This window comes from Humulus lupulus, chromosome 7, assembly GCF_963169125.1.
Source record: "Humulus lupulus chromosome 7, drHumLupu1.1, whole genome shotgun sequence".
NCBI classification, from domain to species: Eukaryota; Viridiplantae; Streptophyta; class Magnoliopsida; order Rosales; family Cannabaceae; genus Humulus; species Humulus lupulus.
In genome coordinates this window covers 76556882-76628970 of record NC_084799.1, presented here as the reverse complement: position 1 = coordinate 76628970, position 72089 = coordinate 76556882, and the positions used below count along the sequence as shown (strand labels likewise).

Sequence of the window (72089 nt, the reverse complement as noted above, 5' to 3'; positions counted from 1 at the left end):
ATAGCCAGTTCACAAACAAACTTAAATAACAAGTTAAGAACTTGATACAAAGCTACTACTCTGTAAGCAGTATTCATTGATAATATTTCCTCAAGTGCTCGCCATTCCAGTAGTTCTTGATCAGCTCTCCATTTAATCGAGCAAGCTTGTAAGTGCCGGGTGGCAAGACTTGCTCAATTTTATACGATCTCTCCCAGTTTGATCCTAATACTCCAGCCGTCGGGTCTCTGACGGACACCTTTATGAGGACCAAATCTCCGACCTAGAACTTTCGATCTCGGACTTTGGAATTGAAATAGCGCGCCACTTTTTGCTGATGAGCGGCAACTCTCAAGATTGCCTTTTCTCGTCTCTCCTCGAGGGAATCCAAAGATTCTGCTAGCAATTGATGATTCTCCTCCTGGTTGTACATGGTCCTTCGATGAGATGGTGGGTCTACTTCCACAGGTAACATGGCTTCATACCCAAATGCCAAGGAAAATGGGGTATGACCAATTGCTGTCCGGGCAGTAGTCCTATATGACCAAAGGACTTCTGGAAATTCTTCCGCCCAAGCACCCTTAGCTCGCTCCAGACGCTTTTTCAAAGTGTCCTTCAGAGTTTTGTTTACGGCTTCAACCTGCCCATTGGCTTGTGGATGGGCCACCGAGGAGAAACTTTTTGTGATGACATGCCGAGTGCAGAAATCGGTAAATATGTCACTGTTGAATTGGGTGCCGTTGTCAGACACTATCTTCTTGGGCAGACCATAGCGACATATTATATTCTTAACCACAAAGTCCAACACTTTCTTTGAGGTGATCGTGGCTAGTGGTTCAGCCTCGGTCCACTTAGTGAAATAATCCACTGCAAACTGCACTCCTCCTTTCCCTTTGGGCAGTTTCCCGATCAGATCAATGCCCCACACTGCAAAAGGCCATGGGCTCTACATTTGCTTCAAGACATTCGGAGGTGCCCTGGGCACTTTAGAAAATCTCTGGCATTTATCACACTTCTTTACATACTCCATAGAATCCTCGTTCATTGTAGGCCAGAAAAATCCTTCCCGCAAAATATTTTTAGATAGACTCTGCCCCCCAGCATGATCTCCACAGAACCCTTCGTTCACTTCAGCTAATAAAGTTTTTGACTGGTCGGGTGTTATGCACCTGAGTAGAGGCAAAGAGTACCTTCTTCTATACAACACCCCATCCATCATAATGTACCTAGCAGCTTGCCTCATAACCTTCTTTGCTTCATTACGATCGTCTGGGAGGGTTCCTTGCTCAAGGTAAGCAATGATGGGTGTCATCCAAGTGTCAGCTATTGTGATAGGCATGGCTTCTTATTCATTAATGCTCGGCTCCACCAAGTATTCCACCGGTACTATGTTCAGAGTTTCGGCATCTTTTGCACTAGCTAGCTTTGCTAGAGCATTTGCGTTAGAGTTATGCTCCCGTGGTACCAACTTGATGGTGTACTCCTCGAATTGTGCTAGCAGATCCTTGGTCTTATTCAAGTATGCCACCATGCGTAGGCCCCTTGCCTGATATTCCCCCAAGACTTGGTAGACCACCAATTGGGAATCGCTGTTCACTTCCACCGACCGGGCACGCACATCTCTAGCCAGGCGCAAGCCTGCTAGGAGGGCTTCATACTCCGCCTCATTATTAGAAGCATTGAATCTGAACCTTAGTGCACAATGAATTCGGTGCTTCTCTGGCGTGACCAATATAATCCCAGCTCCTGAATGATCCTCATTCGACGACCCATCAACAAAAAGTTTCCAAGAAGGAAGTTCCTCTTTCTGCTCAGTGACGCGCTCTTGCTGGTCAGGAACATCAGCGATCCCGGTACATTCAGCAATGAAATATGCCAAACCCTGACCCTTAATAGTAGATCTCGGTTGGTACTTGATTTCGAATTGGCCCAACTCAACTGCCCATTTAAGTAGCCGACCAGATGACTACGGCTTCTGCAAGACTTGACGTAGGGGCTGGTCGGTAAGGACTTTAATCGGGTGTGCCTGGAAGTATGGCCGTAATTTTCGTGATGCAAGTACCATGAAATAAGCCAACTTCTCAATCATGGGATACCAGGATTCTGCTCCTATCAATCACTTGCTAACATAGTACACCGGGTGCTGCACTCTATCCTCTTCTCGTACTAAGGCAGCACTAACAGCGTGCTCCGTGACTGCTAGGTACAAAAAGAGGTCTTCTCCATCAACTGGCTTTGAAAGAACAGGAGGTTGGGCCAAATGTTCCTTTATGGCCTGGAAAGCTTGCTCACATTCTATCATCCACTCAAATTTCTTGCTCCCTCTAAGCAGGTTAAAAAACGAGACACATTTGTCCGTTGATTTAGAGATGAACCTGCTCAGAGCTGCAATCCGCCCAGTCAAGCTTTGCACATCCTTAATTCTGGCCGGAGACTTCATTTCTGCGAGAGCCTTTATCTTTTCTGGGTTTGCCTCTATTCCTCGGGAGTTCACAATAAACCCAATAAATTTTCCAGAACCCACTCCAAATGAGCACTTGAGGGGGTTTAACTTCATGCTGTACTTTCTCAGTATTGCAAAGCACTCCTCCAAGTCTCACACATGCCCTTCAGCTTCCTTTGATTTCACCAGCATATCGTCTACGTACACCTCCATGCTCTTGCCGATTAAGTCACGAAACATACCATTTACCAAACGCTGGTAGGTAGCTCTTGCATTCTTCAATCCAAAGGGCATGACCCTGTAGCAGTATAGCCCTATGTCTGTTCTGAAGCTGGTATGTTCTTCATCAGGAGGATGCATACTGATCTGATTATACCCCGAATATGCATCCATGAAGGACAATGTTTCATGACCAGAGGTTGCATCCACCAGCTGGTCTATTCTCGGCAAAGGAAAGCAGTCCTTTGGGCACGCCTTGTTTAGGTCAATAAAATCTACACAAGTCCTCCATTTTCCATTGGGTTTAGGCACTAACACTGGGTTTGAAACCCAGGCAGGGTAATACGCTTCCCTTATAAACCCATTCTCCTTTAGCCGCTCTACCTCCTCCTTAAGATCCTTTGCACGATCCTTGTCAAGCAATCTCCTCTTCTGCTGCACCGCTGGATAGCTTTCATCCATGTTGACCACGTGGTTGATCACAGTTGGTGAGATACCCACCATATCCTTGTGAGACCAGGCGAAGACATCTTGATTCCTTCGCAAAAATTCTATCAGCTGCGCTCTCACTTCTGCCTTCAACTTCTTTCCAACCTTGACTCCTCTGGTCGGATCATTCTCATCTATTGGGACCTCCTTTAACTCTTCGGACGGTCCCACATCACTTTCATAATCCCCAAAGCGAGGATCAAAATCCCTTCCCTCGCTTTGGGCAACACCCTATTTGGTGACTTCATCACCGGATGGGGCTTTTTGCTATTTCAAACCAAGAGTGCTTTCTTGGCCAAACTCCTCTAACATCTCTTCCCGATCGGTTACAACTGCAAAACTTAGGTCGACATCCATCTCGTCTACCTCCTCTTTCTCAGCACACACAATCATGTTGCTCTCCTTGGCTCCCTTCCTCGCTTTAGCTATCGAGGCATTATAGCACTCCCTAGCCTCTCTCTGGTCTCCTCGGACGCAGCCTATGCCTGCACTGGTCAGGAACTTCATGGAAAGGTGCCAGATTGAAACTTTCGCATGTAATTTTGTGAGCAGTGGTCGACCAATAACCACATTGTAGGCGGACGGGCAGTCGACAATCAAAAACTCGATCATCACTGTCTAATGTTTGGGAGCCTCCCCCGTCGTGACTGGCAACTTTATCATTCCAGCTGATGACAATCTTTCTCCAGTGAACCCATAAATGACTTGAGAGCACGACTTCCAATCATTGATAGATAGCTTCATCCTCTCAAAGGATGACTTATAAATAATGTTCACAGAACTCCCTGTGTCGACCAGACATCTCTTCACCTTCATATTCACAATTTGGACTGTCACAACAAGAGGGTCATTGTGAGGATATCTCATGTGTCGAGCATCATCTTCAGTGAAAGTGAGGGACTCACTTTCGTATCGTGGGTTCTTCGGTGGTCGATCCTCCACTGCCATAACTTCGGAGGTTGATGCTGCATCCAACTCATGACGAAGGGTACGAGCATACCTCTCCCTTGCCTTATTGCTATCTCCAGCAAGACGTGGACCTCCACATATGGTGTCTAGTGTGAAGTCCACGGGCTCAGGTTGCAAAGGTGGGGATTGTTGCCGCTTGAACCCAGGATTATTGTTACTTCCCTCTCCCTGGGTCTTCTCTGCTCGATACTTCTTCAGTTTCCCCAACCGGAGGAGAAACTCTATCTCATCTTTGAGATGATTGCACTCATTCGTGTCGTGACCATAGTCTCCATGGAAGCGACAGAACTTGTTCTTATCTCTCTTACTCATCTCCTTCTTGATAGGTGGGGGTTTCCGGTAGGGGACCTCTTGATGACTGGCCAAATAGATCTCCGCTCGGCTCACCGAAAGAGTGGTGTAGTTGGTGAATGGAGGTTCATACTTAGTTGGCTTGTCGTTTGGTCCCGACTTAGCCTTCTTCTCATTGTGGCAGTCAGACCCGTTTTTCCCACATTTCTTACCACCATTTTGATCATTTCCACCATTCTTGGGAGGATCAGTTGATCCGCTCGGGTTGTTCAGGCCCTTATCTCCCTTCTCAATCGCATCATCCAACTTCATGTATTTGTCCGCCCGGTCCAAAAATTGTTGTAATGTTGAAATTGGATTGCGATGAATGCTGTCCCACAAAGGACTCCGATAGATAATGCCGGAATAAATTGCTACCATCTTCCTGTTGATCCCAAAAGAGGGTGTTTTAATAATTAAACTCGCAAGTGCACGAATCGTTTCGGAATATAATGTTCATGTAAGTACGAGGTCGAACCCATGGGAGTTGACTAACATCAAAAGAAACTATTTCAAACAAAGCAATAATATTCTAACCTAGTTCCAAATATTTGATGAGATTTTGTTTTAGAAAAATAAAAGACAAGTAATAAAAATATTTAAGATTAAATAGAAAAATTGTTTTCAAATGATATATAAAAAATAAGATTATTAAGATGTTAGAATCCACAAAATGCAAGTTCAATAGTATTTATAAGTATATTGATTCCCAAGTTTTAATATAGTTGAAATAAATCACACTATATATTCTTTTCAAAATATATTTTCTATTCAAGCACAAGTTACTCTTTTCAAAAAGGTAGGATTTTTCTTCACTTTTATAAGATATAATTTCTAAGCATTAGTTGTGTTACAACCTAATGAAACTACAAAAAATCAAAGAGATTATGTTTAGGCAAAATATGATACTTATGCTCTAAGAATTAGATGTGAACAATTTAATGAAAAACATTTAATCAAAGAATATCATATTTTTTTTTGCATAATGAAGAACTAAGTGTAATATGCTTTAACACTCAATAATAGATGAAAAATGCATATCATTGATAGAAAAATCCATAAACAATGTTACACAAATGGGAAATCAACATACAATAAAAAATACTATCTAGTTACATTTTGCTTCATCATCATCTTAATAACCTTTGAAAAAGATTAGAAGCTCATAACTAGATAAAAATTACAAAATAACATACTTGACATGCTCTTCAAAAGATGAAAATGGTAGAGAGAAACTAGTGAAAAGAAGAGAGAAAAATGTGTAGAAGAGGTTGAAAAATATGAAGAAGAAGAGCTCCCCCAATGGTCTTACAAGGCTCTATTTATAGGCAAAATATGGAGATTAAATTAATCAAATTAAAATAAATAAATTGATTAATTTAATTGTGTTGGGAAGTGGTAGGATAAATAGAGTAAGTGTAAGAGTATTGGAAAGATGAAATGTTTGGTTGGGTAAAATATTAGTGAAAAGCTAGGGTAAAAAAATGAATTAGGAATGTTTATTTAGGTAAGAAAAATAGGGAAGAGTGAATTGATATTTGAGTAAAAAAATATTGGGAATGAAAAAACATGATTTTTGGCATTTTTGTGGCTATTTGGCAGCTGGTTTAGGCATGGGATGGTGCAGTTTGGGCCAAATGGGCTGAAGGCATGGACTGATGCTGAGCCAGGCGTGGCTGGTGGAGGAATGCAGCACTTGGGCCTAGGCTGGCCCACGTTGGGGCTGGATGGCTGAAATTGGCAGCCTTGGGCGGTTTGGGCTTTGAGTGAATCAACATATATGTGTCCTTGCATATGTATTATGTGATTCAGCATATGTATAATTTTGAGTGAATCAGCATATACTTTTGTATAATTCAGCATATGCATATGTATAAGGCAGCTGGGGAAGCATCTGGCGTGATGTTGCTGAAGGAAGTTGATTGACTAAAGATGAGAAAGTGGCATTGGGCCTGAGGTGGAGGAAGGTAGCACTTGGGCCTTTAAAAAATGCCATAATCTCCTTGCCTTTCTCCCAAAATTATCATTTTTCTCTTCTTTATTTTCAAGCATAAAAATTTCCCTACAAAATAAATATAAAATAAATCATAATAAAATATTTTCAATTATAAAATAAATCAAATTAATTCTTTGAAAATATTAATTATAGCTTAATTTATATTTAACATTTAAGCTCAACATTACATCTTTTTACTCCTAACTTAACAATATTAATTTTAAATAATTTAAACTATAACATTTTACAATAATATAACTATAAAAATACACAAAAATCTATAAAATTAAAATAAACCTAATAAATTCAAAATTACTTAAAAAAACTTAATAAATCAATTAAGAACTCAAGAACTAAGCAACAATTAACACATAAAAAGTTGTAAAATAACTCTATTTTGTAGAGTTATCACACCCCCAAACTTAAAGTTTTGCTAGTTCTCAAGCAAAAGAAAAATTAAAAACACACTTTTTTTATTTTTTTTATTTGGTGATATCAAAAATGTCCTCAAAGATTGCACATTGAAAATAATTTATAAAAAAAATATGAATACAAATTAAGCTTATGTAATTAATTCCATAGTCAATCTTGCTTTTGAAAATATATTTTAAATTAGAAGTCCAAAACTTTTTATCAAGTTATTATGTAAATTTTGGAAAAATTGTTGTAATAAACTATTTATTTTCACATATTATGATGAATAATTATTTTTCAAAATTTCATTTTTTTTTTAAAGCAAAATTGACCCAAGAATTAAACATAAAGCTTAATAAAGATTCATATATATTTTTAAACTAAAATCAAACTCAATCAATGGTATTATAAAAGGAAAAACGGATATCACCAAAAATGTTTTTTTTTTCTTTTTTTTTTTGATAGAAAATAAAGTATAAAAGCACAAAACTATATAAATATAAATTACTAGAAAGATAATATTAAACATATATATATATTTTTTTTGTTTTTTTTTAATTTTTTTTTATTGGTCTACCATAAATATATATACTCTACCATTCAATTTTTTTGTTTTTTTGGTTTTTTTTTTTTTAAGAAATTCTACCATTTTCAAACATATGAAAGAAGTAACCATATAAACCCACTACCCCCAAACTTAATTTATGCATTGTCCTCAATGTATCAAAATACAAATATAAATTGAAGCGTGAAAGAGTTTAGAGTTTAGAATTGCCATACCTCATCATGGAGCATTGTCAAGTGTGTAACAAAAAAGAAACAAAAATCAAAACAAGAAGTTAACCTAAAACATAAATAAAACACATATGCTGTTGTAGGGTATCCTCTAAAGATGGGCTCGTTTCTTGTTCAATAGGATATGATAGGTCGGATTGGGCATGACTTTGATTATGCATGTTGAATTCATGCCCTATTGGAGATTGGGTATGACTCCATGAAAAATTTGGATTATAGGTGGGGGCAAATGAGATATCAAATGATTCATGCATATCATACATATTATTAGTTTCTCCATAATTTAAATTTGAATACTCATAATAGTTGTACTTAGAATTCCAACTATAATTAAAATGATCCATATGGAATAAACTAAATGACAAACTAAATTATTATATATATATATATTTTTTTAAAGATGACAATTAAGGGAAAAAAAAAAGAACAAGAAAATAAAAATTAAGAGAACAAAAAACAATGTTAAGAAATGAAAACAAGAGCTTGGACAAGATTTAATTTCTTTTTTTTTTCTTTTCAAGAATATATATATTTTTTTAAGTTTTCTTTTCAAGTATATATATATTTTTTCACAATAGAATGATAAAGGATGAAGAGAAATAAGGCAAAATTAAATAAGACTATCTAAATTTAAGCAAGAGTAGGGAGGCATAGCATGCCATCAACCATAACAAAATTAAGGTAAAAATTAGGAGGCATAAGTGTCATCAACTAAAACATAAGATAGAAGACTAGGAGGCAAAAATTGCCATCAACTAGCTAGGAGGCAAAATTGTCATCAACTAGTAATTTGCAGAATTTAAATAAAATAAAAACAACAACAAAATAAATAAAGAAAATTACAACAAAGGTTAGGAGGCACAAGTGCCGTCAACTAACAAAGATATAAAAGAAATAAAATTACAACAAAATTAGGAGGCACAAGTGCCATCGACTATAAAAATTAAAAGGATAGATAGGAGGCACAAGTGCCGTCAACTAAAAAAAAAAAACAATAAATATAAATAAATAAGTAAGCTTTTTTTTATGGGTGGTAGAACCGTCCCAAATTTTCTTTTTATCTTTTTTTTTTTTTTAGATTTTATAGATATATATTTTTTTAGTTTTTTTTTTTAAGTGCAAAAATTAAAATAACTAGTAGAAGAATTTACTAACCTTGAGATAATTTTCGTTTCTTTTCTCTTGCAACTCCCCGGCAACGGCGCCAAAAACTTGATGGACCCAAAACGGGTATGTTTAAATATTTATACTCGCAAGCGCACGAATCGTATTTATAGAATAGTTTTCGTGTAAGCACGAGGTCGAACCCAAAGGAGTTGTCTAAAATCAAAAAGAAAACTATTTTAAATCAAAAGTAATAAATTCTAACCTAGTTCCAAAGATTGATGAGTTTTAATATTATGAACATAAAATGAAAGATTGAAAAATAAAGCTATTTAAGAGAATGAAAATAAACCAATAATGATTTGACAATAAGTGTTAAAAGAAAAGATTATTAAGATACTAGAATCCACAAAATGTAAGTTTAATAATATTTATTAGTATATTGATTCCCAAGTTTTTAGTGATAGTTAAAATAATTTAAACTATCATTTTCCAAAAAGATTTATAATTTTAAACACAAATTTCTATAAAAAGATAGGATTTTTCTTCATTTTTCAAAATTATAATTTCAAAGCATTTAGTGTAAATCAATCTAATGAAATAACAAATAAATCAATGAACATTATTTATAAGGCAAAACATAATATTTTTGTTCTAAGCATGGATGTGTACAATTTAATGACACATCTTACACAAAGAATATTATGTTTATGCACTAATGAAGAACAAAGTGTAAATATGTTCTAACAATCTAAAATACAAGATATTTAAGATGAAAGAAATATATGAAGAAGAAAAACCCATAAATTTTGTTGCATTACAAGGGAAATCAACATACACATAAATATTACCTAGTTACAAGTTGCTTCATCATGATCTTAATAATCTTATGAAAAAGATTAGAAGCACATAACTAGAGTAGAAAATACAAACTAAAAATTACAAACATAAATAGGAAAATTTGGAGGAGAAACCCCCAAATTTTTCCTCTAAAAATACATAGAAACAAAATAAAAAGAAGAAGAAGATGAAGAGAATAGAGAGGTTTTGAAATGTGTAGAGTTTTTGGTATAGTAACCTCCCTCTCAAATGGATACCCTAAATCCCTTATTTATAGCCAAAAATGAGGTATTAAAATAATCAATTTAAATTAATTAAATTGATTAAATTAATTGAATTAATTATAATATGTCAAATAAGGGTAAATTATAGGGTGTAATAATAATGTTTTGGGGTAAAATGTGTAAAAAGTGGGGTAAAAATGTTGGTATTTTTAGACAAAAGGGACAATGTTGGGCTCAATAAAATTGGGCATGCATGGGCTTGGGTTGACCTTGTTGCTGGCAGGTGTGAGGCGACTGGCAGGAGGTGTGTTGGCTTCATGTGATAGCCGAATGTTGATAATTGAAGCAGCTGGCTAGGTGCAGAGAGCTGGCAGGTTGATGAGGGATGGTGAGCATCATATGTGATTGCTGAAGGAGAGAGCTTGCTGAACGTGGGAGTTGGCTGGAGGAAATGGGCCAGGCTGGGCTTGATGGGCCAAATGGGTTTGGCTTTGGGCCTTTGGACAAAAACACCACATCTATTACTTTTCTTTGAATAATACCACTTTTTCCTTCATTTTCTTGCTTTCAAGAGCTAAAATAATACCACATAATTCCTACAAAATAAGTATAAATTAAGTCATGATAAAATATTTTCAATTATAAAATAAATCAATTTAATTCTTTGAAAATATTAATTATAACTTAATTTATATTTAACATTTAAGTTTAATAATACAACAATTTTTTACCACTAACTTAACAATAATAATTCAAATAATTAACTACAACATTTTACAACAAAATAACTATAAAAACACACAAAAATATATAAAATCAAAATAAGACTAATAAATTCAAAATTACTTAAAAACTTAATAAATTACTTAAAAACTCAAGAATTAATCAACAATTAGCACATAAAAAGTGGTAAAATAACTCTATTTTGTAGAGTTATCACTTCCCCTCATCTCCAACTGCAGTAGCTCGGTTAGCTTCTATCATGAACCTTTGTATGTAGTTCTTGAGAGACTCATCCTTTCCTTGCTTAATATCTGCCAAGTGATTGGCGTAAACAGGAGGGGTCGGAGCAGCACTAAACTTCCTGCAAAACTCCTTTCTAAAAATTTCCCAAGAAGTGATGGAGTTAGGCTTAAACCTCTAATACCACTCCTGGGCAGTGTCGAACAATGTGGTGGGGAAGACTCTACACCGATAGTCATCACTCACCCCGAGCAGCTCCATCTGATCTTCGAATTTCCCCACGTGCCTTATCGGGTCTACCTTTTCTGTATAAACTGGCAGTATCGGTGCTTTGTATTTCACTGGTGGTTGGGCTGCTCTAATTCGAGCAGAGAAAGGGCTACCACTACTGTGGTCTATTGGATCAATCGCAGATGGCCGTTTTGACAGACTCTGAACTGCTGCTGTCAGAGCATCAAGCTGGGCTTGGATGCCTGGGGCCACTGCTTGGGACTCATTTTCGGGACCGCCTGGTCGGGCGCTCCTATCCGACAGACCATCATCGAGTATTTCTACTCGACTGGTAGGTCGGATTGGCTCTTGCCCTTCGACCGGGACAGTCCTTCTTCTATCAGCAATGACGTCCCTTAGATCCTTCTGAGTGGTGTGCTTTCCCAATCGATCGAATACTGTACTCCGCGTCTTCTCGGAAGGTTTGCTGGGTGGAACATGCTCTTTGCCACTGCGCTGGTTGGGATGCAGTGGTGGCCTTCCTGTCTGAGCTGGGCGATCTTTTCCTCCTCGATGGTTGTCATTATTCTCCTCCTTCGACTGGTCAGTGTGATGACTGTCAGCTTCATCACGCTCTTGCTACCTGACTTATGACTTCCTGACCTGGAAGTCTTTGGTCGGTGGCTCCTTGAGGGGGTTCTGGAGTTCCCGCTTTGAGTTGAGGCAGTGTCCGACCGGACTCCATCTTCCTCACGACCAGGTGGGTTACTACCACCCTTGCTTGGTCCGCGAGAGTGGGTTCTATCAGTGTTCTTACGACCAACTTTTGTGGTCCTTGCTCCTGAGGTGGCTGCCACTCCAGGTGCAGCTTGGGCATTGGCCCGGGTCAGCTGCGTAGCTGCCTCCAGAGCGAGTGCAACGTTGCGATGTCGCCTATTGGCCTCCTCTTGCTGTCGCCTAATCTCCTCACTCCTAGCATCCATTTCCCGTCTTTGCTGCTCAAATGCGGCATTTTGCCTAGCCATTTCTTCAGCGAACGCCTCCTGTCTGGCATTGAACTGTGCCATCTCCTCTTGGAAGGCACTCATGGCTTCCTGGAGCTCTTCAACCTCTGGGGTTACGTCCTCAAGTATGACTCTAGGCTCAGTTTCATGATCTTGAAGGTTAGGACCTTCTGATCTGGCAGGCTCTTTAGAGGAGCCTATCTTCTTGGAGGCCGCATTGGTGTTCTTAGGCGCCATAATACTTCAGGGACCGTCTGTCTTTCTCTTCAGGCTCTCAATGAAAGCACCAAAATGTTGACCGCATTTTTGGCCAACGACATGTGAACGTCAAAAATGATAAAACCTTCAAGAGAAAATAAACGACACAGACGATTTTATAGTGGTTCAGCCCCAATATGATGGTAATAGCCTAATCCACCTAGAGTTGTGATTATAGACTGCACTCAAGATCAGATGAACTTGAGTCAACTGAGTTTCTTTAGTGCAGATTCCAAGAATACAAGAATTCTCTCAAATACAAGTACTCTCTCTCTCTCTCTCTCTAGAAAATTCAGATCAAAAGTTCAAAAATCCAAAAGTCCCCCTTATGATGCCATAAGCCTTGTATTTATAGGCTTAGGATCGTACCGATGATATCCCCATAATCGGGATATTTTATTATTCTCATTATATTTATATTACACTAATATTCAAAATGTAACAATACACAATATTCGTGGGATAAATTGAGAGATTCCCGTGTATGCCAAGACCGATTCGTGTTGAAGCTGTTTCTGGGAATCTTGACATAGTCCTGCTCCATCCAGTCGATCCGTATCTCATTCAAGCTGGTTGACCACATCTTCACTGGGCAGACACGCACTTGACTGGGCAGACATGCACTTAGCTGGGCAGACATGCACTTGACTGGGTAGACATGCACTTGACTGGGCAGACATGCACTTGACTGGTCAGACATGGTCATGACCAATCGGCCAAGGTCATGCCTGGGCAGACAAGGTCATGCCTAGGCAGACAAACACGTGACTGGTCGGACAAGGTCATACCTGGTCGACAATGACACTTCTCTGGCCAGTCAAAATTCTTCATCAGTCTACTAGGTTACTCCTAAGCCAGGTCACCCAACCATTCCTTGCCACTTGTCATTTCTATTGCCACATCATCATTTTCAAATTTTGGGGATAACACTCAGCGCGTCCCTCGACCTAATTTACGAAAAACGAGAAGCTTCACAGCTACAGCTTGCGCATTATCAACAAAAAATCACTCATTATTTTAACTCAAGGGTCAAGAGACGCATCTTTAACTTAGGTGACCTGGTACTCCGAAGACTCTTTTTAGCTGGTAAGGATCTCAAAGACGGAGCTTTGGGACCAAACTGGGAAGGACCCTATCAAATAATAGAAGCTGTGAAGGAAGGGACCTTTAAACTAGCTCGGCTTAATGGAGAAGCAGTCCCACGGACGTGGAACGCTGTGCACCTAAAGAAATATTATCAATAATCGTACCTTTGTAAGGCTTAATTATAAAAGCCACCCTTTTTTATAAAAAAATGAGAAGTATATTTCTTATATCGTTGTATGTTTCCGTGTGCGTATGGAGTTGAAAGATGGTGTGTCCAAAGTACCCGAGAAAGTTCTCTTTCTGATTACTTGGGGGGGCACATACCCCGAGAAGGAAATAAAAAACTTGGAAGTTAGTAAAAATTGATTGACCAGTGTTTTTCCTAAAAAAACACAAGGCATCAATCATACTAACACGAACTAAGTTTTAAATTAAAATCCTGGATACGACCAGGTAAAAACTTGGAAGTTAGTAAAAATTGATTGACCAGTGTTTTTCCTAAAAAAAACACAAGGCATCAATCATACTAACACGAACTAAGTTTTAAATTAAAATCCTGGATACGACCATGTAAAAACTTGGAAGTTAGTAAAAATTGATTGACCAGTGTTTTTCCTAAAAAAAAAAAGCACAAGGCATCAATCATACTAACATGAACTAAATTTTAAATTAAAATCCTGGATACGACCAGGTAAAAACTTGGAAGTTAGTAAAAATTGATTGACCAGTGTTTTTCCGAAAAACACACAAAATATCAATAATGTTAACATGAACTAAGTTTTAATTTAAAGCCCTGGATACAACCAGGTTCAAGGCCTGATGTTTAACAGGTAAGATGTAAATCAGCATCAATTCTGGTCACGACCAAAGTCTATGTCTATCTCGACCTAAAAGTCCCCTCCCTTAATTTTGGATGAACGAGTTATAGACGTATAAAATATATATATATTCAAAATCAAGGACTAATTGAAAAATAAATATTTAAAAATACAGACGAATGGTCTCGAGGAAAATAACCTCGAGTCAAGCCAAAAATGGCAGGTTACAAAAAAAAAGGAGAAAGAGGTTCTTTAAACAAAAATGATAAACTAGGACTCCCCAGGACACCCCGAAGAGGTCACCTCCTCGGTTTCTTGCTTGCCGGCAGCAGAGGTCTCCCCAGTCTCAGAAGGTGGCTCCTGTTGAAGACGAGCCTTGAACTTCTCGAGATAAGGCTCCCACACCTTGGGGGCCAGGAAAGAGAAGTTGTCGTCCTGGTTGAAGGCCCAGCAGTGGCAGAGCATGGCCTCCATGGAGGAGCTAGAGGACACCTTCTCTACCTTGGTGGCAGCCTCGGCCTCTAGCTGCTTAGCCCTGGCCTCCACGAGCTCAGCCTTCACAGTGGCCAAGGAGGCCTACGCAACCTGCTAGCCTTCTTGGGCGACCGTCAAGGCAGCCTTGGCACTTTGCTCTTGTTGTTGAGCGAATACGAGGGCGGCCTGGGCAGCAGCCAGAGCGGCCTAAGCAATCTGGAGCTCGCCCCTGAGTTCGTCATTCCTGGCCCTGGACCAAGCTACGCTGCGGTGTAGGGCCAAAGCCGCCTGTAAAGAAGTAAGGAAAGTAAGGCACGTGCTGGAAAGAAAACAAAAGAATAAATTTAACTAAGTAGGCTTACCGTGAGGTTCATCCCCAGCGCGGACTCTATGACATTCTCGGGGCTCCTCACCTCGATCTCCCTCAAGTCCTTCGGATTGGCCTTGTAATAATGCTCCACCGTATAGCTCGCGGTCTCATAGACCCTTCCCCGGAAGGTGTTTGGGATTTTCTCCAGATCTTGGGCATTAATCGAGATGCGCATGGTGGGAGTAGGGACTGACGGAGTTCCATCTGGTGCCACCTGTTCCCGAGTAGGGGCTAGATGTCGTGGGGGAGGTGGAGGCATATTCTCTGTGGCTGCGGGGGTCTGACTTCTCCCCTTAGCAGGGGATTTGGAGGTTGTCCCAGAGGCAGGAGGAGTTTTCTTGGGCAGCCGGGGTCTCTTTACCAGTGGCCCAGATGGCCCGAAGGAAGGGATCCCCCCTGGAAGATGGAGCACAAGTCGTTGTCTCCGGGCTATGCCATCTCCTCGCCTGAAACAAAAGGAAAATGACGTTATTATACATGTAAAGTTATTTTATTACAAGAAAAATCTAAAGGTGTATTGAAAAAGTCCTACCCTTCGAGCTATAGGATGAGTCTATTGCCACAACCTCTGACCTCGGAGCTTCTATAGGGGAGTCTAAGCTTATTACTTCATGAATCAGAAAGGGTTCTGGGTCCGGATCTACCTCAGGACTCCCTCAAGAAGGGAGGGCCACGACCTAAGGTTGGTCCCGTACTCCTCAAAGAAAGCCGACCTAAAGGACAAGGTATTGTCTACTACTACGGTACCCCTAGGACGGCCCATGTCATGGTGTAATACTAGTTGATCTACGCACTGGAGCAAGGTTATGTTCTGGTCTGGGTCGTTTTGGTGACGGTGTATGAGCTAGTTTGGGTTAAACCTAACAAGCCTAAGGTCTGCAGCAGCCCTGTCTAGGTCCCTAAAAGGGTATGGGTTACCTTGGCCGGAGGGGCCGGCTGCTGCCCCTGATTGAGCCCGTTCCACATCGGGGCCCCGAGCAGCCTCAGGAGCTCGCCTTTTCCGCACGAGCAGCACCTCATTTTCTTCGTCCTGCTCATCGCCGTCGCTGACTGCAGCGTCTCCCTCGGGGATAGGCGCTAGCTAGCCCGCGTCCTCCTCAAGGCCAGAGTCTGGCCCACAAAAATTAACTTACACGCCAACATCGTCTCATTAGACACGAGCTGGCGGTAATCCTTCTCACTAGGCGGAAGCCCCGCCAAAGTGTCATATTGACCCCCAAGGGTCACTGATTTGGCCGTCCTCGCGAAAATGGCTGCACGGTGATGCTCCAATCAGTATACACGCGAAAACACAAAGAAAAAAAATATAATGATTTCGCGAACTGAGAACAGAAAGGAAACTTACGAGGACGGTTGAAGTAATGGTAGTCGCAGTTGCGAAATCCATTCGACATAAAGAACTGGTCTTTGAAGTCGTTGGGATGGCTGGGCAGTTCGATGACTGCAGGTGAGTTCGGGAAGCGGGTCAGGTAGTAGAACCTGTCACCTCATCCCTGTTGATCCGGGCTGGCCTTAAGGCAAAAGAAGTAGAGGATATCCGCAGGGGTGGGGACCTCCCACATCTGCTTCAGGAAAAGATACCTCAGCCCGGCCAGCAGGCGATACGAATTCGAAGGAAGTTGAAATGGTGCCAACTTCACATAGTTGAGGAAGTCAGCAAAGTACTGGTCGAGGGGGAGGAAGGCCCCGGCCCTCAAATGCTCGTCACTCCAGGCCGCGAAGTCTTCCTCGAGGGGTGCGCAGCTCCCCCCCCCCCCCCCCCCCTCAAAGGGAGGTCGGGCAATAAAAACGTTAGTTCCAATCTCAATGTTATGGGACAGCTCATGGTAAATCAAATCTTGGGAGAATACCAGGCTCGCGGCACAAGAATGGCAGCTTATTTGGAAAAGGCAAAATCTGCATTGGAGTGCTTCGAATTTTATACAATCGAACAGGTTCCCCGCGAGCGGAACTCAAATGCAGATGCCTTAGCTCGGCTCGCCACATCCGCTGAAAATGAAGAACTGAACGTTGTGCCCATAGAACACCTATCTGCACCTAGCATTAATGATCCAGAGGAGGAAGATGTGTGTATGATCGAAACAGAACCTACCTGGATGACCCCAATAGTTGAATATCTCGAGAACGGAGTCCTTCCAAGAGACCGGAACCAGGCTCGAAAGTTGATGTATCAACTTCCCCGTTACACCATTTTGGATGGAAAGCTATACCGAAGGGGATATTCCATGCCGTTACTTCGGTGCGTAACCCCGCCGGAAGCTAAGAAGATCATTGAAGAAATTCATGAAGGGTTCTGCGGAGATCACACCGGGGGGCATAGCCTGTCCAAGAAGATCATACGCCAAGGATATTTCTAGCCAACTATTAAAACAAATTCTTTCGAGTACATGAAGAAATGCGACAAATGCCAGAGATTCGCCGCAATTCCCCGAGCTCCACCATCCGAGCTGACCATGTTGATTTCCCCATGGCCTTTCGGGGTATGGGGCATCGACCCCATAGGCTCTCTCCCGACTGGCAAAGGCGGAATAAAATATAATGTAGTCGCCGTGGATTACTTCACGAAGTGGACGGAGGCTGAACCATTGGCAACTATAACTTTGGAAAAGATCCTTGATTTCGTAGGAAAAAGCATCGTGTGCCGATATGGGGTGCCGAGGAAGATTGTATCCGACAACGGAACCCAGTTCAATTGCGACTTGTTCACCAACTTTTGTGAAAAGAACGGCATAATAAAGAGTTTTTCATCAGTAGCTCATCCTCAAGCGAATGGCCAGGTCGAGGCTGTGAACAAAACTCTCAAAGTTCTCTGAAGAAAAAGTTGGAGGAGGCAAAGGGAAGGTGGCCCGAAGAATTGCCCCAAGTCCTATGGGGATATAGGACCACAGCTCGAACATCAACGGGACATACCCCGTTCTCTCTAGCATACGGTTGTGAGGCAATGTTGCCCATTGAGGTCGAAATCCCAACGATCCGAACTCAGATTTATGATCAAAGTTCAAACCACACTCAGCTCCAAGAGACCTTAGACTTGATTGAAGAAAAACGAGAAGAGGCCCAGTTAAGAAACGCTGCCTACCAGCAGCGAGCTACCAGGTATTTCAACAAGAGGGTTCGAGATCGAAAGTTCAGAATGGGAGATCTGGTGTTGAGACGCGTATTTTTGGCAACGCGAGATCCGACAGCTGGAGTGCTTGGGCCGAATTGGGAAGGACCGTACCAGATAGAGTCAGTCATTCGGCCCGGAGTGTACAAGCTTGCGAGATTGGACGGGAGCCTGGTACTGCGAGCATGGAATGGCGAACACCTTAGACCTTACTATCAGTAGTATAGGAAAAGTGTTGCCTATAACCATGATTTTCTATATGTATTAATTTATTTGCTTTTGAATTCCATCAAATAATGATCTATTTCGTTCAATATGTTATCTCTTTTTATTTTTGCAAATCTCTCTTAATTTAATAACCTATGTTCACACTCATAGGATATTAAGGGGGCATCATCGGTATATATACCATTGATATAAAAAATAAAAAACATAAAATATTTGGATGTAACCAGATATGCGAGCTTAGATAGTTTGGACAACCAAATTATCAAAAGATAATAACGTTTGGATTTAACCAAATGTGCAAACTTAATAGGTCTGGAACAAACCAGCTAAAACTAATCGACGAGTTGGAATTTAAACCTACTTCGAAATAAGTCGAGATCGAGGCTGGAATATCTTAAAGAAAAATAGTTTCGAACTCATAACCTCGGGGAGATAATCGAGGATGAGAAAAAGTAACTAAGCAATAAGATATAACTAAACCATTCACATTACATACCATACAAGTACTTTCGAGTTCATGGTTAAAGTAATATCCGACCTTGATGAATAACGAGATCGGAAGCGGATAATTCGAACAAACTATGCGTAAATGCATCGAGTTTCGAGTCTAAATCCAAACTGTGTTTGTATGAAGAAATAAACATAAACTGCTCATTCATATAAAATATGCAAAATATTTCGAGCCAAGAAGTGTAAAGCATATAAAGGTCAATATAAAAAAAAAACAAAACAATTGTATCAGCCCTACGGGCATAAATAAAAATAGTTACAAAAATAGAGGGACGCAGCCCCGAGGTAAGAGTCAGGAAGGAGCAGTTCCCTTGGCTTTGCCAGCGTCAACGACACTAGACCCCCCAAGACGAATAGCATGACTATCCTTCTAAGCAGCCTCTTGAGCGGCTTCACTCGCCTCAAGACGGGCACTCCACCGCTCTACATACTTGGCCTCGAGAGGACCTAGGAAGCTGGTATCGAGGTCGGCATTGTCAACCCAAATTTTGTACATGGCCTGGTCGACCGCCTTCTCCTTCTACTCTTTGAACTCGTTCAGGAGGCGGGCCTTCTCACCTTCCATGATGTCGAAAGTAGCAGCTTTCTCCTCTTCGAGCTTACTGTTAGCCTTCTCCAGCTCGGCAAGACGAGTCTTCGCCTGTTCAAGCTTGGCTTTTGTCTTCTCCAGCTCCGCGAGACGGTTCTTCACTTTCTCAAGTTCGGACTTCGAGTCCTTGAGTTCATCAGCCATCTTAAGCTGGAGATCCTTTGACTCTTGGGCCAGAGACATACTCGTGTGCACCTCGTTGGTCAGCTTATAATTAAGTTGTGTTGAAACGACAAGGGCCTGAAATACAAAGAACGAATTAGACCGCGAGATGAGACACAAACAGTTAAAGGAGAGTTGCGAAGGCTACCGCGGCAGTGATTTCGATACTCTTATCATGTATTACAGTCCGAGGCCTTGTGCACAAGGTCCCAATGGTTGGCGTCGAAGCCTGAAAAACTCTGACCCACTCGAGAGAGGACGTCCGAGCTAAGCACAGCCCCTTGGGTCCCAGCGGCGCCGTCAAGCACGAACTCCTCAATATGAGGTCGGGCCGTCGGCAGTCGAACCTTGGTGACGGAAGGTTTCTTCGGGGGCTGGCCGACTGTTATTTGAGTGTTGGTCGGAGGAAGCAAGACGGGCACAGTTGAACCAGACGCATCAACCTGGACAATCGGTTCCTCGGTTATGCTCGCAGTAACCTGAGTCGTTGGGGTCTTCTCGAGGCGTCTGGGGACCTTGGATGGTCGGTCGGACCTCCGCGAGGCTCTCGGGCGTTTACTCTTCTAAGCTCCAGTTCCCTCATCACTAAAAAGCACAGCGCCGAGATCAGGATCCATGGCACCTGCACAGTTCCAATCGAAGTTAGACATAATGATAATGAGCTTGGAAAATAAAAAAGAAAAAACCAAGTAAAGAAAAGACCTACTCTCCCCCGAACTAGAGCTCGGGGACCATGAAATTCCCCCATCTTCAGAAGAGGCGGGGGGAGTACCTTCCCTATAGGTGGACGTCAACCTCGAAAGGTCCCTATAATCGTTGGTCCCATATTGGACAGCTATCCCGTTCCACACCTCGTCTGAAGTATACATGGTGTCATACTTCCCGAGCCAACTATCAAACCTATGAACACAATCGTCTACCCAACTCCATATGTAGAAGTGGTATCTATCATACGGGCATGAAACTAACCTATCGGGTTTATGCTTTAGTAAGGTGGGGGACCACATTCTCGAGGTAAGGATGGCTTTACCTTCATCCGAGTCTGAACTCGAGGCTTCGTCATTAGCCTCATTCCCCGATGGCAGACTCCTTCTGCGAACTGGAAGTGGGGGCCTCACCTCTCTCCTTGGAGGAAGGACGCCTGTGGGAAAAGGCACCTGCTCCCAATGTTCATACTTTTTATTGGACCAGTCAAAGGTGGATTGGCCCTCTCCCAAAAGTCCACAATCTCGGAGCTTATCCTCATGTAAAAGGTACAAGAGAGACCTCCTACCATGAGGGAGTTGGAGCAGGGTCTCTCTATGCCCCTTCATTGCCTCGTCAGGAGTAGGATGCTGAAAATTGACTGGAAAGCAAGACACATTTCAACTAAGTACGGGTCTTACAGCTAAAACCTCGAGCATAGAGATAAAGAAAACTGGAATACTTACGAATCCGCCTGAATGAGTAGTATCGAGACGGGGACAGGCCATCTGTCCAGAAGAAGGCTTTTTTGAAATTAAGTGGATGATTGGGGAGATCTTCAAAGACCTTTTTCTCTTTGGGATAGCTCGAAAGATAGTAAAAGTCATCTCCTCCTCGAGCTCAGGAGGGGTTGCTTTTCAGACAAAAGAGATATAAAATCTCCTGAGGTGAAGGCCCTTCCCACTCCAGCTCGTGGTATAGCGACCTCAGGGCAGACAGAACCCTGTAAGAATTGGTGTTGAGCTGGAACGGAGCCAACCCAACAAAATCCGTGAAGTCCTTGAAAAAAGACTTCAAAGGCAACAGCGCCCCCGCCTTCATGTGCTCCTGGCTCCATGCCACGTATCTCAGCCTGTTGTCATGATCCCCGGGGGCGTAACAACTTCGTTCGTGAGCGGCCGGAGCTCGACACTTCAAAGAACTTAACAACCTGAGGCCATGGAGGGCCAGAATGTCAGTTATCTGACTTTTCGAAGTAACCGAGCTCCAATAGTGCTCGGCCTCGAAGATTTCTTTCCTTGGCTGCGAGGAAGAAGGCTCCCCCATCAATGAAAATTGAAGTTCTCCTGGACTATACGCGACGGTGACCTTTAATGCGGGGTCGAGGGGGATCGGCCTAGGCCCTGAGTTGGACTCTGGATAAAGGGCCTCCCGAAGAGTTCTCCTCTTCTTCTCTATGACCTCGTCTATTTGGCGGCGATAATGAGCTCGAATATCCTCCTGCTCACGCGCAAGCTTGTACTCACGAATTCGACGTTGATTCCCAGCAAACAACGATTCCGGGCTCGGGGTTTTTGGCGAGTAAGGGATTTCCAGCAACAACCCCCACCATCTTTCCAGATTCTGTGACATCTAGCGAGAAAGAAAAAATGGTGAGGGCCATGCATGCAAGAATTATGAGCTCGATAGGACGAGCTCGGAGTTTAGGAACAAAACAAGCTCGATACTAAGACCCTTATTAAAGAGTCAGAACGTGCGTTCCACGAGAAATGAGGAGAGTAGACAATTTTTTTTTTTAGAATCCCAAAAATCAGGGGAAAGAGAGTGGCGGATAACCAGAAAAGGTAACCTTGGGTATCATGCATTTGTCAAAGCCAAGGTTTTATACCCGATATCTTGGTGTACAAGAAACGTCTTTTAAAATTTTAAAACCCAGAAAACAGAAATCTTGCTCAAACATCAAAATTGGGTATGAACTAGTGATGTAAACCCAGTATGGAAACTTAAAACATAAGAGCCTATCGGACAAAAATTCCCTAATGTATTGTACTAAGAAAATAAACTAGTACATTCACAGAAATAACAAGAACAATATGAACAAAAACTGGGATAAGGGAAAACAAATATTGGACACTTACACAATAATGGAGATTGCAGAGAAATTGCTGACTGAAGGAGAGGCTGCAAATATGAGCTCACGGACTCCAACAAACCGGAGGTCCTTTGTTTTTTCGGCTGAGAGAACATGCACGAGAAAGAGGTTCTCTGGTTTCGTCCCTTCCCTTTTTTGTTTCTGATGCGTGTAAAATAAGAGGAAGAAGAAGACCTTGAATATATAAAGGGAGAAAAGTGATAAAAAGGATTAATCTGGGCCATTGGCCAGAATCCTCATGAAATCCAACGGTCAGGGGTCAATGACATGATGGTACCAAAAAGGTGGCAGACGAATGATCGTGGGCAGGTTTCCAAGGTACTCAAGTACCATAAATGTGCAACATCCAACTGACGCGTGTCCATTCTCAAGTGTGTGACGGTACGGTTCCCGAAGGAAGTAGTTCAAAAGTTTCCTTCTCTTAGGATTCGAACAAATACTTTTGAGGGGGCAAGATGTTATACCCAGATTTCGAGCCATGATAAATGTGACCTCGAAAGCTGGATTCGTAGCGAATGAACTCGTAAAGTCTGAAGTGTGTTTCAAGACTAGACATCGAGCCTGCAAAGCTGAGACGACTTCGAATATGGTAGCCTCGAAATCCACATGATCTCGAAGGGGAGCTCCTGAGATGCATCTACCCTCAGGGATGACTTCGGATCAGGGGTTCCGAGCCTGACACGCGTACGATCTCGAAAGCCATGTGACCTCGGGAGATGTCATTAGCTCGAACGTTGATGAGAGACCTGGGAGAATAAGGCCTTGGAGATATATGATAATAATCTTGAACATCTACAAGTGTTGTCCATAAGAGACGTGGTCTACATTTATTACTGTAAATCCCCTAAAATCATGGGATATTATTTGATTAGTTATACGCCCCCTGGTCTTCAGGGGACGTTTCCTTTTATATCGGATTACAGGCATTTAAAGCCATTTGATTTATTTTCACAAAAAGAGTAACTACCCAAAATATGTGGGATAGTATTCTGCAATCTTCTCTATAAATAGAGAGATCATGCACCATTGTAAAGGACGAAATTTCTGAATCTTGAGAGAAAACTCTGAAGAATTCATCCTTGAAGAATTTTCAGAGATCATCTTGAGCTTAATAAAAAATACTCGTGGACTAGGCAGATTTAACTGCTGAACCACGTAAAAAATCGTGTTTTGTATTACCATATTTTTATTGGCCATTACTAGTTATTGTTTACGTGCTCTTCTTTCACTGTTGACGAAAAACGGCATCAACAATGCGAGATACAAGGGTCATAACTCGAAAGACGAAACAGTGGAAAAAAGGTGGCTAGGCCATTTAATACAATCCTCGAAATCCGAACAGACGCCAACCACGGCGTTCCACGTGTCCGACACCCAAGTGGTGGGTAGGACATGAGGAGTCAAAAAGGAAGTTCAAAAGCCCCCACTGTGAAGATCAAAGATGACATCATAGGTCACGAGCAGGGGCTTGGGGGGAAAATGTACGCCCTGAATAACCGCACGTACTTTGTCGAGTTAGAAAAGGGCCTAAACCAATCTGCCACGTGTCCACCGTTCATCCGGAGCTGTTTGTTACGGTCCCCTAAACAAATAGCTCGAGTTGTTGGATCATTTAGCTGCTCATCACTTGGAGCCATTGTGTCAACATAGTAGAAGCCATGAGCTAGCGCCACATTAAGCTCGTGGTGCATCAGAGGCCTGACATACCCCCGGATCTTTATAAAGTCAACCACGTAATATAAACGTGCATATACCAGACATCACATGTCTGTTTTATTCCCGAATTCCCAGATACGCAATATAAACGTGCGTGATCAGACATCCCACACCTGATTTGGGCCATGTGGCCCATTACCCATCTTTACCTATTGATTAGACCACACTTCACTATAAGGTTTGGATATTAATCATCGGTGTCACGTAAATGACATGATGGATGAAGAGATCACGGGATGACCCCAACACCTACTCAGAGATCAATCGCCTATAAATACCAGAACCCTGGGTAATGCAGGGGGTTGGATTCTTCGTGTAATGAAAATACTCTGTAAAAAATAGTAAGGATAGATTAATAATATTGACTCGTGGACTAGGGGAATTTTAACTTCCGAACCACATAAAAAAAGAGTGACCATCTTTCTCTACAATTAGTTTCCACATTCTTGATTATTATCGTTTTCTGATTACGGTTTATCATCCAGCATTAATCTATCATATTTATTTATATAATTCACCGTTGGCGAAAAACCGCGTCGACACACATCATAATGAGATGTGTAGACTAACCTCTCACCCGATCTATTCTCGGACTTGAAAAAAAGTTCTCAATCCTGTAAAAAAATATACGATTGAACATATAAGAAAAAAAAAATTCAGAAATTAAAAAAAAACATAAAAATATTATTTAATAAAAAAAGGTTGCTATGAACAACATTTAAAAACCCAAAAAATAAAACTAAATCAACATCAAAATAAACAAAAAAAATTAACATATGAAATAATAAACAAATGCAAAAAAATAAAAAATATATCGTCTGTTAGAACTATACCAAAGTAATACCTACAATATGACCCAAACTTGTATTAGTAGCATCAAGGCATTTTTCTTTTTCAACACTATCACTTTCTATGATCATCAAATTCTTAAATAAAGAAAACAAACAAAAACAATAATTATTTGTTCAAAAACTAAAAAAAAATAAACATAATAAAAAATATGAAGAAAAGTTTAAGGTGTTTATTTTAGAAAATAAAATAAAAGCTATAAAAAAAACAAACCTTTATCAATGGGGATTCGGGGATTGGGTCGGAATCAGACACCGAGTCTTGAACAAGCTCTGCCTCATCAACGATTTTCATCTTCTTGTTAGTTCGACGTTTAACAGAGGGGGGCGATCTAGTTTTCCTCTTCTTATGAGAAGCATGCATCTTCACACTCGGGAGTGACTCTCTTTCATCGTCGGTCTCGTCGGTTTCAAACTCATCCTCCATCTCTTCTTCCTTTTCCGGCGACTCAATGGAAAGAGTATCACCGGCGCTCCTCGTTGAGACCATCAGATTGGAAGATGAAAAATAAAAATGGGTTTGGGTGTATGGGTTTTTGGTTGGGAATGGAAAGAGGAAGAGGTTTGAGGTTTTAATTTTGAAATTGGGAAAAAGAGCTTTGTTTGGGAAAACGTATATAGCAGTACATAATAGGTATATGGCAGATGCTTCATGACATATGTTCCGAAAACTTTTTGAATAAAACAAAAAGAGAAAATATTTTAAAAAGGTAAGTTTTAAATAGATATCCTAATATCATGCAATTCAATTAATTAGACAATATTAGTATAAGAAATAATAAAGATAATTTTAGTAATTAAAATGAGAAATCGGTTAAGATTTGTATATATAAATGAAAATATATTGATTGGTATTAATATAGTAATTAAAAAAAATATTGTAATGAATTGTGTAAAATCCCTTATAAAAAGTATGGGCATTTTTAGTTATATTGAAAAAATTAGTTGACCAAAATCAGGCTTGGAATATTATTTTGCTCCATTTTGTAAAACACATGATCTGTTTTATCATTTAACAAAACATAGAGGTCATTCGAGTATTTGAGCAAAACATACGGGAGTATTTGAGCAAAATATAGGAGTGAAACTGGTATATTATACATATAAACTAAGAGAAAGCAATCCTCATTTCTACTTCGTATGCATAAAGCTTATGTACAAAAAATGTATATATTATTCATCTCATATAAATTTGATGCATTGGAGAACGATTGTAAAAATTGGTCCAAAATATAGCATTTTTTTGGGGCTAAAATTGGTACAAAATTTGCACCATGGAAATGGTCTTAATATATTGAGTTAAATATGTTTATCACTACATGTTATTTAACTATAGATAAATATCATAGTAAGAGTCTCTCTCAACATTATGCAAACATGTATAACACCCCCCAAAAAAAGGACAAAAACAGAGAAGGAACTGTAGCGCAAAAAAAAAAAGTTTTACAACAATAAGAATTAAAAATTAATACTAAAATATGTACATTTACGTGTTCAGAAATAATCTAATCTCTCACTCTAATTATCTTCTCTGGTAATTCAATTGTCCTATACAGTAAGTGAAGAGAGATGAATACAGAAGGGGAAAGGCAATGAGAACAACTGCCACAAGAGGTAGTTGGTCATGGTGAAAGCCGAAGTAATCTTTTATGAAGGCAGCCACTGTTTTCACTTCCCCATAGATTTCAATTTCCTTGTCTATGTCTCCATATTGTGAAGTTAATAGACCATTTAGTGACCATGATGTTGGCATTAGATAGTACAACCAAATCCACCACTTTGGAATATGCTGCATACATACAAAACACAATAAAATATGGTCAGTTTTCTGAAACCTCTACACACACCAAAACTAGTTCTAAGATTTCTCAACTTTCTGTACTAGTATACCTTTTTAGGAATAAGAAAACCTGCAAATAGATTGAACAATGTGTAGAAAACTGAAGCTAGAATGGCAGCAATGTTGAAGTTGGGTGTCAAAGAAACTAGCATCATTCCAAGGTAGTTGAAGTACAACAATGTACAGAAAATTCCATAGAAATACCAGAAAATCTTATATGCTGTCACATAATACCCAATCATTGGATATGTAACTATCAGAAAAATCACTGCCTCGGTGAAAAGATATGGGATTTCAACAACCACCTGCAAAATGAAGTTAGTAAAAAGTTATTTGGTAGTTGAAGAATGAGAGGTTTTATAATAAGCAGGAGACTAAACCAGTTTCTGAAGAAAATGTACCTGAGCAAGTGAATAAGCCCATGATGAGTACATTCCTGCGAATTGTTCCCGATACATAACAGTTCTCTCTGTTGCCACATGTTGTAAGACAGTTGTGCAGTTATTAATGCCTAAGAAGATCACAGAAGTGTACATCGAACCAAATACATTGAACAAGTTCTGCTGGTTTGATCTAAAAAGATGGGGGAAGAAAAATTAGTGGTTTTTAAAAACTTGGTAAAAGACTAAGTTGACAAATGAATTGAAAAAAATAAGAACTCTTACATTTCTTTTCCTTGGTTCCAAAACAGTGCCCCAAAGAAAAGAGCTGATACAAAGGTATGCATGATACGCAACAAGTTGTATTCAGGACTCCTCCAATAAGACAAGTTTAGTTTCCATAGGCAAGATTTGAATTGGCCCCATGCATTTTGTGAAAAACGAGTAGGGAAGTGAAGATCACTTGAACCAGGTTGTGGAGTGCTTAATTGCTTTACAAGATCTCTATTGTTCCTACATTTCATAACATTTAGGTTCTTTAATACTAATGAAATTGCAAAAGAGAAATATTTATATCCTAGAAAACCAACTTTTGTTATACAAACTTCTGGATAGTACTCACTCGTATATAGAAGATTCTCTATAAATTTGAGCAAAATCTACACCAAGTTCGGCTTCTGCAGACGTAGAAGTGACTTCTAACATCCATGTTGCTGGATTATAATTATTCCTAATATTTGCAACTTTAGGAATACCCTGTCAAAAAAAAAAAAGGAGACATAGAACTTGTTAAGTAGAAAAATATTCATGTTCAAAATAAAATCCAAAGCTAAAAGCTATACACTGACAGTGAACTGACCTCAAAATATTCTATTACTCTTTTTGAATGCTTGCCAACTGGTCCACAGTATATTACGCGTCCACCAGATTTTAGAAGGATTAGCTGCATTGAGATACAGAGCCAAAAGGGAAAATAAGTACTAATATTTCATGAAAAGTCTTGTATCATCTTGCAAAGATCTTTGTCTTTTAAAACTAAAAGCAAAGATAGATTACTTCATCAAATGATTCAAATATGTCAATACTAGGTTGATGGATAGTGCAGACAATTGTTCTTCCAGTATCCGCAACATTCTTTACTGCTCGCATGACTATTGCAGCTGATCTTGCATCCAAACCAGTTGTAGGTTCATCCATAAAGATTATGGATGGGTTGGAGACAAGCTCCACAGCTATTGTAAGCCGCTTGCGCTGCTCATTCGAAAGACCACTAACACCAGGTATTCCTACTAAGGCATCCTTTATTCCATCAAGTTCAATTGTCTCAAGAACTTCATTCACAAAGTCCTGTTAGAAAATGTCAAACATGTATTAACACAAATCTTCTCAACTAATTTATAAGCAAGTGAAAGAGAAAAAAAAAGGTAATTGATAACTACAAATAAATATCTTACAGCTTTAGCTTTAGCATCAATCTTAGAATCTAGACGCAGCCAAGCTGAAAAAATGACAGATTCTTCTACAGTGATTTGTGGTGAATGTATGTCAGTCTGCTCACAGTATCCTGAAATCCTGGCAAATGTCTCTTGAACTTTAGGATACCCACCAATTCGAATATCCCCTTCTATGTAACCAGTGGTTTTTCTTCCAGCTAGAACATCAAGCAAAGTAGTTTTCCCTGCCCCACTGACTCCCATCAATGCAGTGAGAACTCCAGGCTTAAACGAACCTGTAATATCAGCTAGTAGTTGGAGTTTCTTCTCAGTAAATCCTCGTTCCCTCATTTCCTGAACCCAAAAATACAAGGAAAGAGATAAGTTCATGCAATGTGAATAGATCCTGAAGTGAAATAGCTGGGCCCTTAAAGTTTTATATGGTTACCAATGGGGTGTCAACATAATATTGCACATCCTGAAACACTACTGTCAATGGAGTAAATGGTAAGACCATGCCTGTAACCATTAAAAAAAAGACACCGACACACTTAGAAAGAGCGGAAGAATTTAATAGTAAAAAAACTGGACTTTCAAAACCAGATGGGAAGTTCTTTGGAAATTGTCCGATTAACATCTAAAGGAGAGAAAGTTGTTCTAACTTTTATCAGTTTGAATGTTTGTTTTAGGTGTCTGAACTTTAGAATGTTCTTTCTCATGAGCACCATTGTTGGAACTTTCACTTCTTCGAAGTTGGGAAAGCTTTTCTTGTGAAATAATTGCACCAGATGACGATCCAGGAGCTGTTCATTTATCAAATCGACATGTATCATGTCACGTTGCTATGATAAGTTGAAGTACAATGAAAAAGGAATGAAACTTACACTTTAAGAAACTCAAAGACAATATGAATCCAACGTTGAAAAGTATAAAGAATCCAAATAAGGCACCAAGTGATATCCAATAAAGATATTCATCAAAATTCAGTCCACGACTTTTAAGTGATTCTTCTCCCAATGTAGTATTTGTAGATAAATACATCTAAGTGAAAGCCAAAGGCAAACACAAAAGTATATGATCATTTATTTGAAGACAATCAATCCTGAGCAAATTAATAAAAGAATAAATAATAATTACCTTTTTCCATCGTGGTGAAAGAAATTCATTTACAGTTAGGCCTATTTCTCCATATGTCATGGGCGAAACCCAGAAACCCCACTTCAACCAAACCGGCATTGCAGCTGTTAACAACACATCCAAGTTCATTTTTCTGGTTGATTATACTTCAATTATTTAACATTAATATACAAGCAAAATATTCTTACGTTTTGTGATAACGAATCCGCCAAAGAGTAACACAAACAATATTGTGAAACTACCAGCTGTCATTGTAGCAACCATAGTCTGAAAGAATGATGCTAAGAAACGGAACATGGACAGTGATGCCAAGTGAACAGAAAAAAACATAAAAAATTGTCGGAAGAACCTATTGAGAAAGACAACCACCAAGATATAACATTAATATTCATAATAACTTAATATAACAGCTAACATAATGTTACGGTTATATATGCTTTATCTGCTATTGTATGTCTATCAGCTATCTAATGTTTCTAAAAAAGTGTGAAATGCAAGATATAAACATAAGCTATTTAAACGCACCTGTGGACCTCGGGACTGTATCCAATCACATAATAAGTAAGACTAGTCCAAACAAAAGATTCCAAAAGTGAAAGAGGGATCTTCAATAGAGATGCTGGAATTGCATAGGCCCAAGCTGGGTAAAAACGCAATTCCTTCTGTTTGTAGAAAATCTCAAGCCTTAGAATGGTCATGGCCATCTCAGGAATTCCATTAACAAGAAGTATGATTAGAGCATAGAACAAAGAACCCATATAGTAATTAGCATGAACAACATCAACTTCCATTCTAGTCCTCAAGAACACAGTCATCGTGATGAAAGCAATGATGATGAGCTGCAGCATAAAAGGATTACAAACATGTTTGAGATTTCACTCTACATCTAGCTAGCCTTCAAAATAGCAAAAATGATTACAGTATCATAAATCATGACCTGGGTGGTTTTAAATATGTAAATAAAAGAATTTCTCTTCATGAGAAGATATTCCCTTGATGCGCAAGCTCTAAGAAGCTCCCATTTAGAGAGGGAATACACACTGAATGAAAGAGCATTCTCGTGGCCTTGAGACTTATCATGAGGCTGTGAGAGTTCCTCATTTAGCTTCTTCCCAAAACGAGATGCCTTAAATTTATTGGAGAAATCATCCACTGATACATAGCGGAAAGCTTTCTCAGTGGAGTGCCAGTACTGCTCTTGATCTTTCTTAGAGATTACCTGTAAACCAGAGGGTTAAATGTGTGTGTTTTTCTAAAGACTATAACGTCTCATTGAAGATATGAAATAGAAAAGTTATGGTGATTGTAATGCTTGCCTCTTGGACAAAATCAGCTACTCCTTTCCTTTCTGGACACCTAAATCCACAATCCTCAAAAAATTCAAGAACATGATCATGAGGACCATGGTACACAACTTTCCCTTCTGATATTAAAATGAGGTCATCAAAGAGTTCGTATGTTTCTGGTGCAGGCTGAAGGAGTGAAACAAGTACTGTACTTTCTGTGATGTGCACCAACTGCTGAAGACAAGCAACAATCTGAAATGCAGTGGAACTGTCTAAGCCATTTGTTATCTCATCCATGAATAAAGCTTTTGTTGGACCAACAATCATCTCCCCTGTTGTCAATCTTTTCTTTTGACCACCAGAGATGCCTCTTCTCAGGGCATCTCCAACCCAAGTGTCAGCACAGATATCGAGCCCAAGGATCTGAATGGAAGTGCCAGATGAGTGAAAAGATACATATAATAGTTGTACAAAATGAAAGAAGTCAGCTTGGTTGAAGAGAATGACCTTCAGTATGTAGTCTGTTTGGAGAGTTCGTTTTAGTCCCTTAACAGCAATGGCCTGTCAAAACAAACTTTCATGTTCAACACTTTAGGGTCACTTGCATAACAATAAAGCATATAAAGTTGGCTGGTATGGTTTTCATTATACAAACAACCAGGTTCATCTTCAGTATACAATTCAGCTAAAACATTATTCTCTCTATTTAATATGTAATAATTAAGTTTTTGCAAATGCTCTACTCATTATCATTGTTATAATGGATGGTATTTTGTTACAGTTTTTCTACTTATATTATGATAAGACTAATTTAGTAAACTCATGAAAAGCACCTTCATGTAAGTATCAATGTCAGGATCTGGTACAATCCCTGCCTCTTTCTCTCTTCTACTGACCTCCATCATAATCTCTTTTATAAGTAGAAAAATACAGCATCAGTCTCATGTACTAATAGGATAAAATCCAACATGAGTTATGAATATATACTGTATAGCTCAACAAAACATACCAGCTCGGCTTCCAACACCCTGACAACGGGCTGAGAAGTCCAGTGTTTCCCTTACAGTCATATCAGGGATGTGCTGATCAAATTGACTTATATAAGCAGCCGTTTTCTGGGGGATAAACTCCTCTAGTTTGTATCCATTGTAAGAAAGCTCCCCTGTTAACTGTTATAGTATATGACCAATAAAAAATAAAAATTGTAACCAGGATCATAAGTGTAAAAACTAATTATATCTTATTTTCTACTACTTCCACAATAACATTTCTTTCCAAATTTGCAGGGGTGATGATAAAGGTATTTATGCAAGTTTGTGAGAAGGCATAATATGGACCTTGAGGGATGATTGTAAATTCCCTGATAGAGCCTTTAGCAAAGATGTCTTCCCACATCCCGGGGGACCAAGCAGAAGAGTTAACCTGCCATTAAAATGAAATTTAGTTTATTTGATTTTGTTTTCATAAACTCGCCAAAGTGTCTCACTAAACGGTGTCACAAATCTAACTAAAGAAAACGTGGGTATGGTGCTGACACTGGAGCCAGCTCGAACTTGAGGCAAATTAGGCCGCGTAACTTTTTTTTTTAAGTGTTGTGTCATTTTACATCTTAAGGTGTCAAATAATACATAATAATGATGTTGAATGCAATTTTATATTGATTGTTGTATATATGTTATATGAAATTTGATATTAAATTGCATCAATTATCGTATGATGGTTGATACCATATATATCCGGTAACAATATTTTTTTTTGTTTACTTTTAGATATAATCCTTCGAAAACATTGAGCTAACTCTTAGACCCACACTATGTGGATCTTATCATATTCTTTTTTATAGAAGGATCTTATCATATATTGTGCCTATATCTCGTGACTAAATCTGGTAAAGATTTTAAATTTTAAAAAAATATAAATATTTTTTTTTAAAAAAAAAACTTGCGAAAAATAAGACTTAAGCATAGTAGCTCACAATAAACTTAATCACCATGTGATTATAGTAATTGACTCAGTCCATAGTCAACTTAATTAGCAATAAATTCCGACATTTTTGGTAAAAAATAGTCAGCAATCAACATCAGATCCACAAAGCAAGATGATAAAGAGTAATTATAATATATCTGATCCAAGTCAAAACTCAAAACAGACAAGAGTGGAAGCCTACCTTCCAGGCTTTATGACGCCACTAACATCATTAAATATGCTTATCTTTGCTTTACCTGACCGCAAACCTGGCATCTTTGCAAACCCCTGTAAATTATTATAATATAAGATAATTTTAGTCAAGTTCATTTATGTAATGTTATGGAGTAAAACTTAATTAAACCAATTTGGCTTGATGCCCATTAAAGCATATTCCATTGAAATCAATTACTAGTTACTACTCACAGAAAACATCAAGCTCTTAAGAGAATTCCACAGAGTTGGTAATGGCTTTCCATGAACCACTTCACATTCTGCTTCTACTCTCAGGTTTTTATACCTCACCTCTACAGTGGGCAACTTCACACCAACCCTACAAATCCCAGTGCAACATAGAATCACACAAATCATACAACATTTATTTTTTTTGGTTTTTTTTAAGCTCGAAAATATTAAGATTGACCAAGTTGATATCAAAATAGTTATCTAAGATTGAGTTCATAACAATTACCAGCTTTGATAACTATTTTGAAAAATTAAAACTTGATAGTTAAATTATTAATTTGTAAGAAGAATTTCAAGTGCTATTGAAAGAAGCAAAAAAATGAACTTTTTTTTTTTATTTTTCAAAGCATGCACATCGAAAAAGCTAGTTCAATATTAAGCCTTACTTGTCAGTCCTAGTTCTGATTTTTCTCAAGAGACGGAGATTATCGCTCTCAATGTGTTTGATAAGTTTCTCAATGAAACGATGTCGTTCTTGAGCTCCAAGCGTGGTAACATCAACCACCCTTTTCGCTTCATCATCGCCATCATCATTGTTACGGTTACCATTATTTTCCGTATCGAATAGAGACGACCTCAGCCTCTCAAACGTCGGAAGTTTCTCAATGGCCGTCCACTGCAGAGCTATTCGTTCTGCTTCGGCAACATCGTCGCCGTCGTCGTTGGCCGAATTAATGCTTCTGAAACTGGAACTGTTTCGACGCTGAAGCGACGATCTTAAGCTTCGTCCGATCTCGGCCAGCTCGATTCTCAGTGATTCAATCTCGTCTGCCCCGATCATTTGCGCCATTGTTTTGGTTACTCAACTTTCAACATCAATGCTTTGAATATAAAAGCTAATTATCTGGGTAACTGCGTATGTGTATGTATAGATAATATATATATATATATATATATATACTAGATATTGGGCACGTACTTGTAGATTGAAAAAATATATATTAAACTATATTAATTATTTAAAAAGTTTAATTTTTCTATTTTATTATATAATTTGAAACTATATGGATATTGAATTAAAATTTACTGAAATTTTGGAAAACATACTTAAATTCTAATTTTTAAACAATAACTCATTAAATTAAAAAAAATGTATATATTAATATATAAATTAAAAATGCATATATATATTATGTTTTTAAGGTAACTATGTATATTTAGAATGGAAAGGAAGAAAAAGAAAAGAAATAAACTAAAAAGGAAAAGACAAATAAGAATTAAAGCAAAAGGATAAGTGTCACAGTTTTTAAAGTAATTATTAGGAGATTAAGTTATCACTTGTTAACTTGTATAAATAACCAACGCATAAGATTCTAGGGCCGCACAAATTTTTTTTGGTAGAAATGACTATTATGCTTATATATATATATATATATATATATATAGAGTTTAGAGTATATATATAGGGTAGTTCTATAGTGGATCTTTCTCGAGTTTTTTAATTGGGAAGTATTTTCGGTCCAATGTTTTTTACGATGGTATACATTGTATTTATTTAAAATGTTTTTGTAAATTTTCAAGAAATTTTTAACAATGTATAGTATCGAAAATAATGGTCAAATAAGTTATTTTCTACGCCCATAAAAAAACCATGTGTAATAAACTATTTGAATATTATTTCCGACATTGTAAATTATTTGAAATTTCCTGAAAATTTATAAGATGCTCTAAATAATTACAATATATACGGCTATATAAATAGAGAAAATCTCAGGTGCACCTTTAAAAGGGGCATACCAGTGCACCCCTCTTCAGTTTTTGGCTTAGAAAATATTTTCTGCGCAAATGTTTTTTATGGCCGTGTATATTATAGTTATTTAAAGCATCCTGCAAACTTTCAAGAAATTCCGAATAATATATAGTGTTGAAAAATAATGTTCAAATAGTTTGTTGTAAGCATAACTATTTTTTTTCGCATGAAAAGTAGCTTATTTGAAGATTGTTTTTGATGCTATAAATTATTCTAAATTTCTTGAAATTTTACAAAATGCTCTAAATAAATACAATATACATTTCCATAAAAAAAAATTGTGCGATTATACTCTTGAACCAAAAAAGTGGAAAAGAGGTGAACTGATATGCTCCATTTTGGGTGTATCTGAGATTTTCTATATCAATATAGGACAATTCTTCTATAAGGGCTTCACTTTAAGCCCTATTGGTGGGGCTCTTCACTATTCTCGACTCGTGAACAGTTTTCGACGCGATTTTTTTTATGACTGTGTATATTGTAGTTGTTTAGAGCATCCTGCAAATTTTCAGAAAATTCTGAATAATTTACAGTACCAAAAATTAAGTTCAAACATGTTGTTTTTCACACGCATAAAAAAAATTAGTTACTCGTGCAACAACATGTTTGAACCTAGTTTTGGGTACTGTAAACTATTCAGAATTTTCTAAAAATCGCGTCGATGCTCTAAATAGCTACAATATACATGGTCTTAAAAAAAATCGTGCCGAAAACTATTCAAAGGTCGATAATAGTGAGAGTCCTACCAGTAGGGTTTAAAGTGAAACCCCTATAGGAGAATTGTCCTATAAATATATATATGACAGTTTAATTTTTAGGGGTATTTGGTATGAGGTTTGAGTTTGGGGGAGTATAATTAGAGGAGTTTAGATTAAGGGAATGTGAAACTCAAGTATTTAAAGGAGTTAAGATTACCCTCAAATCAAGCTAAAAAATAGGACCTACTTGGAAACACAGACCCACAAGTAATTAAAAATAAATTTACCAAATATGGGTTAGATTTGATATTCTCATTCCCACCAAACTAAACCTACGTACCAAACACCCCCTTAATAGTTAAACTAACCGAAGACTCACTTACAATTTCCAATTAGGCATTGATTATTAATCGAAGCAAAATAATTTAGTATACATAGTAGCATAACTGCGCAAAACATTTAGTATTAATTATAATATCTATCTGTTTTAATTATAATACTCAAAACTATTTCAAATTAAGTGAAAGTAGATAGCTTACTTAATTTTGATGTCAGAATTAAAATTCATGTGATCTTATTTCTCTTCTCTTTAATCAGTTATATCTTAATAAAGTCAACGCTTAAAATGAAAGTCGAACAAGATATCTATGGTCAACTTTCTTAATTTCCATTAATCTTATTTAAATTCTGAATTAAGAGCCTGAACCGATCAACTTTAATCAACTGAATCAATCTCATATACATATGTTCTTCATGTTTGAAAGTAAAATATTCTAACAATATCATCACGCATAATTCAACTTTCTTGGGATTTAAGTAAAAATCGGATGACGCACTACCTTACTTCATCAATTTTCAGTTATATATAAATATAGGGTAGTTGTTCGGTGCATTCTAAAAAGGATATACGGTACACTTTATCTTTAGTTTTTTTGTTTAAGAAGTTTTTTCGTTATAAATTTTTTATGGCCGTGTATATTATAATTATTTAGAACATTCTATAAATTTTTAGGAAATTTCGAATAATTTACAGTGTCGAAAATAATGTTCAAATAAATTACTTTCTACGCTTATAAAAAAAACAATCATGAGTGCAACAAACTACTTGAACCATATTTTTCAACACTATAAATTATTTGAAATTTTCTGAAAATTTTCAAAATACTCTAAATAACAATAATATATACTACCATAAAAAAAATTGCGTCGAAAATACTTCCTGAGTCAAAAACTATAGAAAGGTGCACCAATATGTCATTTTTGGAGGTGCACCTGATATTTTTCCAATAAATTTTAATTTATTAAAAGAAATAACAATACGAAGATACTAATATTCCTCAATTGAAAATAAAATTTGAACAAAATTACCGATCAATTATTCTGGCTGAGTCGCTGACTATGTCGCTCTCTTTAAGACGTTTCGCGGCTCTGCCCCAAGTGTGCACGACAGTCTATCAACCATGCCGTCCCCAAAATAAAACAACCTCTGTTACAATTCCTCTCTGCACTGAAAGGCTTCGCTCTCTTTACACCCTCAAGCTCAGAGAAAAATTCGATTATAACTATGGTGATTCTTTTCTATCAAAAAATGTTTTTCTGTTACTCCTTATGTAAAGAAGACAATCTGTATAAAACGGTAAGAAAACGTTTTTTTTCAAACGTGGGGGAGGAAAAATCAGATCACCTTTTACTGCTTCAAAAAACTGTTTTTAAAATTAATTAATAAATAAAAAATAAAAAATATTTATTTTATTAAATAATTTTTTTCACAAAAAATAAAGTACCACACCACCCACCAGCTCGGTTGGCGGCACGTGCATGTGGTGGTCAAGTGTGTGAGTCCTCACCCATGCGCACAAAACTGGGTACCCCTTGGGGCACACCCCATTGCATGGCATTTGCAACTTATGTACACTCCTAGAAGAGTGTTTCAATTCCATGTGGGACTTTTCCCATATCACACACAACTATACTTTTTCCAATTTTTAATAATTCATTTTAAATATGTTCCAACAATCCCCACTTGAATTTTTAAAAATATTTTCTCGAGCAATTTCAGTATCTATAAGATTGTGCATAAAAAAATGTATCTTTCGATTTGAACATTTGCGTAGTGAATACGACTTAGATTATACTAGAGTGACACGTAGTCTTGAACTCTATTTCTAACATTGTACCATGCACCAACCTTTCAAGGGTGTAATCAAAAAGCCCGTGCGTTAATGGTCATGCACGTCTATCCCAATATAGTGAATGCTCTAGAAATTTTGCCCAAAATTCCATAGGAAGCGGCCCCACTTCCACATTCACATAGGTGAGTCTATCAAGAGTACTCCTGTAGCTCGGTACTCCACTCCACATAAAGTATAGATCTCATTAAGAGTTTCTATTAACTCATCCTCTCATCGCTTCAGGAATTCATGCTTATGTATGCTTTAAAGGAATTAGCATGATCCAACTCATATTACTTCATAACTTGTTATTACCCATTGAACCTAGTTCTTGGGATCTCCAGTCTTTAGGTTGGGTTACCATCATGAGTGATTCATCATTCTAAAGGCAATAGTCCCATTCCTTTCGATGTTTTTATGGACTTTCTCTCTAGCTAATCCTTTCGTCAAATGATCCTCTAAGTTATCATCAGTGCGTACATGATCCACTCTAATAGCTCCTGTTGAGAGAAACTCTCTAACAATACTATGCTTACGATGTATCTGTCGTCTCTTACCGTTGTAATAACGGTTCTGTATTTTTGCAATAGCCACGGTACTATCGCAGTGGATCAACACAGCTGGTATCAGTTTTTCCCATAAAGGGATCTCAGCTAGCATGCTTCTCAGCCAACCTGCTTCTTCACTAACTGTAGCTAGTGCTATCATTTCAGACTCCATGGTAGATTGAGCCAAAATAGTATGTTTCTTTGATTTCCAAGAAACATCTCCACCAGCTATACTAAAGATATAGCCACTTGCTGCTTTGGAGTCATCAGACAGAGTGTTCCAGTTTGCATCACTATAACCTTCAAGAACAGATTGAAACTTCTGATAATGTAATCCAAGGTTCATGGTTCTCTTAAGGTATCTCATGACCCTTTCAATAGCATGCCAATGCTCTATACTAGGTCTACTAGTAACCCTGCACAATAATCTCATGACATAAGCAATGTCAGGTCTCGTACAATCAGTGGCATATCGAAGACTGCCGATGATGCTCGCATAGTCAGATTGTCTCACACCGTCACCAGTGTTCTTAAATAACTTTACACTTAGATCATATGGTGTGCAAGCAGGTTTACAATCAAAGTAATTGTATTTCTTTAGAATCTTCTCAATATAGTGAGATTAATCCAAAGAAATTCCCTTTTCAGACCTAGTAATCTTAATACCAAGGATTACATTCGCTTCTCCGAGGTCCTTCATATCAAAGTTAGCACACAACAAAGATTTCACAGCATTCACAGCAAGAATATTCGAACCAAATATGAGCAAGTCATCCACATATAGACATACAATAGTGCAAATGTCATTCTCAGATTTATAATAAATGCATTTGTCACTTTCATTCACTTTAAACCCATGTGAGATAACTATATTGTCAAATTTCTCATGTCATTGCTTAGGTGCCTGCTTAAGACCATACAAAGATTTATCTAACTCACAAACCTTATGTTCTTGGCCATGGATCACAAATCCTTCAGGTTGATCCATATAGATCTCTTCTTCTAATTCACCATTCAAAAAAGCTGTCTTAACATCCATTTGGTGTACAACTAGATTATGAATAGCAGCTAGGGAAATCAAAACTCTAATGGATGTTATCCTTGTAACAGGTGAAAAAGTGTCAAAGAAATCTATATTTTCTCTCTGCCTAAAACCCTTGGCTACCAACCGAGCCTTGTATTTTTCAACAGTTCCATCGGGTTTCAATTTCTTTTTCAAAATCCACTTACAACCTATAGGCTTATAACCAGGAGGTAAATAAACAAAGTGCCATGTTTTGTTAGACTCAAGAGAGTCCATCTCATCATTTATTGCTTCTTGCCAGAGGTCAGCATCTAAAGAAGACAAGGCTTCTTGGAGGTTAGCAAAATTCTCCTCTAGTGTATAGACACGGTAATCAGAACCATAATGTTTAGCAACTCTAGCTCTCTTACTTCTCCTAGGTTCTGATTCTCTATCCTCAATATGTTCATTATTTCTAATCGTAGGAATGTTGCTAGTAGATGCGCCCCCACTATTTCTCAATTTAAAAGGGAATCTATTTTCATAAAAATCAGCATCATTTGATTCCACAATAACATGCACATTTAAATCATAAAACCTATATGCTTTACTATTAATTGCATATCCGATAAATACACATTCATAGGCTCTGCTTGCTAGCTTAATTCTCTTAGGATCAGGAATACGAACATAAGCCAAACAACCCCACATTCTAAAATAAGACAGGTTAGGTTGCCTATTTTTCAAGATCTCATATGGTGAAACTTTTCTCTCAGACTTAGGAACTCTATTCAACACATAACAAATAGTCAAAAGAATTTCACCCCACCAATGAGATGCAACACCAGAATTCAATAAAATAGCCACAACAGATTCAGTAAAAGTTCGATTCTTTCTTTCAGCTTTATTGTTCATTTCAGGTGAATATGGTGTAGTGGTTTCATGTACAATGCCATGTGAATTATAAAACTCAATAAACATGCTTGAATCATATTCAGTTCCTCTATCACTACGAAACCTTTTAATTTTCTTATTGAATTGATTCTCAATTTCAGTCACAAATAATTTGAACATGTCAAGCACATCACTTTTATTTTTCATTAAGTACACATAAGTAAAGTCAGAACAATCATCAATAAATGTGATGAAATAACGTTTACCATTCCTAGTTAATGTTCCATCAAGTTCACAAATATCTGAATGAATTAAATCTAAAGGCTCAGATTCTCTAGTAACTGATTTATGTGGTGTCTTAGTTATTTTTGCTTGACTACAAAAATCACATTTTTCAAAATCGTTATCTGACACTTTAGGAATTAAACCAATGTTACTCATGTTCTTAATAATGTGTTTATTAACATGACAAACTCTAGCATGCCAAGCATTAAAATCACACAACATATAAGCAGAAGGAGAAACTTTATTGAGTTCAACATTTAACTTAAACATGCCATCAGTAGTATAACCCTTCCCAACAAAAATACCATTCTTAGTGATGGTGTACAAATCAGCCCCAATAGTTTGAGTAAACCCAGCCTTATTAAGCAGAAAACCAGAAACCAGATTCTTTCTCATCTCAGGAGTATGCATTACATCTTTCAGTAATAAAGTATTTCCTGAGGTGAACTTAAGCTCCACATTCCCAATCCCAGCAACAATAGTGGTGTGGGAATCTCCCAACAACATTTTCTTATCATCAGCAATGGTGTATGTTTTAAACATAGCACGATCATAGTAGACATGGCGAGAAACGCCAGTGTCTACCCACCACCCATCTGATCCACCAATAAGGTTGATCTCAGAAATCATAGCTGTAAAAGCTTCTTCAGTCAAGTTAGCCTGCGGAGCAGTGCTTGGCTTGTTCCTACACTTGCATGCCATATGACCTGGTTTGTTACAGCTGTAACAATTGTCCAGAGTCATTCTGTTTAGGTGGAGGCTGCTTCCTTCCATGTTGGTTCCTGTTATGGTTCCAACTCTGATTGTTGTTTCGAGGAGTGTTCTGGTTGTTGCGGTTGGAATTTGAATTCGAGTTGCGGTTCTGATTCTTAAAATTTTTGCCATTTGGCGTCAGAATCGCAGGTGTGGACTTCTTGGGGTTACTGTTAGAGACAACAAGCACCTCTTCTTTCTGGTCTTGTTTCCTTGCTTCCTCCTCGATACGAAGGCGGGTGATCAAACTCTCTAAGGAAAATTCCTTAGTCTTATGCCTGAGAACATTTTTAAAATCCTTCCAGGAAGGAGGTAATTTGTCAATTAAAACAACAACTTGAAACTGTTCATCAAGGGTCATACCTTCTGAGATAATCTCATGCGCAATTTTCTGAATTTTGTGAGATTGGGCCTCCACAGATTTATCGTCCACTATTTGATACTTCAGGTAGGGACTAACAACATATTTTTTAGTCCCCGCCTCTTCTGTATCATATTTCTTTGCAGCGCCTCCCAAATTTCCTTTGCTGACTTGTCTGAATTATAATAGTCATAAAGATCATCAGATGAACTGTTAAGAATAAAATTCTTACAGAGGAAATCGTTTTCCACCTAGGAGTCCAAGTCCTTCTGTTGCTTCTCGCGTTCAGTCTCCTTGTCTTTGTCGGTCGAGGCTTCAGAGACAACCGGCTTCAGAGCAGTGAGTATAAACGCAACCTTCTTCATGGTCAGATAAAAAAGCATCTTCTGTTTCCAACACTTAAAGTGCAAACCCTTAAAACGAAATGGCTTGTTAATATCAACAGAGGCAGAACCAGAAAAATCATCGGTAGTAGCCATAGCAGAACGCAACGTCTTAAAATTGATATTCCTCAATTGAAAATAAAATTGGAACGAAATTATCGATCAATTATTCTGGCTGAGTTGCGGACTATGTCGCTCTATTTAAGACGTTTCGCGGTTCTGCCCCAAGTGATTTTTTTTCTATCAAAAAATGTTTTTCTGATACTCCTTATGTAAAGAAGACGACCTATATAAAATAGTAAGAAAATGTTTTTTGGGAGGAAAAATCGGATCACCTTTTACTGCTTCAAAAACTGTTTTTAAAATTAATTAATAAATAAAAAATAAAAAATATTTATTTTATTAAATAATTTTTTTCACAAAAAGTAAAGTACCACACCACCCACCAACTCGGTCGGCAGCACGTGCATGTGGTGGTCAAGTGTGTGACTCCTCACTCATGCACACAAAACTGGGTACCCCTTGGGGCACACCCCAATGCATGGCATTTGCAACTTATATACACTCCTAAAATAGTGTTTCAATTCCATGCGGGACTTTCTCCATAGCACACACAACTATAATTTTTCCAATTTTTAATAATTCATTTTAAAAAAGTTCCAACAGATACTCACTATTTTTACTAGCCCATAATAATGATGAATAATTCTCACAATTCTTAGACAATTGGTGGTTCTTTAATACTAAAAATTACGAGATTATACCTGAAAATTAATTAGTTATTAGTGGAATATCTACACTTTTTGTTGTTGGTAAAGAAAACAAATACAAAGTTAAAAGAATAAGGGGGACGAAGTAGCTACCAAATGACGGAGAACCATGGCTTGGATATGGTGTATCTCTCTCTGTTTCCTTAAAAATCTTCAAAATATGGAATTTTATTTTTATTTTTCTTTTATTTCCACTATTCTGGTTTGATTTTGCTTAATAATCATGTTTTTTTTCTTCAAGTTTTTTAATAAATTAACTAAAATCAATTCATTTTTTTTAATTTTTGAAAACTATTTTATATAACTTTTTATATTTTTTTCAATAACTTAATCAATCACTAATGTGTAATTTTCATTTTTTAACATAAATATTTATGAAATAAGTACAATTTTAGTGTGTTACACCTAACCTCCAACAAAAAAAAAGTGATGACAAAACACCATTATCTTATTATTTTATTGTACCCATTAGATTTTGGTCGTTAAGTGCCAAGTAAAATCTACTACTGGCACGCTATTGGTCCACGTTACATGTAAAAATTCAATGGTGCATAATATAACTTTTTTTTCTCCAAAAATCATTTATATTTAGGATTTTTGCCTCTCAAACTATGACTTGTACATTATTATACTCCTGATTTATTTAGGCTGTTAAAAATTTCCCCTGAACTATTCACAGTGTTATAAAGTGAGACTTTCGTCCAATTTTGTTTAACGTGATTAACGACATTTGCTTGTTGATGGGGCATTGTCACATGTATAATTTAAAGAATAAATAATATTTTACCCTCAAACTATTACCACTACCAAATCATGCTCCTCAAATTCAAAATTTTAAAATTTAAACAATATTTTGAATATTAAAAAGAAAAGATAAAAAATATTAAGCTAAAAATTCATTTAAATTAAATTAAATCATATAAAATTAAAAAATCAAATCGATAAAAAAATAAAACTAAATTAAAATTTTCTCTTATTTTCTTTCACTTTTTCTTACTTTCTTTCACTCTCCCTCACTTTTGTACTAACCAAATAATCTCAACAACACTCATTAATTTATTACAACAAAAACTCAACCAAAAAAAGTTATCACAACATATAGAAATCAAAATTTCAATATCTCAACTTCATACGCATTTTTATTTGATATTAACAACATAATGAAAAATCTAGATTTTCTATTCTTTTTCTCACACTTTTGCACCATTCAAATCTCTTAGGATACTCAACAAATGAGAGAGAGAAGAGAAATGAGATGGGCAGAGAAAGGGAGAGATGTAGAAGGAAAACACAGGCGACACCAAAGGTGAATGTCGTCGGGGAAACTGCATGAGCCCAACCTGTCAATGATGCCGCTACCTAGCCAACTTCAAGCCCACTCAGACGAATGCCCAATACCTGAGCCAATTTTTTGTCACCCATCAATTTTTTTTTATTTAAATTGATTTTTAGTTTAATGATTTTTTTTAATATTCAAAACAATGTTTAATTTTAAATTTTTAAAGTTCAGGGGACATGATTTGGTAATGGTAATTGTTGGGAGGGCAAGAATCTCATTTATTCTTTAAATTATAAAAACAAGGCAGTAACGTGACAATACCACATCGGTGCCCAAACAGCCACATCACCATTATGGTAGTGAAATTGAACGGAAGTCCCACATTAAATAACGTGAATAATTCAGGAGAATTTTTAACAAGTTGAAAAATCCTAAAAGCACGATGTGGATTGGTAATAATTCATGGAAAAAAATCCTAATAAGCCAATAGTATACATATAAAAAAATTAAATTAAAATTCTTATTTAAAACTCTTTTACATTAAACTAATATGTTTAAAATGAAAAAAAAAACATAATCAAATTTAATTAAAATAAGAAATTAACAAAATAAAAAAATGATAATACCAAGGAAAAAAAATTGTTCCGCTTCTTTTTCATCTTCCTCAATCCCATTCTCTAATTTGAGAATTGCTAAAGGGCACCATTGGTGCCCAACACCATAAGGAGGTGGCATACCGCTATTGGTGTAATTCAATATCGGGTCCTATTTATTTGAATTCAATAAGCATTATGGGTATTGCTAACCAACCATGGGGTGCCACCTCATGTGGTGTTGGACACCTTAATGTGCCAAATAGCAATACTCCTCTAATTTCAAAATCAAATTAAATTTTCATCATCATCAAACCCATTCTCGAACCCTAACCCTCTAACTCCATAGTTGAAACCTGAAACCCACTATTTTTCTTGTTCATCAATGGATGTTGTTATGGTAATGGTGGAAGCTCAAATTCCAGCTACATCCAAACCATCCACAACACTACAATAAGTTTGACTCCTCCCCTCACTGAGATTACCGACCACATGCCAATGAATCCTGTCCTATTTGCCCAACTCCGCTCATGGAACCAGGTAACGTGTTGAAGCAATAGTCCGACCATTTTCTTCTCCTCAACTGTGACCTCAAAGACAAATGACTAGGCATGGATGCTTGAGACATGCATTACAAATGATTGATGCCGACTTGCTGCTACTAGTGAATGGTTTTTTTTTTTCATCTGAGTTTGATTTGCAAAATTTATGGGTTTGTGTTTATATTGTTAATATGATATCTAGTATTTGAGTTATTGATTTTAAGATTTTGAATGAGTTTTTTCATCAAAGTTTGATTTGCGAATTCTAGGTTTGGATATATTTTGTTCATCTAAGTTTGGTTTATACAAATTCTGGGTTTGAGTTTTTTTTTCTTTGAATTTATTGAACAGAGAGGGGGAACGAGATTGAATTTAGGAAGATGATGGGTTTTTTTAGTTTTTAAAAATTATGTTTTTAGGTTTAATTTTTTTTAATAATAATGATTTTTTAATTTTCCAATATTTATTTTAAATAGATAATTAATTGTTTAACACATAGTCTAATAACATGTCGATACGTGTATCTTATTTGACACTTAATGAGCTTAGCTAGCATTTAATAGCAAAAATGGCTCGGCTGCAATAAAACAATGACGGGAGGGAGCTTTACCATTAAATTTTTGTATTGAGAGGTTAGGTATAACTTTTGCAAAAGAACATGGGTTTTTGCCTTAAATATCCCAACTATTTTTTTAGTATTTACCAAAAAGTTAGTACTAATTAGAATTTTTTATGTATAAGATCATTCTAATTGGAATAAATCAATGTATCAAATTATTATTCTTAGACTTATTTGCAGCAAAAATCCATAACCTAACCTACCTTTTGCACTGTCCTTAATCTCAAATTATTTACATTTAAATCCCCAATTTTTTAAAAAGTTAGCATCATTAGTCCTTTTCACTTTTCAATCCAATTTTTCTATTAAAAAAATTAAAGTTTTGTGGCAAATATGGGTAACATGTACATCATTTTGCATATAAGTCCACCAACTTTAAATTTTGATATTTTTTTTTAAAGTGTTATTGGTGGCATAACTCCCAAAATCTTTTAGGTTTGTTGCACATATTCTCCAATAAAAAAATTTGGTGGCAAAACCCCCAAACGTTACCTTTCTGTTGCAGCTAAGCACTTTTGGTTGTTAAGTGCCAGCTAAATCCGTTAAGTGTCAGCGAAAAGACATGTGCTTATATGTTATTGGGTCACGTGTTAAATAATTAATTATTAATATAAAAACTAATTTTAAAATAAATTTAATTTTAAAAAAAATTAAAAATAAAAAATAATAAGAATAAAAATAAAAATCTAATTTAACATGCAAAATCTAACTATAAATAAATATAAAATTAAAAAACTAATTTGAGAAAATAATAATCTGAATAGAAAAACTAAATTAAAACCAAAAAACAAAAACACAACCCCACCTAAATCTAATCACCCTCTTCATCTTCATCATCTCACCTCATCATCACCCAACGATCCAAGGAGCCAAAACCCACTGTCTTTGGTGCTCTTCGCATATGGTTGGCGGAGACCATTCTTCGCATATGATTTATTACTTAATTTGTTAGATTAAATTTAGTTAAGACATTAAATTACAATATTTTTATTTTTTAATTAATAATTTTTTAGAGTATTTTAATTAATTAAGTTTATTTTTAAAATAATTTTCAATAAATAATTAATTATTTAACACATGACCCAATAGCATATGAAGACATGTCTTCTTGTTGGTACTTAATGGATCTAGCTAGCACTTAATAGTCAAAATGGCTCGTCTGCAACGTAAAGGTAACATTTGGGGGGTTTGGCTACTAAATTTTTTGATTGAGAGTATATGTGCAACAAACCAATAAGATTAGGTTGTTTATGCTACAAATAATCTTTTATTTTAAATAAAATCTAAATAATTAAACTAATAATGATAACATAAATTCGTGATTTAATTATTATGAATGCAAAAAAAGAAATTATTTATATTTTTATCTTTTAAATTTTTGAAGAATTTATGATATAATTATTATAATTGTCATTAAATATATTAACAAATATTTTATTGCAACTATGCTAAAAAAGACAGTTAAAAATAATTTTAAATATTATAATAAATCTTATATACTTATGAATTCAAAATAATTATGAAATATATTTTTTTCAATAAATTTGAAGTTAGGGATCTAAGTGCAAAAGAATGTATAGGTTATGGATTTTTCCACAAAATCTTAGTTTTCTAACAAAAAAATTGGATGAAAATGGACTAACGATTCTAACTTTTAAGAGATTAGGAATTTAAATGCCAAAAATTTGAGATCGAAAGCCTAATAAATGCAGAAGGTGAAATAATAAGTTCAGAATTTTTTGCTGCAAATAAGTTTTATTTTTACTATGTAAAATTATTTTTTAACAATAAAATTGTGTACGAACTACTCGTGATCTATATATATACATACATTTTTATAGAATCACTAATTTTAAGTTGTCTAGATCAACAATATTATATGCATTTGATGAGTAAATTAGATGGATTTTATTTTCTTTAGATAATTTGGCTTCTTTAAAACTCGCAAGAGCAAAAACCAATAGGAAAAGGCTCAAAGATAAAAAAAGAGTATCGAGAATATCATTAAATGTGATAAATGCAACTAATTATGGAATTATTTTAACATTAATCTGTTGTGTTAACTTAGTACAGAAGATTTTGGCAATTAGGCAACTGAGCTATCCATACATGGAGTCAAAACTTTTAAACTGAAAAGGTTATACATTAATGAAATAATACTAGCTAGTCTCAATTGATTGTAGACCAAAACTAAGAACAGACAACACAATATTTAATCAATCAATTAATTAACAATAATGTGATTGCTTATATAGTAATATGATCATTTTAAAAAATAACTAAATGACAGAATTAGGAACAGCTCAATCCTGAATTTGCGTCATCAAATAATCTTATTGTGCACCAAAACGACAATATATAAGCATATATAATATTAAATACGTTAATTAGTCAGGCGTGGTTGGCAATATATATATATTTATGGTTATTGTTACCGAATATATGTGCCAACTCTAGCAACCTCTTCCCTTAATTAATGAGGAATATATATATATATTTAATTTATAAACATATTCACGTACGTGCATGTACTATTTAATTATCTTTAAAATATTATCAATAATTACAGTTTTTAATTTCTTTCCTTTTCATTTTTGTAGCAGTAGGAGCTTACCGGGTCATTAAACTTAATTTAAAATATAACGCGCTAAGCCAAAATCCATTTTTATTAATTAAAAAAAACCATATTATTAATACATTATGGTTGTCTGCTAATTTACGTGCACCGGAGGAAACAAAACCTATCACTTTCACTTAGACCACATTATACCATAATTTATGGTAATTATAAACACATATAATGTACTCTTTTAGGTAGACCTATTTGTTTATTAAAAGTAAAGCAAACTGGCGGGAACCACAGAAGGGGGTCTCTCCATTTGGTAGTGTTCAAAATGGGTTCCACTTAGTCTAGCATCCTTAGCCAAAGTATTAGTCACGGAATTGTCCAACCTACTAATGAAATAAAAATTACAAAGTTCAAACCATAACAAAGATGATAAAATAGCATCAGATAAATGCCATAGCGTCCAATCTAGGATTGTCTGTCCCTTGTTCAATTACTGGATGATGAGCTTTGAATATGACAGAATTGCAATACGTCTCCAATTGTTGTCTTTTGCCATCTGGGTTGCCATCTGAATTGCCCCGGCCACACCTTCTAGGGCCGAAGCAACTTTGATTATGGCGGTCTTCGAATGACATTCCCCAGTGCAACAATTAACTGCTATCATGGATACCCCAGCCATACCCAATTTCTAGGATGCATCAGTGAATAAGATTATGTGGATGTCTTGTGAGAGTTTTTGTGCCAGACTTGTTTGGCAAACTTGCCAAGGAATCTGATATGGGTCATTCCTTTCAAAGGATTGCTCTGGATACTTATAATTTATCATCTTCTGTATGACCTGTATAGGATGTGTAACGCTCTGGATAGCCATGACCGTTACACTGTGCATTTTTAATAGTGTCAGGCTCGCTAAACGAGTCTTTTAACCATAATTGTGTAACTAAACGTGAATAATAGTTTAGGGTTAAAAATTTTGGTAAAAAAGGAATAGTTATTTCGTTAAAATGTTAAGTTGTTTATGGGATCCCATAATAAACGTTTACAAAGTTGTTTACAATTCCAAAAGGGTAATTACAACTCAAAAGTGACAACCAGCCGACTTAAGAAGAAAAAATAGGGTTTAACCCTAGTACCTCTGAGGATTGCTCTGGATACTTATAATTTATCATCTTCTGTATGACCTGTATAGGATGTGTAACGCTCTGGATAGCCATGACCGTTATACTGTGCATTTTAAATAGTGTCAGGCTCGCTAAACGAGTCTTTTAACCATAATTGTGTAACTAAACGTGAATAATAGTTTAGGGTTAAAAATTTTGGTAAAAAAGGAATAGTTATTTCGTTAAAATGTTAAGTTGTTTATGGGATCCCATAATAAACGTTTACAAAGTTGTTTACAATTCCAAAAGGGTAATTACAACTCAAAAGTGACAACCAGCCGACTTAAGAAGAAAAAATAGGGTTTAACCCTAGTACCTCTGAGAAACCCCGGCCTTGGTGGTCGAGTAGCCACATATGTACATGTCTCCACTGAAGCTCTCCAACTAATGGATGGTCTAGCTTCCCTTTCCCCGTACCTGCACCACATAGCACCCATGAGCCAAGGCTCAGCAAGAAAACTTAAACATGCTCATAAGCAGTTAATAACATATTACTAAATCATAATAAGTATGCCTAGCAGTAATAACCCTACTCAGCCATGCATACAATTCATATAAATGAGTACATCGTCATATGGGGTCAGCTTCCCTAATTAAATGATTAATGAATCATACTGGGGCTCGTTGCCCAAAATACATGATTGATAAATCATACTGGGGCTCGACCCTAGGATATGGGACTAATAAGTCACCCCGGGGCCCATTGCCCTATCCTCTGTATACCAGCCTTGGAGCTAGCCCAGCGTACCTGACGCTTAATTTTCCACGACCATTGGGTCGGCGAAGCGTATGATGCACTCTTGATTATGCCTAACCATATCGACCAGTGCTCAATGCGCTATTGCCGCTCTTGACTTATAAGTCAATGCTTTCGACCAACACTCAATGCACTATTGTTGTTCTTGACTCATAAGTCGAGTCTTCTCAATCAGATAATGCAAACAAGCATATATCATATAGCAAATATCCAGATACAGAGCACTCAACATGCTTAATAAAAAAATCTCAAGCATAATCATAATCATGCACATTTATTGGGGCCCATGCCCTAATCAAGACTATATTTGACAACTAGGCCAAGCCCTAATCATGTACATCACATATTGGGTGCAATTTTCTTACCTCAGCTTTAAGTGTAATGAATACTAAGAACAACCCTCAAGCACGATCTTGGTTTCGAGCCCCTAGCGACAACCTAGTCACAACCAAGTATAAAATTCCATCAATAACGAGTAGATAAAAGCTTCCGGACCGAGCCCTAGCCTCCAGTACGTCGAATTCTACTAAGCAGGGTAGTAGGATCTGTAACGTCCTACGTTTTTGGGTACCTTTAAACGACTCGGGTCGGGATTTTTCCCCCGGGTTAAGAATATTATTTTAAATAATATTATATTTTGTTTGTAAGTATTCCATGAGTTATTGCTAGCCAAAATATGAATTTTGTGATTTTAAAAGTCAAGATAAGACTTTCGGTCCTGGACCGACACAAAAACCCTGATCGGGTAAAAATCTCGGAAAATAAAACGAAAAATCATGGCAATTATATTTTGGGCATAAAATACATTCATAAAAGTTAAAGTTTGGTCAAAAATAATAAACCTAAAATAAAATGGAAATTTTAAGGCATTTTGTGTTAAATGCCTAATTTTGCCGAAATGGGGAATTTTATTCCATGAATGGACCTTAGGTTAAATTTTATTATGTGATTAATTAAATTAAATGTGAGAGACATTTAATTTAATTAATTAATGTTAAGGTTGGTAATTAAAACTTAATAAGAGTGAAAAATGTGTCAAAAGTCAATTTGGACTTTTCTTCTTATGAAACATTTATTAACCCTTTAAAAAAAAAAAATGAAATGATCATATATGGCAAAGGGTGGCCGGCCATGTGGTCTTTTAGAGTTGTGTGAACCCACTTTTATAAGATTTAAATCCCATTTAATTAAAGGTTAGGGATAAAAGCAAGTGGGTAAAACACTTGAGTGTTTTTAGGGTAAATTAGATAGTATATAACTCTTCCATCCCTCCCCAACCGACCACACCACTCTCTCACATTCAATCATCTGATTTTTGAAGACCTCTCAAAGTGTTCTCTCCATTTTTCAAGCCCAAGAACACCAAGGAAACTTTGAGGCTAAGTCTTGGTCTAGGAAGTATTTTCCCTAAGGTAAACTTTCACTAATCTAGGTTTTTGTAAAGTTTTAAGCATAGAGTTTCAAATAGCTAATTGACTATGTTGTTGGGGGAAGTTTGTTAGGGCTTTTGAAAGGTTTTGAAGGAGTCAAAGCTTATAGGAAGGTCCAAACCTTAAGCAAGAACACCAAAGAGGTAAAAAAGTTTACTTTTGATGAGTTTGTTGTAGGGTTTTTAGTTTTAAGCATTATTTTGTATATCTAATGCTTAGAGTTTCTTGTTGATGATGTAATAAGGTTATGGTAGTTGTTTAATAATTTTTATGATGCATGTGTATTGATTTTTGAAAATGGGAACCAAAACCCCCAAGGGTTTTGTAGGATACCCTAAAACAAAACATGTTTTAAGCTGTGACTTCCAAGGGGTCAAGCAGCCACTGTATATTGTTTTTGTAAAATTAAATTGTACTGTTATGTTGTTGAGATTGAGTACATAAAATTGAGCTTTTGAAACACAAAAAAATGTTTAGAAATGAGTAAGTTATGCTATTTCAAAGTTTAGGTAAAAAACTGTTTTTTCGTATTCTCATTTTCGGAACCAAGTTTGGACAGCCACTGTATAAGGCAAATGAACCCAGTTTTTTCTAAAATTTTGTGGACATATTTCTGGAATAACCTATTAGTCCACTGTAAAATTTGGTAAGAAAATATTAAACGGTTTGAAAGTTATTAACTGTCAAAGTTTGGAAAAAATAAGGACTTGAAAATAAGGTAATTTTTACCTCATTGTTGGAAAATGATTTCACCAATAAAAAATGCTCATTTTGACCTAAGATTTTACAAAGACCTAAATGGCATAACAAAAATGGAATTGGGGAAATTTTGGTAACAATTGGGTAAGTAAATTTCAAGATATGAACTAAGGAAGTATGTAGTTAAAAATGTGAAAAATAGGTTTTTCACACAGTGTAAAAATGATATTTTGGAACATAAGGTAAAAAGTAAAATTTTGTTTATTTCAAGATATAAAATGGTAAGTCTTGAAATCATATTTTCACTAAAATTTACCCTTTGAGTTTAAATGAATTATTTTTATTAAAGAGTTTTTATTCTTTCTAAAAATAAGAGATTTAATTTATTAATAGTTAATAAATTAAAAGAGGGTTTAAAACCCAATATTTTGAGAAAATAATTAAATGAATGATTTTTCTAGTAAATAAAATTGATTAATTGCTTTTGGAAAATTAATTAGTCAAGATGATAAATTTATAACGGTTTTCCTAATTAAGACAAATTAGGCAATTTTCTTAAAACAGTTTTTAGATATTAAAACCTTAAGAAAAATAAAAGGAAAATTTAAAGAGTTTATTTTCTTTAAAAATAATTAAGGAGTTTATTTGTATTTTCTGGATATAATACCGGCTAAAATCTTACATATTTTAACCGACTAGTCGAAAGTGCGGGTTAATAGCGATACCTTGAAAGAGTAAGATTTTTAGCGGGTTGTGGGGAAATACCATTGTGATACCCGAGCCTACGTATCGAGACCTTAGGATAGGTCTCCCCGAGACTTAGGGTTTAGTCTCGAATATTTTGTATAACTTTCCTTAATAGGTTTAAAACCAAATAAGGATTATAAATCCTTACAAATGACTTTTATTAAAATGACCAAACTGCCCAAAATAATAATAATGAATTATTAGTGCCATAATTAATCCGAGTATACTGTATGGATAACTACAGTATTGGCTAAGCGTAACTGGACTGAACGTTGGAGGGTGAAAACTTGCTGAGCGCTAAGGACTCCAGGTAAGTCAACTTATATTGTATGGCTGCAACATGAAATTATTATTGTCTTGTATGTTAGTATAGGGATACATGCATATACATAGGCTGTCATAGAAAGTTGCTTAGAGACGTTAGTCTAGTGAGTGCTGATTTAGAAAATATGAACGGTAGAAGTCCGTCATATCCTAGACGGTTGATCCCCGTCACACTGCTTGATTTTATTTATGTCCGGTTCATTACCGAGACGAGTGGCCATGAGATGAGGATAAGCTGGTTAAACCTAGGGGCGCCAAGATAAATGGGACCTAGGGGCCCTCATGCTTACTTAATCATTGGACGGTTAGAATTCGAGCAAGTGCTCTGATAAGTTATTCCCGGATAGCAGCCGTGAATATTGGCCATTCCGTGAGAGTGCCTAGAGATACTAGGGGTTGCCAAGATAGAGTGAGGTTGAACACCCTAGGGGCAGCTGCTCACCAGCACCACTGATTAACATAGAAGTCTCCATAAAATCGTGTAAATTGGATTACACTCTTGAATATGTAGCGATGCCCTAGGTAACACGATAGTTACCCTTGATGAGAATATTTATTGGCTAGATCTTAGTGTGGGGACTCAGTTCTCTTTTACAGATTAGCAATTATGTTGGAGGGCGCGTTACGCATGAATTGTTGGAAATTGTCGAGCGTTGGTCTCGAATTATTTGGTGATATAATATATCTGCTTGCTCTGGGATTTTCTGAGTGCAGGGATATAATTGTTGATAAGATATAGTTGTGATATAATATATCTGCTTGCTCTGGGATTTTCTGAGTGTAGGGATATAATTGTTGATAAGATATAGTTGTGATATAATATATCTGCTTGCTCTGGGATTTTCTGAGTGCAGGGATATAATTGTTGGTAAGATATAGTTGTGATATAATATATCTGCTTGTTCTGGGATTTTCTGAGTGCAGGATTTTTATCTAGTTACGAATTAATTTATCATTGGTTATCAGGCATGACCATAAGTTTGCCAGGACGCTTTAGCGTTCTTGAAATTGATTGTTTAGGGTCCGGAACCCTAATTCTCTACATGCTTTGTTTGAAAGTTGATCTTACTAAGCGTTTTCGCTTACCTAGTTGTTTCATGTTGTAGGTCAGTGCAAGGGCAAGGCAGAGCAGTGAGCGCTGGAGTCTTCCTTGCAAATGTACATGTGGACCGACCTTTTGGGAAGCCTTTTTATTTTTGGAAATATTGTGTAATTTTCCTAAACTAGGCTCACTCTAATCTTTATAAAACATGTTTGTAACTAAATGTTAAGTATGGCCATACGACTTTTTAAAAAGTTTTTTTTTCTATGGGTTTTTGAGACATTTTGTTAAATGAAAACATTTATATTTCCGCATTATCGAGTCTTGAAAATCCGGGTCGTTACAGGATCGATCCTGACCCCTTAGGTGTGAGTTCCCACACTCAAAACCTCAGGGCTAAAAAACCCTTCAAGCACCACGACCCAAACAAAAGGTTTGCAGTTCACCCCAAGTCAGAGAGCCCAAGGCTCTCCCCTGTTTCCACACGCGCCGTGGCTCAAATGGCCTGAAGGCACATGCTTCTCCCTGTGTCCAAGAGAGTTGCAGCACCCCAAGAACAGGGTTGTGGCTTGACACAAAAACTCTGTTTTTCTCTGTTTTCTTCAAGTCAAAACCCACCAAAAACCTATCCAAACATAGCTAAATCCCAAAAGTAAAGTTCATAGTTCAAAAGTTACAATCTGCCGACCTAAGCGGCAAAAATAGGGTTAAACCCTAGTTCCCTTGAGAAACACTTTGGCCGTGGTGGTCAAGCGGCTGCATATGTACACGTCGCTACCTAAGCTCTCCATTCAAGGCTGGGTAAGCTTCTCTTTCCCTTTACCTGCACCACATAGCACTCGTGAGCCAAGGCTCAGCAAGAAAACTTATTACTACATGTATAAAAGTATTAATAAATAATCACAAAATCATTCTGGGGCTCGCAGCCCTAATCAAATGATGACTAGTAAGTCAATCTGGGGTCCTGCACCCTAGATAGATGGCTATTAAGCCTTTCTGGGGTCCCATGCCCTGAAAAGATGACTAATGAGACATCATGGGGTCCTGCGCCTTGAATAGATGACTAATGAGGCATCCTGGGGTCCTGTGCCCTGAATAGATGACTAATAAGTCTTTCTAGGGTCTTACGCCCTAAGCCATGTGACTATCAAGTCACTTGAGCCTTTTAGCCCTAGCTCTGAGTAACTAGCCTTAGACTAGCCAAGCGCTTTAGTTTTCTTCGACCAATAGGTTGGTCAAGCATTTAATGCTCATGTTGATTATATTTAATCATTTCGGCTCACGTTCAATACACTATTGCCGCTCTTGACTCATAGGTCAATTCCATACGACCATCGCTCTGTACTATTGTCGATCATGACTGATAAGTCAGAGCTTCACGACCAGTACTAAACACCATTGTTGTTTCCGACTAATAAGTCGGCGCCATTCACAAGTAGACAATGCAACCCAACATTCATAATGCAACAGATATCCATAAGTATAGAGCACTCAACATGCTTCAACAATATTCGTAGGCACAATCATAACTGTGTGCATTTATAAGGGCCAATGCCCAATCAAAACTATGTTCAGTATTTGGGCCAAGCCCTAACCATGCATGTCACAACATGGGTGCAGTTTTCTTACCTCAGACTTGAGTGTAAAATAAATAAAGAACGACCCTTGAGAACGATCCTGTCCTTAGGCCCTTAGCGGTCACCTAATCATAAAGAAATATGAAATCCCATCAGCAACTCTTCTCCTCTTCGTTAAGCTTGGGCCGGGGCGCCCAAGAACAGAGTCGTGGCCCAACCTAGAACCCAGCTAAAACCTTCGTGTTTCCCATTTAAAAATCTTCCAAAAACCTACCCAAACATATCCAAATCCCAAAAACAAAGTTCCTAAACATCCCATTGGCCCAAAACCATCAAAACTCAAGCTTCAAATAACTCAAAACCTCATCAAAACATAAAATCCAATCAAAGCTTATAAACTCGAAAACTCAAAACTTAAAGCTTGGATTACCTCTGATTGAGTCGTTTCCCAGCTAAATCCTTCGGCTAAAAGCTTCTAATCTTCCCTAGAATCGCTATAACTTGATCCTTACTTGAATTCGAGTCCTGAAACTCAAGTTTCCTTAAAAAATGCAACGAACGGTAAAAAAGGATAACAGGAGAAAAAGAGAAAGTGTTTTGAATGTATTTCTTTCTGATAGGTTACTTCGAGCTTAAGTAGCCTCAAGTAAATCCCAATGCTCGGGGTCCCAAAAACGCCCCCGAGGGTTACATAGTCAAAATTTCCAGAATTTCCTCCTGATCTCACTAACTCTCAATATATCATCAAATAATCATTATCATTACCCAATATCCCGGTAATTGACCCCGTTATGACAAAACTGCTAACTTGCTTTGTAGGATCGTCTCACGCCGAATAGCTCAAACCTATCTGCATAACAATGTGGTCTGACCCATATATCACATGCATGCACACAAATATACAAATATGCCCCCAATGGGCCAAAATTACGAAAATGACCTTCTTATAAGAAGTGGGCCTACATGCATGCAAATATCATCATATAATAGTATAACTCACATAATCATGCATACAATTACATAATCACATATTAAATGAATTATGGCCATCTTGGCCCCCTAATCCAGGCACTAAGCCACATTAGGGAATTTGGGACATTACACTAGTTCGTGTTAGGAATATTTGGCATTACACTTTGCAAATCAACAATGAATAATGGGAATAATGCAATATTCCAAACCCTAGATCTTAATCAAGATCTGAATTCAAAGTATGAATGCGATTCTTGATAATAAAATAAACATGTTCATGATATGAAAGTTAATCTTCAATATAAGAAACTAAATGATTAAATGATGATAAGATGAACATAGAAACATTTTATCATCAGTACTAATAATGAAAACACAATAGAGTTACACAAAACAAAGTTAGGGTTAGATATATTCAACCTTTGATTTAGAGCAACTTGAATCTTCAAACTTGGGGAACATCTAAGGCTTATACACAATAATAATATTTTTGTCCAAAATATCTATTCCAAGCCTTCCCAATTGCTTGAAGCTTCAACTAAGTATAATGATATTTGGGATTTAACAAGCCTTAGAACTCATACAAGTCAAGCAAAGCTTGATGATTTTCTTGGATAAAACTTTGGTCTTTGAGAGCTAGAGAGAGAGTTGAAAAGTGTGATCAAGGCTTTACAACTCTAATAACTCATATTTATAGTGTAGGCATCATCATTAGTCTAACCAATAGGATTAGAGCATTTAAAACACATCATTTTGAGCATTTTACGTAAATTGTACGTACACTCGTAATAGCCTAGGCGATGCATCACCTAGTCTTTCTCAACTAGGGCCTAGGCGATGTGTCGCCTCCTAGGAGGCGACACATCATCGATGCCTCTAATTTGGCACTCTATGACTTGTCTCAAAATACCTCCAAATGCTCTCAAACTTTTTGGAAATGTTTGGATACCTCATTGTATCACTTTAGACCCATAAAAGTCACGTTTATATGTCTTCTACACAATCTCATGTTTTCACTTCTCCTTAAGTGAAAACCATTAAGTGTTTCACACCTCAACATGTAAACATCTTAACCATTATATTTAACCAATCTTAACATTCCCCCACTTGGTTAAATATAATCATCTCTTCTTAGCTCATATAGTGTTGGTGGATAAAATAAAGTATCTTTCGATTTGAACTTTATCTTAGTGGAAGTATTGCAAAGCCTTATCAAAGTCATTGGTGTCTTAAAGATTGAACCAAGTACTCCGTAGTGATAAAATCGGTAACACCTCACACACCTCCACTTGACCATTCATTTTCCTATTTTTCTCGCTTAGCACTCATATGGCCACGTGCTCATCCATTTCATGAACTTTTTTGGGAGAAACTCCAACTCCCATGAGAGGCGGCACCACCTCTAAGTTCACAACTGAGCTTGTTGCACACAACTGAGCTTCATTAAGAGCCTTAGGCTTAACCCTCATTCAGTAGCAACCAACACTAACTATCCTTGGATGGAACTCATGACTTTGTTAGTATTGAAACTATTAACTTGTTCTTACCCATTGAACTCTTGACCTTGATGTTCACAAGTTTGGAGTTGGGTTGCAATCATTGGTGAATATATTATTCTTGGAGTTTTAGTCCCATCCCTTTCGAAGTGGAACTTACTATCCTCTTCGCAAGAGGTTTTTGTAAATGGATCCGCCAATTTCTCACTTGTCTTAACATACGAGATCGATATGATTCCTCCACGAATCAATTGTCTCACATACTAATGTCTTCGAGTTATATCTCTAAACTTCCCATGCCATTATATGATCTAGCTAATGTGGTTTTTTTTTTCACCATTGGGATATTCCTCATGAAATCTTTAAGCCACTTGGCCTCTTTGTCATTTTGTCGCTAGAGAAATAAACTCATTCTCCATGGTTGAGTGTAATATATGTTTGTTTTTTTAGCCCCTAAGAAACCACTCCTCTTTTAAGCATAAACACCCAACCACTTATGGAGAGATTATCTCCTACACTTGATATCCAACTCGCATCAGAATATCATTCAAGTATCTTCGGGAACTTTGAATATTGGAGGCCTAGCTGCTTGGTCCTTTTAAGGTACCCTAGAACTCTTTCAATCAATTTTCAATGTTCCATACTTGGATTGCTAGTAAACCTACTTAGTTTACTAACCGTTCTACCATTGTTCTTTTCAAGCTTTATGCTTGAATCAAATGGTGTATTTTCCTCTTTGATGTTGAGATTACTAAACTTGTCAATAACTTTCTCAAAAAAATGAGCTTGACTTTGTAATGACCCAACTATTTCTAAGACCTTGGACCATTAAAACTACTAGACATAGCTACTATTTTGGGAAACATACATCATAAATAACATAAATTTATTTAAAACCCAAAATATTGTACCAATTCAAAATAAGGTAAAAATATAAAATAAAATGTGATATGGTATGGGATCCCATTGTTTATAAAACATAAAACATAAACTTTAATTGTTGAAATACTAATTGCGAAAATACATCAAAACATAATTCAAAAGACTTAAAAATAACGTCATCCTCGATCGTCACGCAGTCCATTCAATCCATTCATCCTCAACACACAAGCCAAGCTACCAAAAATCTTTCCGCCTTCCACAATCATTTTCCTGTATCAAGCTAAAAATAAAGGAATGAGCCTAATGCCCAGTAAGGAAAATCTACTAACACATAAATCATAAACATAAGACTTAATCATAAACACATACTATAAAAACGTATATCATATAGGACTACAATATTAATGGCCATTAACTCATTAACACGGCATGTGATAAAGCATCTAGGTCCTTTGTCTACTAATCGAGGTAGGTTAGATCACATGGTAGTATATGATAACCTATCTAGGTTCTGTGTCTACTAATCAAGGTAGGGTAAATCATAACTCTAAACGGTAAATCATAACTCTAAACCATGAAAATGATAAAAATTCTTGGGGTTTGCTATCTAAGCAACTATAAGCCCCAAGCAACATAAAAAAAATATTGGGGTTTGCTATCTAAGCAACTATAAGCCCCAAATGACTACAAGACATATTTATATACATATATCATAGCATAAAACATATCATAACATAGACATATAAACACATAAAATCTATCCTATTTTCCTTAAAAAAAAAAACTGAGATATGGAGTCAAGAACGGGATTTGGAACACTCATAAAACCAACAGTAAGAATGGTGAGTTTCTAAAGAAAAGAGATGAAAAGAAAACTAAACCATTTGAGTAGAAACTTACCAAAAAGAACCTTAAGTTTCAAGAAACTTAAATACCTAACCAAGAATCATAAACGAGAGTTAGGATCTGAAAATAAAATAAAAGAAAACTAAAGAACTATGAGAACTTGAACTTGAGGATAAGAATACCTTGGTTGAAATAGAACCCGATCTACACCTCGATACCGAAATAACACTTTATCTCACTTCCCAAGTGTTTAGAAAAGCTTAGAATGATAAAGCTTTTAACCCAAAAATCCAAGTGTTTCTCTCTATGATAACCTTAGCAACTTGGAGGCTCTGAAGACTGCTTGAAGAATGAAGAAAATGGCTGAGAACTAGGTCCTATTTATAGATTTTAAGGAGTGAAACTAACCCCTCTTAATTTGAATAAATAAATGAATATAAAATGAAAAATATTTGAATTTATGTTCAACAGATGCCCAGAACTTAGTCAAAATCGTTCAAAGGCAGGTCTAAGAGGTTAAGGGATGTTTTAAGCTTGGATTCTACAGAGTTAAAAAATTCAAGGGTGGGGCCGATATATCGCCCCTATAGGCGATATATCGCCTCCACTATGTTCCCGAGCCTCCGTTCGATTGTTCATGCGAAGTCGACGTGTTTTCCATATCTTCTGTAGGCGATATATCGACTCCTATAGCTGCGATATATCGGCATACGTTGATATATCAAACACGTATTTGCCCTTATTCAGCATATTTGAAATCGATTAAACAGCTTGACTGAGTCTAATCGTGATTCTAGCAGGTGCTGGAAGGTTCTAGAGCTTCTAGATTCTTCTTTTACTAAATTATTTACTTAAAATGCTTAAATCCTCCAATAAACATGATTAGGACAAGTGTCATGCTCTTATTAATTCTATATAAACCTTAGGTTATAATAAATATATTTCTAGGACCAACAATATTAATCAAACCTTATGCTATAATTAATATTTCTAAACTATAGGTTAAACTTATAAAATCCATAACTGTTGCTATGAGTTTCCAACTAAGTCCCGGCTTGAACCAAAATCCACGGAAACTAACATACTAAAACTAATACTAATTACTACAACTACTACTACTATCTAGCTAACTAAGTAAATATTCTGGGACACTACAGAATTAAGGCATAACCTTTACTATTTCTTATAACTTTTATCCCAAAGAAGGTATCGACTTCTCAAAGGTCCTTCATCTAGAAAGTGGAAGATATAAACCTCTTCGTTTCTATTATGTCTCTCATCTTATTACTCAAAATCAACAATCATCAATATATAGACACACCAAGACGACATAGCCATCACAAGTCTTAGAGTATAAGCACTGTCCATTATTGTGTCTACACCCATCTGAAACAATAGCTTTTCAAACTTCTCATGTCATTGTTTCGATGCTTGTTTTAAACCATATAATGATTTAACAAGCCTTCACATTTTATCACTACAACAATTTGTACTAAATATCACAGTATAATATTACACATTTTTAGAAGTGTTATTACTGATTTGCTAAATAAAAAAAACATGGAGGGAACGAAATTCTAGCGCCAAGTGAATGAATATAATGGCGCCTTTAGTCTCTTTTTCCCCCATTATTTTACTCATCATTCTCATTCTCTATCCTTTCAATCTAATAATATAATATCATATGTTTTCTTTGTTAACTCATTCTTTCTCTTCTTATTTCCTGTCTCTCTGCCTTCTTCCGTTTCCTTTCATTTTTGTAATGCCCTGAATTCTTCGATGTGGTTTAATGGTGGGATTAGTAAGCCGGGAGGGCCATAATTGTTTAATTATGCCATTAAATGATAATATGCATGTTTATGTGAATTATATTATAATATGATGTTAAATGCATGCATGTGGGTCCACATTTTAATTACAGGGGTGTGATGATAATTTGGCTCATTGAGGGCATAATTGTATATTTGTATGCATGTTGGTGGTATGTTGTTGAGACCACATTATAATGTGCGTTTGTTCGAGTCATTCGGCATGAGACGACCATGGTATACTAATTAGCGGTCTAGTCATAACAGGTTTAAGTTTGAGGCTCGGGATGAGTCTCTGGGTGATTTTAATGATTAGAGCGTTATTGGGAATTAAAGGGTAACAGGATATAAATTATTGATGTTTGAGATTATTGAGAATAGCGGGAATTGGAGAGCGTTAATTATGATTAACGAGATAGGTTGGAAAGGACAATTTTGCCCTTGGGAGACTTTAGAAACCCTTAATTGACCTAGGGGTAAATGGTCTTTTACCCTAGGATAGATATAAAATACCTTTATGGCTGTGAAACTGTGACAGTCAGAATCCTGTGATCCGTAAGGGGAAGACCAGGTAAGCTGTGCAATCCCACACCGCCTAGGGAAGGTCAAGTGTGATGATTCTAAGACTGTGTAGGTATGGGACTACACGGTTGAAGATTGCTTAAATGGATTGATTGGTACTACCTATATCAACAAGATGCATCTTCTTTTCGGTAGCCCATCACTTGAGAACTCCGAAGTTAAGCGTGCTTGACCTGGGGTAATCTAGGGATGGGTGACTTCCTGGGAAGTTTTCCCAGGAAGCGTGTGAATGAGGACAAAGCACGCTGGAAAGACTCTTGTTGGTTTGTAGAGCCAGTCGTCATTCCAGAAAGCAGCCATAGTGACGTGAGGCATCACAGAAACAGAGGGAAAACAGAGCAAGTCTTGAAGCTTACCCGTACCTTCCTCCTCCTTCATCTTCTTTGTGATTTTTGAGCACTTGTTGAGGATTTACGCTTGGGAACTAGGCCTTGGAAGTTTGGGAGAGTGGTCTACTATTGAAGAGCATCACAACCTGAGTTTGAGGTGAGTTTCTAGCCATTAGTTTTTTTGGTATGCTCTGTTTTTGTTGTTAGTTTCAGCTTATGATTTTGTGGTGGGTTGTTGGAATTGATGGAAGTTTTGGTTGGGGTTTAACTTGGGTTTTGATGAGGGAGTGTTATAGATCAAGTTTAGGGGTTGTATTGGATGTTTGAGTGGTGTTTGAGCTTGGTTTGAAAGGTTGGTTCCAAGGAAAATCGCAAGGGAGGAAAAATCAAGGTATTGGCTGAACTGAGGGTTGGGCCGCGAATCTTGAGGGGTGCTGATGGAGGTCGCCTCTGTTTGAGGGGCGGGCTGCGGCATGGCCAAGGAGGGCCACGGCCCTTAGTGTCATTTTGGCCAGAATTGAGTTTTTGGCTTGGGGATGCTAGCCTTAGGCCTCGGGATCGATCCTGCTACTCGATTTAGTAGTATTCGATGTCTCGGAGGCTAGGTTTTGGTTTGGGAACCCTTTGTTATTCATTTTATTGATGGAATCCCATAATTGGTTATGACCAGGTAACCACTAAGAGGAAAAAGACATGTCGTTCTTATATTAATTCTCGCTCGAACCAGAGGTAAGAAGACTGCACCCCATATGTGACATGCATGAATATTCTTGAGGCATGTTGATTGTGTAAATGTGGACATGTATTGATTATTGAATGCTTAGAAAATCTTGCTCACTTGTGCATGGTACTGACTAATTAGTCAGATTTTGCAAAGGTGTCAGTATCAACTGTGAAGCTGTGACGCATTAGTCAGGTTTGGCAGTGGTACTGGGCACTGGTCACACAGTGTTGACTCATAAGTCAGGACGACCTTAGCATGTTCAACGCAAGCCAATAAAGATTAGATCTAATCGACATCTGCGTTGGATGACTCAAAGGGCATTAATGTCGGATCGACCTCAAGTTCGATGAATATTATAAGCGCTTGTATGACTTACCCATTAGTCACTCATCTGTTAAGTTAGAGACTTACCCATCGGTCTCTCATCTGTTTAAGGCTATTGGCTTACCTAGCAGCCACTCTTCTGGTTAAGTTAGTGACTTGTTTGTGAGTCACTCAGTATGGTTTTCTAGAACCTCAAGTGATATTCTCTCATCTGTTAAGAGCTATAAGCTCTGTGTGATTATAATGATAATCATTTGATAATGTTTATATACAATACTGTGTTTTCTTGCTGGGCTTTGGCTCATGGGTGCTATGTGGTGCAGGTAAAGGAAAAGAAAAGCTCACCTAGCCTTGAGTGGAGAGCTTAGGTGGTGATGTGTACATATGCGGCCGCTTGACCACCACGGCCAAGGAGTTCTCAGAGGAACTAGGGGGTTTACCCTATTTTTGCCGCTTAGGTCGGCGGGTTTTTAAATTTGAAACAGTAGTGACCATTTTGTGTTACAAACAACTTGTAAATGTTTTGATGAGCTCATGAAAAATTTATATACTTAATAAAATATATCCTTTCCTTTTTATTGATTTTAACCTTAGCCTGTTAATAACACTTAGAACATGTTTTTAACCAAAGGACTCGGGTAGCGGGTCAAATTTCTGGTTCACCGTTCACCGTAACGGTTCTGGGGTAACCAAGGCGTTACACTTTTCTTCTCCTTCTCCATCGTAGTCTTGGCAGACTCCAAGATCTGACACTCTAGTCATGAAGCATGCGACACCCTTGGGGATTGGTTCAGAGTGCGACATTGAGGAACCGTCGGGTATCACAGTTGTCTCGTATCTACAACTAATAAAGCTCTCAGGGGTGATGTCTTTCATGGAGTAGTTCAGGTGAGTCTTTCTTGGATTTAGAAAGTGATTTTGTCATTTTTTTTGTTTAGATTTTTTTGGTACACGAGATGATTTGTTGCTCAAATTATTATATGCCCTTAACCTAATTTTACTACAGGTGATTTTCCATTATTGTTTTTCATGAGAATTGCTGCAGTATTTGTTCTTAACATTCAATTTCCCTCCCTTTTCTTCCCTTCTCTGTCACAGTCTTTGCAGACTCCGAGCTTTGGCACTCCAGTCATGAAGTAGGGGGGTACACTTGGGTTTGGTTAAGAGTGCGATGTTGAGGAATAGCCCGTGATCGCTGCTGTCTCATCTCTGCAATGGGTAAAGTTCTACCAATTTTTGGCTTAGGTCTGGTTGTGTCATATGAAATTGATTAGATTATTGGTTAGGATTGGTTCTTATTTTTTCAGTTTTGGGGTTTGCATTTGAAGGAAAAAAAAAAAAAAAAAACAGATTTAGGGTTTTGGGTTTGAAGTAGACTCTAGGGTTCTAGGTTTAATATAATATGGAGGAGTTGAATTTTGTGGGTGTTAAATTCAATCCTTATTTTTGGTTGGTTTTTTAGAGAATGTCTTTCAGAGATGAAGGTTATAAGAATTAACATAAGTCAGTGGAGAAGAAAATTTGTTTATCAGGTCAATTGTATCCTTAGCTTTTAACCCATGTAGGTAACCAGATTTTGTTTTCTTTTCAATTTTTAAGCAATGCAAAAAATTTAAGAATATCATATTTTTTTAATCATTTTATTCCAAAAATGAAGAGAATATGATCAGGACCAGCCATATTTGTTATTTAAACTTGGTTAAGGTGAATTTTTGATCTTTTTAACAATGAATTTTGTGTAAAAACTGAATTTTTCTTGTTTTTAAGCCCATTCATTACATGTACTGCCCTTTTGGTCTTGTGATGATTCATGGCACTTTTACTGGTTAGTGTAGGAGATTTCCCTTTCTGGAGGCAGGTTCCAAAGTTGTCTTAGGGAACTTCGCAGTCGTGCTGGTGATGTTGAGGACAAGGAAAAGGGTATAAAGATTTTGAAGGAGGACTGGGGAAAATTGCATATACACATTGCTTCATACAACAACTTCCCCACCGCTGCTGGATTAGCTTCCTCTGCTGGTGGTTTAGCTTGTTTTGGTAATATACAAATTTTAAGTCTTTCTTCTTTTCATACAGATGTAGTGTTGTTTTAACAATTTTTCTTCTAAAGTATAGTTAAAAGAACCATAGTTTTGATTGTGTTTTCTAAACTACTAAAGTACCATTAACTTGATTTAAAATGTATGTTAAAGTGATATTTGATTTATTTTTAATCATTATGCAACAAATTTTCATTACATGACTGGTTATGTTTTATTATTTGACATAATTTTTTTTTTTTTTTTGCATACTGATTATGTATATTTTCAGCTTTATAATATGTTTGTTTTTTGTTTCTAGAACTTTTATAAATAAACCTTATATTTTCACATTATGGTTGTGTCAAGATCCTTTAAGTGGGCTTTAATTTGTTGTTTTTGCTTAAATATTATTTCTTTGGTTTGTGCTATTGCTTTTGTTTTTAATAATTTCTTTTGCTGCAGTTGATGAAGGTAAGCCCTTTCCCCTTTAGTTCAGATTTATTCTTCTTAATATTTGTACTGGTGTGAGATTTTTCTCCAACTGTTTTGAACGCTAAAAAATTAAATTGAAATAATGGTTTAGACTTTAATTACTTTTTGGGTTGGTTTATGAGTTCTAGTAGATCTGTTTTTTTTTTGGGCAAAATCAATAGACCTCGTGCTTTCAATATTCCATTTGGACTTTTGATACCTCTGGAAACTACTTTTGATACATTTGTTGTGTTGTTGTTGGTCTTTACTATTATTTTTTTTCAGTTTGCTAGCTACTTTCCCAACTTTCTGGCCTTTGTGTTTTAAACTTTATTTGTTATTTAACTTTTGTGAGTTGTAGTTTCTAAGAACATAATTTCATATAATGATAAACTAGGATAGTTGGAACCTTGACTCTTGTGTTACAGCACCTTAAATTTGAATTCATATTTTCATTGATTGTGATATTGGACACTAAACTTCCTAAACTTATGAACCTTTATGAATTGGAGTAGGGACGGCTTTATCCTTTTATGAGTCACTGTTGTTAAGTTCACCTGACCTTGGTTATGCTATCAATCAAAGCTAGAATAATTAATTCACAGTTTGATGTTGGGACAACCTAACACTCTGTTTTTTAATTTTATTTTTAATCTTTATTGCAGGTATATATCATAGACTATGGTCTTGCGAAAAAGTATAGGGATCTTCAGACGCACAATCACATTCCATATAGGTAACAGATATTTGAGAAAAAGTATGGTCTTAAGTAAAGTGGAACGTGTTTATATCATGTGTAATGATTATCACTGTGTTGAGTCTTAACTTATAAATGTTAATATTAAATAATAAGTTTTTAGATTGGTTTGGGCAAACATTAGGGTGATACTTATGTGTTTCTCATTATCAATTTTGTGTTCTTGGATCCAAATTCGCTTCAACCTTCAAATTTCTGCTCATTATGTTCATTTATTGCTTCAGGGAAAACAAGAATCTCACAGGAACAACTTGCTATGCAAGTGTTAACACTCACCTTGGAGTTGGTGAGCCATTTATAATTCATAATTAGAGAATATGTTATTTGTTTCTCCCTGTAATGCTTGAGACTTTTGGGCTTGATCTAATTGTGAATGTAATCTTTATACAGAGCAAAGCAGAAGAGATGATTTGGAGTCTCTTGGTTATGTGCTTATGTATTTTTTCAGGGGAAGGTTGGATACTTATGTGATATGCTGAAATCCATTTTCCTTTGTTTCATTGCTCTGTTTCACCATATTATTTACTTATTTTATTTTCTTTACTAGTCTTCCCTGGTAGGGATTAAAAGCAGGTACGAAAAAACAGAAATACGACAAGATCAGTGAAAAGAAGATGCTTACTCCCATACATGTATGATCTTAAGCTCTTACAAGTAGTGTAGGGTGAAGTTAGCATTTATAACTCTCATATGAGAATATGGTATCATTAGCTCATTACAGATGGTTGGTGGTGAATTTTTTAGCTCATTTCCATTGATAGCATGTACTGTTATTTTTTAAAGTAAAGGCATGGGAGATACTGATATGCCTACTACTTTGACAGGTTCTTTGTAAATCATATCCATCAGAATTTACATCATACTTCCATTATTGTTGGTCATTATTGTTTGAAGACAAACCAGACTACTCATATCTGAAGAGGCTTTTTCGAGACTTATTTATTCGAGAAGGTTAATCATTAAAAGATTCTTAAGGCTTCAATTTCAAAGCCTTTGTCACCATTATGTTAGTGATGCATTGGACTTTTCAGATGGTGGGTCTTTTGAGAGTTAATCTTATCTGAGTGAGAATTTATTTTTTGCAGGGTATCAGTTTGATTATGTATTTGATTGGACTATACTGAAATATCTACAGATTGGATCCAGTTCAAGAGCTCGCGTGTGTACATTATTTATTACATCTGCAATACACTTGCAAAATTACCGACTGAAACTTGCATCCATGCCTTCTTTATACTCTCTCTTATCCATGTTTATTATGTTTTTCCCCCTTTTGTAGCAACCAAGTGGGAAATCAGTTCTAAATCCTGGGCCATCTGTAGAGAGAATAGAGAGACCTTCAGGTTTGTTCTTTTTTTTTTTTGGGAAACATCCACCCTCGCTACCCTAGTGGACATTGTTTGCACATGTTTAGAAGCTCTATTATGTGGTCAGGGAATTTTTGAGCCTTTTTCTCCTTATTTAATGTTGAAGTTAAACTAATTGCTCATTGTTTTATGTTGGAATATTCCATTAGTGGGACAAGAGATTCAAGAAAGATTCTCTGGTGCAGTTGAGGCTTTTGTAAGAAGGAATATCTCTTGGCATGGTTTGCATGGAGACCATTCCAGACACAGAACTTCAAATGATGCACCATTGTCAAAAGATGTGGTAAGTTATTTGCAAGCAGTGCAATGAGATTTTATAGATTTGATTTATGCATATTCTATACTATGATTTTATCAGGCTTTTATTCATATGAAAATATATAATATTGATTGTATGGGTTTTGATCATAAATAATGAGATTTTTGTTTGGTGCTGTCATATTGCTTATATATGTCTCTATCTCTATATTTTTATTCTCTTTGTAATATAGTTAAAACTTTTCTGGTAGGCTGCCACCAAGAGAAGAGGCAAGATACTTGGTGTGCAAGCAATCTCTCACGAGAGACTCTTACTTTTGTTTGCATTTTGCAAGACGTACACCTTTGTTTTAATATTATGCAAATGTTAGAGGAGTTTGAATATCTTAAATATTCATCCATAGTGAAGTAGGTTCCGAGATCATTGTTGTGTGTTGCGGTGATAAAGGAAGGTTGAGAACTTGTGTGTCTTAGTGAAGTAGGATCTGAGAAATTTGTGTGCCGTGGCAAGATAAAGAAGAAAACATGCATGTGTTTTTGAATTAGTTGAATTGATATTGGCAGATGGTTAGTTGCCAGTCTAGGGGAAATGGTGTTTGATTTTATATAGACTTATCTAGTATAACAATTTTATAATTGAATTGTGTTTGCTTGGCCTAAAATAAAATATCAGTTCATTTTTCTTGGTCCCCAACCCCACCAAACAACCTCAGACACATGAAATTTAAAATTTGTAATAAGATGTCTTAGGCATGTCTAATATCTGAAGGGACACATTTTCATATCAAAATTAGAGCAGCCATAACCATTTAAAATCATTATCTTCTCTTCCAATCTTATTGATGCATAATAGGACATGTCATTATCTGCTATACTAAGGGTTGCTTACTTATCTCATTATCTGCTAGAATTCTGCTTATTGAAGGTTTTTTTCATTATTTACAAGCTGTTTTTTGTCAACAAAATGTAGAGATATATTTTTCAATACCAATATCATTTGACTTGCCACAAAAGTCACAGCCTCTTTCTACACAAATAAAACTAATAAGTGAGGTTTTCTTATATGAATTCTTCTCTACAAAGTGGTTGTAGATGTGAAACTAAAGTAACTTTTTTTTTCATGTATATCACAATTAGATTATGAATGTGACTATAGTACTGCCAAGTATTTTACTAAGGCAGCAGAGTTTGTTTTTTAGAAAGAGCCAAAATATGAGATTTGTAACTTTATTTCAGCAACTGCTTAAGTCAAGCAAAGAAAGAATGTTTGATACTTGGGAATTCGAGGAATTGGGATGGTAGTGATCTCAAGTTTATGTGTATTTATATTCAAGAACCTTGAAAAGATATGTAAAACAGATATATCTTTTGTATTGAAATGAATGGTCTAGACTATATAGAGGAAATTTGCTAGATGGGGTCTAGTGAGGCATAGTCCTTGTGCAATCACATGATACAATTGCAATTAGATGTGTTAGGCATGTCCCATATCCACAGGGACACACACATTTTCTTATCAAAGCTAAAGTAACCCTTGCCTAAATGTTTTCTAGCAGAGTTCACATTTTAAATCAAAGTTCAAGAAGCTTAATAATCTCAACTCAAGTAATTAGGTCATTATTCATTAAAAGTAAATTATTTCATCAAAATATACCATAAGTGAATGAAACAATACTAGAATTTTTTGGAATATATCACTTTAAGTAAAGTGTAGTAAACTTCAAAAAGTAATGGAAGAGAACATGAACACACAACTCTCAAAATTAGTGGCTAGATCATTTTCTAAACCATTTTCTTCGTCTCTCAGAAGAAGAAGAAAAAAAAAAGAGCCAAAACTGTCTATGCTAATTTCTAGATTGTAATGGATTTGTAAATCACAATTCATTCCAGAGTGAAGCAAGATCAACAAAGAAGTCTTCTCTAAAAGGGATTGTTAGGCCACCCATTGGATGGTTAGAAATTATTTAAATGAAGGTTGTTTAAGCAATGAAATGGGAACAACATATCTCCTCTTTTGTACCATTTTTTAGGATGCTTTCTTTGCTGAAATGGGTTTAAAAGAATTATGTGTCTGAGGCCTTAGAATCCTTCCATGTTCTTAACTTTTGATCTTAATACATGATGCCTTCTAGTTTCTTAGCCATGTGTAAAGAATCTATGCTTATTTGGATGAGCATCTTGTCAAGTCTCTTTCCTTTTCTTTTAATACCATGTTGTTAAATGCTTTTAATTTGTCTCATTCTTAGAAATACATTTATCTTTGACTTCTATCGTTGTGCTTAGTATATGCTTTGTACTCTTTGTAGTGTTTCATATATAATCTCAATAGAACAATACTTTCACTCCATTGTGACATTTTAATTTAGTTGATTAGCTTATGGAAACTAGGTCTGTAGGATTTTGAGAAACCTTTAATTGTCCAGTAGTGAAATCTACAATAAAAATGGAAAATTCATTACTCTTGTTATTTGTAACTTTATATTTGATCTAATTCTAGTTCATGTGTCTATGCTATTGGTTTTCTTTATAAATTAGTTGTTGTATTGTATATATATATTTATATGTTTGGTTGGTGTATCATTTGCATTTTCATTTCATAATCATAAAGTGTTTGAGCTAACTTTTCTAATGAGTATTTTACCAAGCATAAATCTTCAATCTTTCATGCCTATGTGCTGTAGTTAGTGTAATTGCATGGCCAGCTTAGTTAGTGTAATTATTGTAATTGCATTGCCAGCTTATAAAGTCGTAAGGAGGTTATTAACTTTCTTTCTTTTTGTCCTCTTTTAGTTTACTATTAACTCTAAGTTTAAGC

General features: G+C 36.6%; 1 protein-coding gene and 1 pseudogene across 1 annotated transcript; one reads left to right on the top strand and one right to left on the bottom strand.

Moving 5' to 3' along the window:
• Nucleotides 1-26274: 26274 nt before the first annotated feature.
• On the bottom strand, nucleotides 26275-34326 carry LOC133788324 (pleiotropic drug resistance protein 3-like). The gene is made up of 23 exons (XM_062225759.1): nucleotides 33873-34326; nucleotides 33448-33574; nucleotides 33224-33309; nucleotides 32394-32478; nucleotides 32066-32225; nucleotides 31890-31966; nucleotides 31564-31617; nucleotides 31087-31479; nucleotides 30708-30989; nucleotides 30296-30609; nucleotides 29959-30119; nucleotides 29771-29874; nucleotides 29518-29674; nucleotides 29296-29436; nucleotides 29082-29152; nucleotides 28655-28987; nucleotides 28257-28547; nucleotides 28060-28143; nucleotides 27823-27956; nucleotides 27486-27713; nucleotides 27222-27393; nucleotides 26871-27125; nucleotides 26275-26769 (listed from the first exon to the last, which is right to left on the bottom strand). Exons 1-23 carry the CDS (start codon nucleotides 34274-34276, stop codon nucleotides 26503-26505), a joined length of 4380 nt encoding a protein of 1459 aa, XP_062081743.1. The 5' UTR covers nucleotides 34277-34326; the 3' UTR covers nucleotides 26275-26502.
• Nucleotides 34327-66579: 32253 nt separating this feature from the next.
• The window catches only part of LOC133791867 (casein kinase 1-like protein 10), a 13330-nt pseudogene continuing 7820 nt past the window's right edge, over nucleotides 66580-72089 (top strand).

Excerpts from the sequence above, each read along its gene's own strand:
- LOC133788324 (XM_062225759.1), bottom strand. The coding sequence starts at position 34,276 with ATGGCGCAAATGATCGGGGCAGACGAGATTGAATCACTGAGAATCGAG. Across the intron at positions 29,437-29,517 it reads GTCTTTGAGTTTCTTAAAGT|CTCCTGGATCGTCATCTGGT; the intron begins GTAAGTTTCATT and ends ATAAATGAACAG. Across the intron at positions 29,153-29,295 it reads AAACATTCAAACTGATAAAA|GCATGGTCTTACCATTTACT; the intron begins GTTAGAACAACT and ends TAATGGTTACAG.